General features: G+C 45.5%; 1 protein-coding gene across 1 annotated transcript; it reads left to right on the forward strand.

The window, feature by feature from the left end:
* The first annotated feature begins 13,534 nt into the window (after positions 1–13,534).
* PRSS16 (serine protease 16) lies at positions 13,535–51,756 on the forward strand. The gene is made up of 12 exons (XM_077481018.1): positions 13,535–13,691; positions 19,911–20,089; positions 22,337–22,436; positions 24,110–24,239; positions 26,194–26,317; positions 30,589–30,666; positions 32,336–32,383; positions 35,478–35,741; positions 38,543–38,684; positions 38,781–38,960; positions 46,829–46,974; positions 50,825–51,756. Exons 1-12 carry the CDS (start codon positions 13,631–13,633, stop codon positions 50,876–50,878), a joined length of 1,506 nt encoding a protein of 501 aa, XP_077337144.1. The 5' UTR covers positions 13,535–13,630; the 3' UTR covers positions 50,879–51,756.
* The last annotated feature ends 6,323 nt before the right edge of the window (positions 51,757–58,079 follow it).

Genomic DNA, 58,079 nt, shown 5'->3' on the forward strand with positions numbered 1-58,079 from the left:
TCGGATTGTCTGACGGACTAAGTTGGCCATACAGTCCGCCCGTGTGTACGCGGCTTTAGGCTCCTAGTGTGAAGACACATAGAACACAAATAAATCTTAATATATCAGAGTAGCAAAAATAAATAATATCAAGTGTCCATAGATAAGACGTGCAAAGTGTAGCGATTTTATCGAAAAAACAAAGTGCCGGTGCTTGTAAACAAGATTCAGTGTAAGGTGCTGATGGTGGTGGGTATCCCGTGTAGTCCTGTGTGGTATTTTTATGGGTGTCCCCTTGCCTTATTGCTGTAAGGTAACAGCATAAAAGTAGTGTATCTTTGGGGTCCTTGGTGACCTTTCCCTTTAAGGCTCTTGCTGTGGTATCCTAGGTCCTGGCTGGCATTCCTATCCTGCCTATTCACAGCGATGTGTGGCCCCTTTAAGGGTGGCTTTAGGGTATTCAGCAAGAGGGTCTCACCAAGTCTTATGTATAAGGGTTCAAAGCATAGAGGAAGGATGTCCCACAGTGTAGTAATTTTTACAGCATTTATTTAGATTCAGGATTAAAATAAAACAGGTACTCACAAACATATAGTTTACAAAGCATTGTATAAACCAGCAGCGAGCTTGATGTGTGCCACTTCCGGTAGCAGCAGTCCCGATGCGTATTCGTCACGAGTCACGTGACTTCATCAGGGGATAACTGATGCTCAAGGAAGTGTCCTTATATAGGCAGTAATAATGAATGGTACGGCGGCCATCTTCATGAAGACCCGATCACCGGAAGTGTTATGACGGCCATTTTACTGTAGGTCTAGTCGCTGGAAGCAGGGTGGCGGCCAATTGACTGGTTGGTAACATGTAAACATCCGGACACCTGATCGGCGGAAATGTCACACACGTGCAAAATATATTAAAGGGCTTTGATAAACCCTGGCAGACAGACAATACCAGAAGCCTCAAAAAACGTAGCCGCGCTCTTGAGCGTTTGTGGCGTAAAACTAAGTCACAGCAAGATTTCAGCCAATATAAATCTGCCCTCCAAAAATACCATTCCTGCCTGCACGCTGCCAAACAGACCTACTTTATCACTCTCATTAACACCCTCTCACGCAGTCCCCGTCAACTCTTTTCTACCTTTACCACTCTACTTCGTCCTCCATTACCCCCACCCACTAACTTACTCACTGCCCAGGAGATTGCTTATCACTTCAAAAATAAGATTGAGACAATTCGTCTCGAGATCTCCGCTCTACAGACATCTCCCTCACCTTACACTCCCTGTCCTCCTGCACAATCAATACTTTCCTCTTTTGACCCAGCTACTATAGAGGAAGTCACTAAACTTTTTTCTAATGCCCGCCTAACCTCCTGCCCCCTGGACCCTGTTCCTTCTCAAATACTACGGTCACCATCTGACTCAATCCTACACTCCTTAACTCATATCTTCAACCTCTCACTCTCTACTGGCATCTTCCCCAACCCTCTAAAACATGCACTAGTCACTCCCATACCAAAAAAGGCCTCAGACCCCACTAATCTTAACAACTTAAGACCCATCTCTTTACTCCCTTTTGCCTCCAAACTCCTCGAACGTTTAGTCTATAACCGACTGAGCAACCACCTCACTGAAAATAACCTTCTCGATCCTTTTCAGTCTGGATTTCGCCCACAGCACTCCACAGAAACTGCCCTTCTAAAACTCACCAACGACTTACTAACAGCCAAAACCAACGGTCATTATTCCATACTCTTACTCTTGGACCTTTCTGCTGCCTTTGATACAGTTGACCACCCCCTCCTCCTCAAAAAACTCAATTTGCTTGGTCTCCATGACTGCACTCTCCGTTGGTTTGAATCTTACCTATCTCATCGCACCTTCAGTGTCACTTACAACTCCACTTCCTCTTCTCCAACTCCTCTTACCGTTGGGGTCCCCCAAGGTTCTGTCCTTGGACCTCTACTATTCTCGATCTACACATCCTCCTTGGGTCAGCTGATAGCCTCCCATGGCTTTCGCTACCATTTATATGCTGATGACACCCAAATCTATCTCTCTACCCCTCAGCTCACCCCATCAGTCTCCTCACGCATTGCTGATCTACTAACAGACATATCAGCCTGGATGTCACACCACTTCCTCAAACTTAATCTATCTAAAACCGAGCTCTTAATATTTCCTCCCCCACGTACCCCTTCACCTGACTTCTCTGTCAAGATCAATGGCACATCTATCAGTCCATCCCCACATGCCAAGGTGCTAGGGGTAACCTTAGACTCCGAACTGTCTTTTCAGGCCCACATACAAGCCCTGTCCAAATCATGCCGCCTTAGCCTCCGCAACATTTCCAGAATACGCCCCTTTTTAACTAATGACACCACCAAGCTTCTAATTCACTCCCTGGTCATCTCTCGCCTCGACTACTGCAACTCCCTCCTCGTTGGATTACCTTTACATAGGCTATCCCCCCTCCAGTCCATAATGAATGCCGCTGCCAGACTCATCCACCTTACCAGCCATTCAGTGTCCTCCACCCCTCTCTGCCAATCCCTGCACTGGCTTCCACTCACCCAACGAATAAAATTCAAAGTACTAACAATAATTTACAAAGCCATCCATAACTCTGCCCCCAGCTACATCACTGACCTGGTCCCAAAATACCAACCAAACCGCCCTCTTCGGTCATCTCAAGACCTCCTGCTCTCTAGCTCCCTTGTCCCCTCCTCCCATGCTCGCCTCCAGGATTTCTCCAGAGCTTCTCCCATCCTCTGGAACTCCCTACCCCAATCTGTCCGACTGTCCCCTAATCTATCCATCTTTAGACGATCCCTGAAAACCCTTCTCTTCAAAGAAGCCTATCCTGCTTCTAACTAACACTGTTTTACTTCCCCCATCAGCTCATCCCCCACAGCAATTACCTCCTGTATCAATTGCCCCTTCCTTTTTAGATTGTAAGCTCTAACGAGCAGGGCCCTCTTATTCCTCTTGTGCCAAATTGTAATGTAAATGTAATGTCTGCCCTTATGTTGTAAAGCGCTGAGCAAACTGTTGGCGCTATATAAAACCTGTATAATAATAATAATAATAATAATAATAAACATAACGTATCGAGACATTTCGCCACCCACCATAATAAAGATCCATCCCAATTGAAATTTTGGGGGATAGAGCCTTATGTGAAACATTGGCGAGGAGTAGACAAAGTAAGGACCTTGAGCCAACTTGAGTCAAAGTGGATTTTTCACCTTAGACACTCTTACGCCAAGAGGGTGGACTGATAATCACCCGTCGCTGGATCAGATCAGCCATCGCTGGACCCTGGAGAGATGATCATCCATCGCTGGATAGCAAGAGTGGATTAGCACCGCTGGAATCTTTTTTTTTTTTTTTTTAATAAAGGAATTTTTCAAAAGTGTGTTTGTCTTATTTAACCATTTTTTACACTTTCTTTGTGAAATGGTAGGCCCTTACCATTTCAAACAGGTGGGGTGGGACCTTGTTAAAGGGGGCTTCCAAGTTCTGATAAGCCCCCTGCCCGCAGACCCCCACAACCACCGGACAGGGTTATGGGGATGAGGCCCTTGTCCCCATCAACATGGGGACATGGTGCTTTGAGGGGTCACAGACCCCCAAAGCATCCTCCCAATGTTGAGGGCATGTGGCCTGGTACGGTTCAGGAGGGGGGGCGCTCTCTCGTCCCCCCTTTTCCTGCTGTCTGCCAGGTTGCGTGCTCGGATAAAGGGTCTGGTATGGATCTTTAGGGGACCCCCCACGTCAATTTTTTTAAAATTTTGATGCAGGGTTCCCCTTAATATCCATACCAGACCTGAAGGGCCTGGTAATTGAATTTAGGGGAACCCCACGCTTTTGAATGAATTGTCGGCTCTGTAATACAGAGAGCACTCATTGAGTGTTCTCTGTATTACGGGAGCCGACAATTCAAAATAATTTTAAAAGACTTTTTTTTCCTTTGCGAAATGACACTTTGTGCAGGGACAGTTCTAAGCACGGGAAACATGCACCCTTTCACAGGCATACTATAGACACCCCCCAGGTACAAAATTTAAAGGAATATTACACTTTTATTGTTTCACTTTAATCATTATTAAAATCACTGCTCCTGAAAAACCGGCCATTTTTTAAAACTTTTTTTGCATTGATCCAGGTCCCCAAACACTTTTTAGGACAGTAACTTGCATATTAGCCTTTAAAATTAGCACTTTAGATTTTGAATGTTCGAGTCCTATAGACTTTAATAGGGTTCTAAAGTTCACACGAAGTTTAGGTCTGTTCGTAGGTTCTGGTGCGAACCAGGGGCGGATCCAGGGGGGGGGCAACGGGTCAATTGCCCCCTCCGAGAATACCGCCAGCTAATGACAGCACGGCCGGTTCCGCGGGTCCAATCGCGGCCGGTTCCGCGGGTACCCGCGGCCGGTTCCGCGGGTCCAATCGCGGCCGGTTCCGCGGGTACCCGCGGGCCGGTTCCGCGGGTCCAATCGCGGCAGGTTCCGCGGGCCGGTTCCGCGGGTCCAATCGCGGCCGGTTCCGAGGGTACCCGCGGCCGGTTCCGCGGGTCCAATCGCAGTCGGTTCCGCGGGTACCCGCGCTGAGTGGACGGGTGAGGGGGGGGGGACAGCTGGGCGGCTTAGGAGGGCTGCTGGCCAATCAGGAAGCCAGCAGGCAGGGGAGCAGGGAGATGACATCATCTCTCACTGCCCTGCATCCCTCCAGTTCCACTCTCACTGTGTAGGAAGCTGTGTGCAGCAGAGAGATTGCATCATCTCTCTGCTGCCTATCTTCACTCTGGGACCCAACAAAAGACCACCAGTAGGTGACAATCCGCAGTGTGTGGCAGGCTACGTGGCAAGTGGCAATCCGCAATGTGTGGCAGACTACGTGGCAAGGGGCAATCCGCAATGTGTGGCAGACTACGTGGCAAGTGGCAATCCGCAATGTGTGGCAGACTACGTGGCAAGTGGCAATCCACAATGTGTGGCAGGTGACGTGGCAAGTGACAATCCGCAATGTGTGGCAGGTGACGTGGCAAGTGACAATCCGCAATGTGTGGCAGACTACGTGGCAAGTGGCAATCCGCAATGTGTGGCAGGTGACGTGGCAAGTGACAATCCGCAATGTGTGGCAGGCTACGTGGCAAGTGGCAATCCGCAATGTGTTGCAGGCAACGTGGCAAGTGACAATCCGCAATGTGTGGCAGGTGACGTGGCAAGTGACAATCCGCAATGTGTGGCAGACTACGTGGCAAGTGGCAATCCGCAATGTGTGGCAGGTGACGTGGCAAGTGACAATCCGCAATGTGTGGCAGGCAACGTGGCAAGTGACAATCCGCAATGTGTGGCAGGTGACGTGGCAAGTGGCAATCCACAATGTGTGGCAGGCAACGTGGCAAGTGACAATCCGCAATGTGTGGCAGGTGACGTGGCAAGTGACAATCCCCAATGTGTGGCAGGTGACGTGGCAATCCGCAATGTGGGTCAGGCAACGTGGCAAGTGACAATCCGCAATGTGTGGCAGGTGACGTGGCAAGTGGCAATCCGCAATGTGTGGCAGGCTACGTGGCAATCCACATCTGGTGGCAGGCGACGTGGCAAGTGACAATCCGCAATGTGTGGCAGGTGACGTGGCAAGTCACAATCCGCAATGTGTGGCAGGTGACGTGGCAAGTGGCAATCTGCAATGTGTGGCAGGCTACGTGGCAAGTGACAATCCGCAATGTGTGGCAGGTGACGTGGCAAGTAACAATCCGCATTTGGTGACAAGTGACGTGGCAAGTGACAATCCACATTTGGTGGCAGGCGACATGGCAAGTGACATCCTCAGGGCTCCCACTGATTCTGCAATATGGTGAGTTGAACCATTTAATTTTATATTACAATGTATTAATAGAAATAATGCGCTTCAATCATCCTGACACCATAACAACCATGGTGCCGTAATGATTGAAGCGCCAATACCAGCCATTTCCCATATAAATTGCCCCCCAAAAAACATATTTTATAGCAGTGCCCCTCCCGAGATTAGACTCTGGATCCGCCCCTGGTGCGAACCGAACAGGGGGGTGTTCGGCTCATCCTTAGTGGTGGTGGTAGTGGTGCTGGTGCCACAACACTGTAAGTCCTCACAGTTACTCTCGGTGGGCGCAGATACGGGCCCTGCTGTGAAATGTTATATCAAGAATTGTAATTACATGCAAAAATTGGGCCTTAGGCACTGCTTGCTGGTGCCACAACACTGCAACCTCTCCCAGATACTCTAGCTGGAGTGCAGGAATGAGACCTGCTGCAAAGCATTGCATCAAAAATTGTATTACATGCCCTGTTAAACAGGGGCTGAAAAATTGGGCCTATACACTGCAACCTCTCCCATATACTCTAGTTGGAGTGCAGGAATGAGCCCTGCTGCAAAGCATTGCATCAAAAATTGTAATTACATGCCCCTGTTAAACAGGGGCTGAAAAATTGGGCTGGTGGCATTACCCAGAACCAAAAATGTTCTTCCAAGATATCAGCGGAGGAGGAAGAGGATAGACAGTCAACATAACAGGACAGTCACTCAGCATAGGCAGTCTTGAAGGGATGTGATATTTGAAAAAAAATGATTTGGTTACATCAGCTTCAGGTGCTTGGTAGCTGGTGGTGATCTATGACTGATTCATCTTTATGAAGGTCAGTCGATCAACCGAGTGGGTGGACAGGCGCACCCTGTGATCGGTTACAAGCCACCAGCAGCACTGAAGGTGCGTTCCGAAAGAACGCTGGATGCAGGACAGGCCAGTAGCTCAGTTGCATACTGTGTAAGCTCTGGCCGGTGATCCATCCTCAAGACCCAGTAAGCCAGAGGATTTTCGGTGGGAAAGGTGTCCAAGTCTGACCTTGCCCCTAGGTATTCCTGCACCATGTAAATCAGATGCTGGCGATGGTTGCTGTAACCGATCATACCTTGGGGCTGCGGAATAAAAAATTATCTGAACGCAGTGGTCAGGTGGCCACCTTCTCCACCACTCCTTCTGACCGATGCCTCAGCAACACGTTGTCCAGGACCAGGAGTTTGTAACCTCTCAGTCTCTGGGAACGCATTGCACAGACCTTTCTGCAAGGCCTCCCGGAGATGTCTCATCCTTTGCTCCCTCTGCAATGGCAAGATAAGGTCCGCAACCTTACCCTTGTACCGTGGATCAAGGAGAGTGGCCAGCCAGTAATGGTCCCTCTCCTTGATCCGAAGAATACGAGGGTCCTTCCGCAGGATTTGTAGGATCAGGGAGGCCATGCACCATAGGTTAGCTGAGGCATTCGGTCCGGAGTCCTCTGGGTCACTAAGGACAACATGATCCGCAGCTACCTCCTCCCAGCCACGTACAAGTCCACAGGTTTCTTGGGTCTGTAAATCATCCCTACAAGACTGCTACTGCTGAGTGCCAGGCTCCACCTCCATGCTGACACAATCATCCTCCTCCTCCTCCTTGTCCTCTTCTTGTGTGATGGGTGGGACAGCAGGAACACTGTCTGGATAAAGGGGGCCTTGAGAGGCAAGGAAGTCCCCCTCTTCCTTCCTCTGTTCTGCCTCAAGTGCCCTGTCCATTATTCCATGCAGCGTATGCTCCAACAGGTGGACAAGAGGTACAGTGTCACTGATGCATGCACTGTCACTGCTCACCATCCTTGTGGCCTCCTCAAACGGTGACAGGACAGTGCATGCATCCCTGATCATGCCCCACTGGCGTGGTGAGAAAAAACCGAGCTCCCCTGACCCTGTCCTGGTGCCGTAGTCGCACAGGTACTCATTGATGGGCCCACTGCTGCGTGTGCAGCTGCTGCAGCATGGCCAACGTTGAGTTCCACCTGGTGGGCATGTCACATATAAGGCGGTTCTTGGGCAGATTCAATTCCTTTTGGAGCTCAGCCAGCCGAGCACAGCCATTAAATGATCAGCGGAAATGCACACAGACTTTCCTGGGCTGCTTCAGGACATCCTGTAAGCCCGGGTACCTGCCCAAGAACCGCTGCACCACCAGATTAAGGACGTGAGCCACACAGGGCACATGGGTCAGTTGTCCCTGTCGGAGGGCGGAGAGGAGGTTGGTGCCATTGTTGCAAACCACCAATCCTGGCTTAAGCTGGCGTGGCGTCAACCACCTCTCGGCCTGCCCCTGCAGAGCTGACAAAATATGTGCCCCAGTGTGGCTCCTGTCCCCCAAACAAACCAGCGCAAGCACAGCATGGCATTGTTTTGCCTGCGTACTTGCATAGCCCCTTGAACGCCTACTGAGCACCGCTGGTTCCGAGGACAGAGCACTGGAAGAGGCCATGGAGGAAGAAGAAGAGGAGGGGGTGGAGGAGAGAGGTCTACCAACTGAAAAGGTAGCAGTTGAAGTGCTAGCAATTTAGCCAAGCTAGCATTCAACCGCTGGGCATGTGGATGGCTGGGAGTGAACTTCTTTCTACGGTCCAGCAGCTGGGGCAGGCAAATTTGCCTGCTACAATCGGACGTGGGTGTACTGCTAGCAGAGTGCCCGCAAGTACTTTGCTGTGACACACCTAATTCTGCACCTTCATTCCTCTGGGGGGGGGGGGGAGTAAAAGGAGTTGTATAGGAGGATCAGCAGGGGGCTGCATATAGAGGAAATAAGCTTTCTATATTCCTCCTTACAGCCACTGAATGCTTGATTCTCCTCCTCTCCCTAGAAAGCTCATTTACTCTATATGCAGCCCCCTGCTGATCCTCCTATCCAGGCACACAGGGCAGGCTTTATGGGCTGCATGTCATCCTCTTGATCGCAGCGCTGGCTGGCTCTCTGTTTGGCGGCCGCTCTGCAACACGGCCCCCCCCCCAGACCGGATCATGTGATAAGCAGAGCGTTGATTCTCTCTACTATCACACGAGCAGGTCTGGGGGGGGGCGGGGCCGTGTTACAGAGCAGCTGCCGAACACAGAGCCAGCCAGCGCTGTGTGATCCATAGGAGAGAGCACAAATGCAGCCGCAACTAAAAGCGGCCCCAGGGCAGGCGGCCTACCAGGAAATCTCCCGGTATCCCAGTAGGCCTGTCTGGCCAATCACGAGCCAGCAATGCACTGCGAGGGCGCAGTGCATTGTGGGCTGTGAGCACCACACGAATTTGGCGCGAACGGCCCACAGAGTTCTGGCTTTGCCGAACGGGCGAACAGCCTGTGTACACCCAGCTCATCCCTAACTGCGTGTTTTGTGGCTTTTGTCAAACTGGATGCATGGAACACATTTTAGGCACGGGATTATGAGAGAAATAAGAATGTTAAGGCACAATTTGGGAGCACCTTCAAACTTTGGGTTTTATATTCTTCAAAACACTGAAAATTACAATTCACATTAGTTAGAGCAGTGTTTCCGGACTCTCCTCCCCAAGATGCAAACCCCAGGTCAAAACCGGACTGTCCGGGAGAAAACTGGACAGGTGGCAACTGTATATTTTTTTGATGCTAATAAATATCATTTTGTTTTTATGTGTGTGTGTAGATTAAGGCCTCATGTACACTGCTGCTAAATGGACGTTTAGGAGAAGTTGGAAATTCTTTTCAGCTGCCCCTGAACTCTCCTTTATGTTATCTTATCTGTACATGTACACAGTGTCCAGTGGCATTGGGAGGGGGCTGGAGCCCTGAATGGGTCCCCGAAAAGCCCCAGGTCTCAGGCATGCACAATTGTATTAGTAGCCCCGGGTGCCGCCGCCGAGCGGGGACAGATCTAATCCCGAGTGCCGCCAAGTCACATAGCAGGTCTCGCCTTCTGGAGCCTGCAGTGCCTATGATGGACATCCCATTGGGCCAATGGCAGGATCGCTGGACATTCATTTTAGGCGCTGCAGGCTCCAGAAGGCGGGAATTACAATGCAGCCGCTTCACCACATCACTGTGAGATCCCCACTTGGCGCTTGGGTGGGTGGCTCTCCTCTCCTCCTCTAGCTGTGATGATGGGCTGATGGGCACACTGCACACCACGGCTGAGCTGAGCTGCTGCTGCAGGACTAATGAAGTCTGTCTCCTGGTCAGGTAGCTCAGTGTATGTATGTCAGGAAGGTCAGTGCGTGTCAGGTAGGTCAGTGTATGTATGTCAGGTAGGTAGGTCAGTGTGTGTCAGATAAGTAAGTCAGTGTATGTATGTCAGGTAGGTAGGTCAGTGTATGTCAGGTAGGTAGGTCAGTGTCTGCACGTCAGGTAGGTACGTCAGTGTATGTCAGGTACATAGGTCAGTGTATGTATGTCAGGTAGGTCAGCGCGTGTCAGGTAGGTACGTCAGTGTATGCACGTCAGGTAGGTTCGTCAGTGTATGCATGTCAGGTAGATAGGTTAGTGTATGTCAGGTAAGTAGGTCAGTGTATGTTAAGTAGGTAGGTCAGTGTGTGTATATCAGATAGGTCAGTGTTGATGGTGTGTGTTAGGTAGGTAGGTCAGTGTATGTATGTCAGGTAGGTCAGTGTATGTCAGGTAGGTCAGTGCGTGTCAAGCTAGTGTATGCATGTCAGGTAGGTAGGTCAATGTAGGTAGGTCAGTGTATGCATGTCAGGTAGGTAGGTAAGTGTGTGTCAGGTAGGTCAGTGTATGTCAGGTAGGTAGGTCAGTGTATGCATGTCAGGTAGGTCAGTACATGTAAGGTAGGTAGGTCAGTGTATGCATGTCAGGTAAGTAGGTCAGTGTATGTATGTCAGGTAGGTAGGTCAGTGTGTGTATATCAGATAGGTCAGTGTGTGTCAGACTGTCAGGTAGGTAGGTCAGTGTATGTATGTCAGATAGGTCAGTGTGTGTCGGGTAGGTAGGTGAGTTTAGTGGCCAGCATTGATGGGCAACCAGAAAGTGAGCTTACCCTCCCGCCACAGAACCCCACCGCCCAGCCAAAAAACCCAGCGCCACTAACTCCCCCTAACCCCCCCGCCCCTGATCTTTTTGCCACCTAGCAAGGCCCCTGACAGGGTTGTTTATAATCATTTCTAGGCAGTTGAGTTTGGAGGCCTTTTTTGGAAAGCAAAAAACAGGAGTTCAGACGCTGAGTTTAGAGGCATTTCAAGCGCCAAACACTTTTAAATGGTTCATTTACAGGCGTTTTTAATTTTTGGCTATTTTGAAAAAAATGTATATATATATTTTTCGACTGCTTCTAAACGTAAACGTGGTAAAAACGCAGCTAAACGCAGCACGTAAACATAGCAAAACGAACATTTTAAACGTCGGTTACTATCTGTCAACTTAAATCGTTCAGGAGAGGTTGTAAAAACGTCCCGTATACATGAAGCCTCAGAGCCGGTTCACACAGGGGCAACACGACTTCCAACGCGATTTTTGTAGGCAACTTGGACACGACTTGTCAACACGACTTGGGGCCACTTACAACACGACTTTAAGACTTTAAGTCGCCCCAGGCCAGACGACTTTGGCCGTGGCCAATCAGAGAATGAGCTGTCAAGGGGGAACTCCACGCCAAATAAAAAAAAACAAAAAAACGGCATGGGTGTGACATCACCCGGTGACCACACCCTATACCTATATACGTCAACGAGCACGTCGCACAAGCCAGTACATCGGAAGACAGTGCCGTGTCAACATTGGAAGAAGAGAGAAGAGGGAAGAAGGACTGAGGAGACCGGGCTCCTCCGCCAGTAAAAGAGCACCAAGAAGACGCTGGAGAGTGGGAGAAGAGGCCGGACACCGGGAGAAGAGGCTGAACAGAGCGGAGAAGTCATCAGAAGACCCCCCGACGTCGGAAGAAGACCCCGGAGCTGATTAATAAATTAGTTTTAACCAACCCCCCCTTGTTTAGGACATGCGGCCTGGTATGGTCCAGGAGGGTGGGGGCGCTCGCTCGTCCCCACCCCCTCCCTGACCGGCCAGGCTTCGTGCTCGGATAAGGGTCTGGTATGGACCTTGGGGGGGACCCCACGCCGTTTTTTCGGCGTAGGAAGGTTCCCCTTAAAATCCATACCAGACCTAAGGGCCTGGTATGCTCCCGGAGGGGGAACCCACGCCTGATTTTTTTATAAATTTGGCGTGGAGTTGAGAGTTGCCTCAATATAGACAGAGATCCGACTTGGAGGCGACTTCCATTGAAATCAATGGGTACAAGTCGCCTATAAGTCGGATAGAAGTAGTACAGGAACCTTTTCTGAAGTCGGAGCGACTTCCGTAGTGTGCATTAAGACGGCTCTCATTCACTTACATTGATTTTTACATGTAGCGCGACTTGAGGCGACCTGAAGTCGGATCCAGAGTTGCCCCTGTGTGAACGGGCTCTTATGCACACTGGTTTAAAGTGGTTGTAAACCCTTACAACCAACTTTGACCTACAGGTAAGCCTAGATTATTTCCCCGTACACACGTTCCGATTATCAGACCACAAAAGTCGCTTTCAGACAGATCGTTCGATAATCTGATCGTTAGTATGCAGCTTTCGACAGCCGATCACGACAGTCCATCCAACCAAATCCGAAGGGACAAACAGGAAAACTTTGGTCGTATGACAGCCCATCGTACGACAATTGTCTAGTCAGTACAGTATGCGTCCGATAAAAGTCGTTCGACAAACACCACGCATGATCAGAAACACGAAAATAAACCATTCATTTAAAATACGTAGCTACGCACAACGGAAGATTTTTCCAGAATCGTACGACAAAAATCTTACACACATTTTGCACTGTTGTAATCGATCTTAGTTGTATGCAACAAAATGTGAACGATCTGTCTTACGATAATCGGAACGTGTGTACGGGGCATAAGGCTTACCTGTAGGTCCAAGAAATATCTCCTAAACCTACACAGTTTAGGAGATATTTGTAGAAAGACAGGCGCTGTCTACGGCGCATTCGCCATAGACAGCGGCGCACAGGCGAACTGAGCGTGCCGCAGTCAGCGGCGATATGCCGCGAGTGGTGGCTCCCGTGCGCATGCGCGGGAGTGACGTCATCGCGGCTTCGACGAATGACAGCGGAGGAGCAGCGAGACCCACCGAGAAGATGGATGCGCCGGACTACAGGGGACAGCGGTGACTTCGCTGGCTCCTGTGTCAGGTAAGTGACACATAACCTTTGCAGGGAATGAAAGAGGAAGTAAACTCATAAGGGTTTACTTCCTCTTTAAAACCGTTACTTGTAAGGGAGTTTTGTGTTCTGCCTGTAGAAGCAGATCAGTGTTATCCTATGTGTCCATACACATTAGGACGTCTCCATACACATTGGGACCTGTCCATACACATTAGGACGTCTCCATACACATTAGGATCTGTCCATACACATTGGGACCTGTCCATACACATTAGGATCTGTCCATATACATTAGGACCTGTCATATACATTAGGAGTATTTTGAGTTTAACGTTTAGAAGCAGAAAAAAACTTTCTGGTTTGTGTTTCTGATTGGAACTTTGAGGGAGAAAAAATGTAAAGGTAAAAGTTTTTTTTACTCCTGAGAGAAAAGACGTGTGCCATTGGAGCCTTTGGATCAGATTACTCAGAGCTGCAGTCACATGCCTTCTGCTTCCCCTGCAAAAACACAAAGCTGAGTCTGCAGGCTGTGCAGCCAATTAGAAGTCTGGGGATCATGTGACTTCCCTTTAATCATGTGATCCACAGACAATGCTGGCGTGGGTAGGAAGTTTTTACTTTCTTTTGTGAAATGGCCAGGCTGGTGCTGTGTGTGTTGCTGGTGGTGCCCCTCCTGGGGGGCTGTGACGGGGGTGAGTACAATAAGATACGGAAAGTTACTTATTACTGTTTTTTAGGTTTATTGTTTTGCTTTCTGGAATGATTTTAGGTGTTTTTTTTTATATGTATCCTGAACACATACACAGCATTTTTTAGTGCACGGAACTTTTGATCATGAGTTATTGATCGCATCTCTGTTCCCACCATGTATTCTCATAATCAGATTGATCGAAATATAGGCTGATTGTATTCATAAACAAAGTATCTCAACGCTGCTAATGCAGCATGATCGATAAATTTTCCACCCTGGCTGATTTTTATTTTTATCTTTTTATTTCTATTTTTTTTTTTTTTTAATGCCCATTGCAATGGACTGGAATGTTAAAAGATGTCATACTACATATCAACATGTGTTAACTTTTCTGTGTTTTGATGGCTTTTGATTAATTGCAATAGAAAACGCATCAAGCAAGAATGCAAAGGTGTGTGAGGGAGAGTCTAGCAGAGAGGGAGGATTTCTGTAGTGCACAGAAGCTGTAGCGGCCCGTCCCATAAGGGGCGCATGGGTGCTGGATGCATGGATTACAATGGTGTGTGTGTATTGTAACACTGATTCTGCCTCCCAGCCAATCAGGAAGTGGGTACTGAGTCCCGTTTCCCTATTGGCCGAGGGAGGAGACGGACGGCGGGGACACCACCGTGATGCAGAGAAGGAAACATGGGAATCCGGCCGCCCGGAGGGAACGGCTGCCTGGGGTAAGTGCTGTAGGTGATCGACTGTCACGAGGGAGGGGCGTCTGCTGCACCCCCCCCCCCCCCCCCCCAAGAAAATGTACCACCAGCTGCCACTGTACAGAAGAGAACTGGCCAGACAAGGGAGGCTTTCTGTAGTGCATAGAAGGTAACAGAATGGAGAGGAGAGGCTTTGTATAGTTCACAGAATAGAACTGGACAGAGAGGGAGGTGTTCTGTAGCTCATTTTAGGACAAGTGGACTGGGAGGGAGGCTTTTTGTAGTTCACTGAAGAGATCTGGATAGAGAATGAGGTTTTGTGTAGTTCACAGGGAAGATCTAGACAGAGTTGAAAACTGTGCTTGAGAGTTCATTGCAGCACAGGCAAAGTTATTAGGAGCTCTCTAGATTTTTAGCAGATCAATAGGTATTATTTATTTTAGTTTGTTTTCACTTCTCTAACACGTATCACAAAACACTTTTTCAGTGGAATAATTAACAGAACAAAAGGGAAGAAATAGTTCATTGTTGGGGTGTACATGCCCTTTAAGCACAGGATTTGAAAGCTGTAATAAAATTAAAACATAGGTCAATGGAAAGTCACATGTGGAAGTGGACTCTCTAGATCTCTCTGGTCAGCACTTGTTACACATTTATAGAATTTCTTGCTTAAGTTCCTCCTTTTGGCTTTTGTTTGAGATGAGATTGTATCAGTTACAAGAAGCTCCACAGACGCGTGACTCAGTTTGTTGTCAGACTGTGGGTTCCAAGTATAAAATCTATATTACATGTCTCTGCTCCCCATGAGAAATACACTATGTTGTCAAAGGTTTAGGGACACCTGCCTTTACACGCACATGAATTTTAATGGCATCCCAGTCTTAGTCCGTAGGGTTCAATATTAGGTTGCTCCCCCCTCTTTGCAGCTATAACGGCTACAACTCATCTGGGAAGGCTGTCCACAAGGTTTAGGAGTGTCTATGGGAATGTTTGACCATTCTTCCAGAAGCGCATTTTTGAGGTCAGGCATTGATGTTGGACGAGAAGACATTGTTCAGTCTCCACTCGACTTCATCCCAAAAGGCGTTCTATCGGGTTGAGGTCAGGCCAGTTAAGTTCCTCCACCCCAAACTTGCTCATCCATGTCTTTATGGACCTTTCTTTGTGCACTGGTATAAATCATTTGGTGGAGGGGGTATTATGTTGGGTTGTTTTTCAAGGGTTGGGCTTGGCCCCTTAGTTCCAGTTAAGGGAACACTTAAGGCGTCGGCATACCAAGATGTTTTGGACAATTTCATGATCCCAACTTTGTGGGAAATGTTTGGGGCTGGCCCCTTCCTGTTTCAACATAACTGCACACCAGTGCACAAAGCAAGGTCCATAAAGACCATGGATGAGCCAGTTGGGGATTTTGAGTCCTGACCTCAGGAGAGCGGAGACTGCGAGCCAAGCCTATATAACAAGAATACCTAACTGAACAAGCTGTTTCTGCCACGGAGTCCCACCCGCTTGAGCTGCATGGCACCGATGATCACAGATATATGTATGATTGCCAGCTCAGAGGTGAGACTGTTATTGCAAGTTCTAGCTGTGTTATATAAGACTTGTGTATAAGGAATAGCCAACCCCCACTGCAAGAAACAATATGACCTTTTAAAGAGGAAGTAAACCCTGATGGGTTTACTTCCTTTGTTTCCCTGCAAAGGCAAAGCATAATGACCTACTACGTATCGCATAGTAGCCCATTATGTGTCACTTAACTGACACAAGAGCCAGGGATGTCCCTGATTTCCTCGCCGGCTGGAAGCGTCCATCTTCCTTCCGGGGTCACGGACTCCGGCTCTCTGACTGGCCGGAGTCGCGTGACATCACTCCCGCGTGTGCGCGCAGGAGCAGCCAGTCACGGCATGTAGTTTTATTAAAACGGCACACTGTGATCCTTCTAAAGTGCGCATGCGCTGAGTACATTGGCGCATGCACAGAAGGAATCCTTGTACGAGGAATTGTAAATCTCTCCTAAACCATGTAGGTTTAGGAGATATTTGCAGCACCTACATGTAAGCCATAATTTAGGCTTACCTGTAGGTTAAAGTATGTTGTAAGGGTTTACAACCACTTTAACCAGTTGCCGACCGCCGCACGCCGATGTACGTCGGTACAATGGCACGGGCAGGCATAAGGACATACATGTACGTCCCTTGCCTCCCGCGGGTCGGGGGCCCGATCGGGCCCCCGCCCGGTGCCTGCGGCGGTCGGTATTCGTTCGGGAGCGATCCCGGACGAGGGGACGGCCATTCATTCATGGCCACCCCCTCGCGATCGCTCCCGACGAATAGAAATCCCCGGTGACATCACTTCCTCTCCTGTAATGTAAACACAGGAGAGGAAGTGATGTATTCTCTCCTCCGTGTCGGTATTTTTCGTTCCGACACGGAGGAGAGCGGATCAGTAAGTTGCACCAACACTCTACACACACAGTAGAACATGCCAGGCACACTCACACCCCCCCTTTACCCCCCGATCACCCCCCCAATTACCCCTGCCCCCCAGTCACAGTGACACCAATGTCATTTTTTTTTTTTTTTTGCATTGGTGTCATTTGTGACTGTAATAACTGTTAGGGCAGTTAGAGTTAGCCCCCTTTAGTTCTAATGTACCCCCCTAACCCCCCCAATAAAGGTTTAACCCCGTGATCACCCCCCGTCGCCAGTGTCACTAAGGCTGGGTTCACATTGCAGCGGTTTATGAGAACGAATGTGATTCGCACCGCACTGCAGTGCAAATCACATCCGATCTCTGTGCGATTCGAGTTCAGCCATTCGCCACACCCGCCGCAAATTCGCACGGGACCCTTTTTTTGGCCCGCAGCAGAATCGGATCGCATGGGTGTTCACACCATGCGATCCGAGTTTGCAGATCGCACTGCGATATGCGAACTGATCTGGGGGTGTCAGTAACATTTCACTGACACTCCCAGCAGTTCGCATAGGGCAGTGTGAACTGCCGCCGGGAGGCATGCGATGAGGGAACCCGCCGCGGATTCGCGGCGTTTCCGCATCGCTCCAGTGTGAACCCAGCCTAATAAGCGATCATTTTTCTGATCGCCGTATTAGTGTCACAGGTGACGCTAGTTAGGCAGGTAGGTATTTAGGTTCGCCGCAGCTTTTTATAGCGCCAGGGACCCCCATATACTACCGCATAAAGCCCCCTGATTGCCCCCTAGTTAACCCTTTCACCAGTGATCACCATATAACTGTTACAGGTGACGCTGGATGGTTAGTTATTTTTTTATAGTTTCAGGGCACCCGCCATTTATTACATAATAAAGGTTTAACCCCCTGATCACCCGGCGGGTGTCATTTGTGACTAATAACTGTTAGGGCAGTTAGGGTTAGCCCCCTTTAGTTCTAAGGTACCCCCCTAACCCCCCCAATAAAGGTTTAACCCCGTGATCACCCCCCGTCGCCAGTGTCACTAAGGCTGGGTTCACATTGCAGCGGTTTATGAGAACGGATGTGATTCGCACCGCACTGCAGTGCAAATCACATCCGATCTCTGTGCGATTCGAGTTCAGCCATTCACCGCACCCGCCGCAAATTCGCACGGGACCCTTTTTTTGGCCCGCAGCAGAATCGGATCGCATGGGTGTTCACACCATGCGATCCGAGTTTGCAGATCGCACTGCGATATGCGAACTGATCTGGGGGTGTCAGTAACATTTCACTGACACTCCCAGCAGTTCGCATAGGGCAGTGTGAACTGCCGCCGGGAGGCATGCGATGCGGGAACCCGCCGCGCATTCGTGGCGTTCCTGCATCACTCCAGTGTGAACCCAGCCTAATAAGCGATCGTTTTTCTGATCGCTGTATTAGTGTCACAGGTGACGCTAGTTAGGCAGGTAGGTATTTAGGTTCGCTGCAGCTTTTTATAGCGCCAGGGACCCCCATATACTACCGCATAAAGCCCCCTAATTGCCCCCTAGTTAACCCTTTCACCAGTGATCACCATATAACTGTTACAGGTGACGCTGGTTGGTTAGTTATTTTTTTATAGTTTCAGGGCACCCGCCATTTATTACCTAGTCTCACTAGTGTACCCCTAAATTTAGGGGTGTCTACTTTCCAAAATGGGGTCATTTGGGGGGGGTTTGTGCCATCTTGGCATTTTATGGCCTTCAAAACTGTAACGCCCTTAGAAAGCCTGAAGGCGGTGCTTGGTTTTCGGGGCCCCGTACGCGGCTAGGCTCCCAAAAAGTCCCACATATGTGGTATCCCCGTACTCAGGAGAAGCAGCAGAATTTATTTTGGGGTGTCATTTCACATATGCCCATGGCATGCATGAGCAATATATCATTTAGTGACAACTTTGTTAAAAAAAAAAAAAGTTTGTAATTTTCCCGCAACTTGTGGCAAAATATAAAATATTCCATGAACTCAACATGCCTCTCAGCAAATAGCTTGGGGTGTCTACTTTCTAAAATGGGGTCATTTGTGGGGGTTTTGTGCCATCTTGGCATTTTATGGCCTTCAAAACTGTAATAGGTAGTGAGAAGTGAACTCAAAAATTTACGCCCTTAGAAAGCCTGAAGGCGGTGCTTGGTTTTCGGGGCCCCGTACGCGGCTAGGCTCCCAAAAAGTCCCACATATGTGGTATCCCCATACTCAGGAGAAGCAGCAGAATTTATTTTGGGGTGTCATTTCACATACGCCCATAGCATGTGTGAGCAATATATCATTTAGTGACAACTTTGTGTAAAAAAAAAAAAAAAAAAATTTTTTTTTTGTCATTATTCAATCGCTTGAGGCAAAAAAATAAAATATTCAATGGGCTCAACATGCCTCTTATCAATTTCCTTAGGGGGTCTACTTTCCAAAATGGGGTCATTTGGGGGGGTTTTGTACTGCCCTGCCATTTTAGCACCTCAAGAAATGAGATAGGCAGTCGTAAACTAAAAGCTGCGTAAATTCCAGAAAACGTACCTTAGTTTGTAGATGTGACAACTTTTGCGCAAACCAATAAATATACAATTATTGACTTTTTTTTTACCAAAGACATGTGGCTGAATACATTTTGGCCTAAATGTATGACTAAAATTGAGTTTATTGGATTTTTCTAATAACAAAAAGTAGAAAATATCATTTTTTTTCAAAATTTGCGGTCTTTTTACGTTTATATCGCAAAAAATAAAAATCGCAGAGGCAATCAAATACCATCAAAAGAAAGCTCTATTTGTGGGAAGAAAAGGACGCAAATTTTGTTTGGGTACAACATTGCATGACCGCGCAATTACCAGTTAAAGCAGCGCAGTGCCAAAGTGTAAAAAGACCTCTGGTCATTTACCAGCAAAATGGTCCGGTCTGAAAGTGGTTAAGGAAAATGGCACATTCCTGAAAGGAGATTAGAGGGCTAGCTAATTTAAGGTTACCAGGATATTAGAGGCTTTCTTAGATATTTGTGAGGCCAACATAAATTATGAAATGTGCAATTTCCCCATCACCCTATCTTCCCTTCTTCTCCAGCCTGGAACCAGAGACAGCTTCGGAAGAGGATTCACCAGCTACGTGAGATTCAGTACTTCAAATCTTTCTACAGTCGTCTAGGTGTGCCCAAAGGCGCACCTTATCTGCCTTCAGTTGAAGGCTACATCACACAACCTTTGGACCACTTCAACCGAAGAAACAATGCAACCTACAAGCAGGTCAGTAAATAGGACTATTGATTATATGATGAGTATTTGAGTTGAGGACTTGACGTGGCACGTGCATTGGTTTAGTTCTTCAGCTCTCCTAGATAAAAGGGACCTATCAAAGGAGCAAAGCCAATAAACATGAAGTGTGCTGCACCCAGGTCTGGTTTGTATTTAGGAAATGATGGCATTTCCACAAGGTATGATAGGCCGCAGTAGGCTGGTGGGAGCACCTGAGGCCTGCTCACCCTCGCGTAAAGTTGAACTTCAGGCACAAAATACTTTCATTTTAGATATAGACGTTGCATTTAATGAGAAATATAAATCCTATTTAGTAAGCACCAAATGCCTCTTTTGAAACCCAGATAGTACCTTGTAAAAATGGCAGTGACCTCATCACTGTGCTGTATGTGGTCTGTGCAATGTGTAGTTGTGTATGGATTCCTGCAGGTCCATTCATTACAGCAGGAGAGAAGACCAGTCATCCCGCACAAGAGCGAGAGAGCAGCAGTGCCCGGTCTCTATTACAGGAGACTGGCACAGAGGCAAAGTAAAAAATAGCCTTTTCATTATGAATAAACAAATTAAAAAAAAAAACACATGGTTTAACCTTAAAGCTGTAGTAAAGTCTTTAAAAAAAAAAAAAAAAAATCAGGTCCCTGCAAGGTAATAATGTTAGTATGCATCACATACTAGCACATTATGAAAGACGTCCCTTAAAACAAAGCCCTTCAATTGTGCGCGGTTACCACTGACTGGGAATCCATCTTCACCTGGTCTTCCTTCGGGATGGCCATTTGAATGGCCGAGTTACAATGACATCACAATGAAGATAAAAATGGTGATGGGGAGGACACAGCTTGTGATTGACAACCTCAGCTGTGTTCTTATGTGCTATGTAAAGGGGGCGGGGGGTTGTGTCCAGTGTTGCCCTACCAGATTGAAATTTACTGACACAGCCAAGTTTTTACTGACATTTCCAAAAGTTACAAAATTTAGATTAAGGCTTACCTGTAGGTGCAAGAAATATCTAACGGTTAAGGAGATAGTTTACAAAAACCGGGCACCAATGTCTATGACGCAGGCTCACTGAGCATGCTGTTAGTGAAGGCTAGCATGCCGTCACTGATGGGTCCCGCGTGCATGCGCCGGAGTGACGTCATCACTGGAAGGAAGATGGACGCATTGTGGGAGAGGGGACAGCGGTGACATCGCTGGCTCCTGTGTCAGGTAAGTGACACATAATGGGCTACTATGCGATGTGTAGTAGCCCATTATGCTTTATCTTTGCAGGGAAACAAAGGAAGTAAACCCACCAGCAATGTGCAGCAGCACAGATGATGACCCCTCACTGACACGTCCCCCTCCTGAGTGAGTCTCTCCACATCAGGTGGCCCCTTCAGTCCAGTCCAAAGAGCACTGGCAGTCCTGCTCCCGGCTTGCCTTACTTCCGTCCTGCAGACCTGCACACGAGGCTCAGGCCACTCCGCTCAGCTCCCTTGCACTGTTACATCACTCACCACGTTCAGGCACTGCCTTCGCCAGACCCGCCCCCCTGGCGGTGCCACCCAAACACACTGTAGCAGGCACTCAGATGGTCTTGGCCAGCTCTGCACTGAAACTGCACATGCGCAGTTCCGCGCTGAGCATCACAGCCATATATTTTACTGCCTTTTCCTGTCACTGCCATTTACTGGCAGGAGAAAAGTGCCCATTTTATTTTTTACTGGCTGCCAGTAAAAATACTGACGGCTGGCAACATTGGGTGTGTCCCTTCCCACCAATCAGCTTTCCTTACTGATGTAACTTAAGCTCCCTGCCCCCTGCTTTTCAGAGCTGAGAGATCCTGTGTAAATTATGCACTTTGAATGGGTGTAGGGAAAATACAGCTGTAGATAAACAGATAAAACTTATATGAGGTGACTTGTTTAATCTCTGTGCATCACCTGAGGCCAATCACCTCACTGGGTATATGTAAGGGTTTACAACCACTTATAGGACAGGTTCACTTTGACAAACTTTGGGCACTGTGGATGTGGGCATGTCTCTGTTCCATTAAACAGTGCTTACAGAGGCTGTGTGTAGTGAATCTTATAACGTTTAGGTGTATTGCATCACCTGGCCCAATACAATTTAATTGTTGTGGGCATGGCTGCCATGTTCCTCCTTTTGATGTCTGTATATGAATCCTTGGAGCCAGTTGCTGATTGTTCTGACATGTTTCTTCATCTTGCTCTTCCTCCATCTCTCCCCATTTAGCGGTACTGGATCAACGAAGAGTTCTGGCAGCGTCCAGGTGGACCCGTTTTCCTGTTCATAGGTGGAGAAGCTGCCGAATCTGAATTTTCTGTCTTGTCAGGTTGGTAGAACAGAACACAACATTCCTCCTAATCCTCTGACAGACACCTACTTAATCCTACAGTACATAGCTGAGAAAAATGTGCAAGTCTATCCAGCTAGTAATACTGCTAATGTAGTAAGAGTGAGAATTGTTTATTATGTATGACTGTCTGTCGTCTAAAGGGGTTGTAAAGGCAGAAGGTTTTTGATCTGTGTAGCAGACCCACTTACATTTACCTGAGGTCATCCTATGTGAATGTGTATGGGGTACATTTATTAATGCAGCTCTGGCGTCTCTTCCAATTTCTTGTCTCTCCTCTGCCGCTGTCTTCTTCCTCTGATATTGTCTCAACGCTCTCTCCTCCACTCTAATGCTGGATCTGCCATTTGCCATTACTTATATAGGCATGGTTCGGGGACACCATGGGGAAGGCAATGGAATAAGTAGCTGAAGGCCTCTTGCACATGTGGTCATCTAAATTGAATCCCTCTTCTGTGCTCCTGAGCATTAAAGTAACACAAAGGGCCCTAAATGCAGGTACCACATTGTCTAGCTTCAGTCTGCATCGATTTGACAGACTGCAGGTAGTGGGGCTGGATATTGCAGTTCTCCTTCCTGGGCACGCTAAAATGCTGGGAGAGACACATGGCACCTAGATGGCTCCATGTGCGCGGGGCCTAAAAAGTAAGCACTGCAAAAAGTAGGCAAGTATATTAATGCGGAGGAGATGAAGTGTCCTGGCCACTGCCCACCTCACCCGACCGTATGGTTAGGAGATAAAAGTAGCCTCAGCTCACTCTTATCAAGGCCACATTCTAACGTGTTTCGTCCCATCCCTGGGGCTTAATCATGGGGTGTGGCCTTGGCGTGAGCTAAGACTGCTTTTATCTGCTAAAAAGCATACGGCAGGGTGAGGTTTGCAGCACCCGGGACGCTTCTTTTTGTCTCCTCCTGCATGCTTTGAGTCAGGACCGACTCGCACTCTCAAACAGCAGCATCCACCTCATAGGACTTTGGCAGCCTGAGTGAGGCTCCCACGCAAAACCCAGGGTCACTGCATATTGTACGGGAGATGCTGTAGCATAGGAATGCTAAAGGCAAAAGTCATTTAAAGGTGAACTAACCCTTTTATTTATCAAATTCTATGTGAAAGGAATAGCGTTGATCACATTAACGTTGTTCTATAACATTCAACATGCTGTTCCATATTTTTGTTACAATTTAATGTAGAGATTTTGTAGCTTGCCCATCGGAGGCAAAGCTGATTAGCCACAACCGGCACCCTACTTCCCATTATAGCTGCTATGGTCATTCCCTGATCACTCAAAGCAGTGCTGCTCCTCTTCCGGGTTGAATGGCATCCAGTGCCTTTTATCCTACTCACTGTGAGCCCTGCGTGTCAAGGCTGTGCCCTTCACCCCAGACACATAGGAGAATGCTGCAGAGTGGCCCATCATAATTTCGGTGTGCTTCCCTCTGCAGCATTTGGGATCTGCCAACTTCAGAGAAGGGGGTAAAGAGGACCTGTTGTGTTACCGATCCGAAGACAACTTTATTTATTTGGTTTGTGTTGGGGAGCACCAGGGTCAGTTTGGGGCTAGCAGAGGGAAGACCTGAGCTTGGAATTGGGCTTGCATCCTGTCCACTTGGAGGTATAGAATATGCTGACAAGGACATTGTGTTTCATCTAGGAGAGCATGTTGAGCTGGCACAGAAGCATCACGCACTCCTGGTGTCCCTTGAACATCGGTATTATGGAGCCAGTATTAACGAAGATGGCCTCACCCTGGAAGGGATCCGATTTCTGTCTAGTCAGCAAGCGTGAGTATTGCACTGACACATCACACACTGATAAGAGGAGAATCTTTGCTCATTATGATGCTCTAATGGAGATTTATAATAGAAAGCTACTGTTAAGAATTTGTCTGCCTACTATACCATAAAAAATATTAAAATATAAGTCCAAAAAGCTGTGTACAAGGGGAAAGAAAATACGCACACAGAATGGCTGTGAAAATGTACTCTTGTCTATTCAATAACTTGCAATAGGTTTGGTACAGCTAAGAGAGAAAGTTAGATCATGTGTCGGCTAGTTAAGACAATGCATCTACGTGCCTAGCACCAAGGTCATAGTTGGCTATATGCCTAGAAATAAAAACATTTTACTTGTCACTTCTGGGTTTGATCGGCTTCACCGGAGGCCAGAGGAGGGGTCTAATAGACCTAAAATCTCTACATAAAGAGGACCTGTCATGGCCCATGCTTTTACAAGGGATGTTGTTCACCCCTTGTGAAAGCGATAAAGTTAATAATAATTAAAAAGTTTCAAATAAAATGTGAAAAAATTATAAGTGCCCCCCCCCCCCCCCGCACGCTTAAACACAAACGCATACGTAAGTCTCGCACGCGTATGTAAACAGTGATTGCACCACACATGTGAGGTATCGTCATGAACGTTTGAGCGAGAGCAATCATTTTAGCTCCAGACCACCTCCTGTGTAATTCTAAACAGGCAACCTGTAAAGGCTTTTAAAGTGCCGCTAATGGAGATTCTTAAGTACCTTAGTTTGGCACTCTTTCATGAGCATATGCAGTTTTAAAGTGTTGCATGTTGGGTATCTATTTACTCTGCATTTTTTTTTTTTATATTTTAACAAAAGTGTGTGTGTGTGTGTGTGTGTGTGTGTGTGTGTGTGTGTGTGTTTGTGTGTGTGTGTGTGTGTGACCGCTGCTCAAATACCATGTGACCATATAATAAATTGCAACACCCATCATTTTATTCTCTAGGGTCTCTGCTAAAAAAAAAAAAAAATCAGTGTCTGGGGGTTCTAAGTAATTCTGTAGAAAAAAAAAAAATTACAGCTTTAGAGAGAAATGTCAGAATTGGCCTGGGTGGGAACTGTTTAATAGCATTCTGCAGAGTCCCAAACATCCCTGTACCTTTTATAAATGTGCAGACTTTCTTTTTTTTTTTTTCTTTTTTTTTTTATCAATATTAAGGCCATCTCATGAATGTCCCATTATGCCTGGTAAACTTGATGAGATTATTGGACGAATGATTGTCCGTTTTATTTAAGGTTTGTTTGTTTGTTTTTTTTGCATGCTAACCTCCATATCGAAAATGAAAAGGTTACTAAATTTACAAGATTCTCATATGACAGAATAGACATTTGGAAGTTATTTATTTTATTTTTGAATGAATACCGTACTGATTAAACAAAAATCGTATGATCTGGTATTATATGAGAAATATTTTCACGCTCATCCCGTCCGATGATTTCACATAAATTGTTGTGATTTGGCTCTGGAAAGTTGTGTACTAACGATCAGATTATTGGTATCGTATGATTGCTTTTGAAAGCAGTATTTTTCGCACAATTTTGAGTCTTCTCAAGTATGCAAAATTAGGACTTGATCTAAATATGGCCATTTCAGTGGGGACAAGTCGAATTTCAATCCATGTATGGCTGTCCCTCTTTCATAGGAATCGATTGCTAGATTGACTTCTTTTGAGCGGAAATGTTGGAAAATGTTTCCCAATCAGCGGCTCCAACCGATGGTCAGTATCTTCTGACAGCAGAGTCCCGTTGTCAGAATACAATGTTCCAGCAGGGTGGATTCCTCCATCGACCTCAATTGTGTGGCTAGAAGAAACAATTGGGGGGCGGGGGGGTGTTTTTTTTTTTTTTTCGCTCAGCTCCTTGGCTGATTAAAATAAGGGTCATCTATACTCAGCTTAACTTTTTTATTTATTTATTTATTTTTTCTCTTTCAGACTTGCAGACTTGGCTTCCTTTCACATGTTCATCTCCCAGAAGTACAATCTGACTCAGAAGAACACCTGGATCTGTTTCGGAGGCTCTTATCCCGGATCTCTGTCTGCTTGGTTTAGACTGAAGGTGAACCTCTAGTTCTGCATATAATGGCAGTGTGGGCAGTACAGTGGCTTGGTGGCTGGCACTTATGCCTTTACAACAATGGGGTCCTTTGTGTAAATTATGGCCAGGACACTTTTTTTGCATGTAGTGAATGTGTTCCCACTGTGCTTGTGTGGATATCCTCCTGGTACTACAGCTTCCTCCCGCACTCCAGAGACCAGCTGGTAGGTTAGTTGATTAGAATGATGTGTGCACAAGTCTATTAATCCTTATTGCAGCCAATTATGGCAGACCCTGGTAACTAGGGATGCACTGATATCGAGTGTTTTGACGAGTACTCGCATTCATGAAAATATCCCCCATACTCAAAACCGAAAATGTTGCTGTGCGAATTGTGTCAATACAAAATGAATGGGTGTTAATCGCACTGCAAAGAATTGCATGCAATTTGAAAAGGAATGCGATTCCTGTCCAAATTGCATGCAGTTCTCCCACTGCTCCTGGGTGAGCCCAGGCTTGTCATAGTGATTTTGAGTCTAAGTTCACACAGGAGCGGTGAGGGAAACCTCCCTGCATGACAGGTTCCACCAGCTACAGCTTCTGATACAACTGTTGACATCTGCAGCTGGGTCTTTTCCTGCCTCTCACATGGCTTTGTTCTCCCCACATCTCCAGCAGTGCCCTCTCCCCCTAGCCTTCAATGGTTCGAGCCATCCAATAGACCATCTCGCTCGGTCCCGCTGTACCAGATTGCTAGACTAGACAGCTTCTGATTGTTCAGTGCCGTCCATGTAAAAGCTTTGATCAATTAGAATCCCTGTAGTCCGTACTGCCAGCACTGCAAGGAGAGGAGAGAAAGCCGCAGGGATTTCCGTTTTCCCGGACCAGAGGCTTTTCAGCGTCTGATAATGGTGGAACCCGGGGGGATGAGGAAGGGGGTCCAATGGAAGGATCGAGTCCCTGGAGGTCATGTAGGGAGGTCTCCCGCACCACTCCTGTGTGAACTTATCACTATGACAAGTGTAAAAGGGGAACCTTGCGCCAAACAGTAGTTAATAAACCTAATATACAGATGTACCTGCTCCCCAAAACAATGAAAGAATACTTTGCAATTGGAAGATGGGTGATAGGGGGCGCTGTGAAACGAATAATATGTGCCTTATCTTAAAACTGTGTTCCGCCCAAAAAAAAATAATTAAAAGCCAGCAGGTACACAGGCTGCAGCTACAGGCTTTTAACGATAGGACACTTACCTGTCCTGGAGTCCAGTGATGTCAGCACTGCAGCTGATGTTTCCATCAGCTGTCGGGTGCTCCCGCCGCCATTGCGGGTAAGGGTACCCGGCAGTGTAGCCTTACGACTTCACGCCGGGAACCCTACTGAGCATGCGCAAGGCCCCGCTCCTCTCTCCTACTGGCCCAGTGACGGGCAGAGGTGGAGGGAGGAGGAGGGAGCCCCGCGGTGATGTCACGGGCCGCAGCCCGGACTCCCAAAGTGGGAACAGGATACCTTCAAAGACGGATATCCTGTCCCCCCCCTCCACCTGAAAGGTGCCAATTTTGGCACCGGCTGGATAGAGGAGTTTTTTGGGTGGAATTCTGCTTTAAAGACCATATAACATGGCATAAAGTGACGTGCAAATGAGGTAACTACTACCTGCCTAAAAGTGCTATAGGACATAGATACTGTAAATCAATTCCAATATAAAGAGCAACAATCAATATACCAATGTGAGCTAATTTAATAATAAAAACATAAAAAAAGTGAGTCCATAATACAAGTTGATAGTGGCTTCTTGATGGCAGAGAAGAATTCCTTCACCGTTTTAACATAAAAACGACACCAAAAGTGCTCAGATATGAAAACTGCTCACCAGATGGATATGACCTCTTTAGTTAAAAAGATGGTCTGATGCACTGTAGGGAAATCCTATTGGGTACCCTTAGTTAAAGCGGAGGTCCACTCTAAAGTGGACCTTCCGCTCATCGGAACCCTGACAGTACAGGTATTCTGCACCCACTTCCGGGATAGCTCTCTGCGGAAAGGGGCGTAGATTACGCCCCTTTCCGCAAGTGCCCCGCTGCCTGCTGGGAAACGCACAGATCCCAGAGGCAGTGGGGACCGTCCTTATTGCGCAGCGCGGCTCGCGCATGCGCAGTAGGGAATCGGGAAATTAAGCCGAAAGGCTCCATTTCCTGATTCCCATACCCAAGATGGCGGCGGCAGCACCCGACAGACGATCTAGAGATCGGCTTCGGGTGCCGACATCGCGGGCACGCTGGACAGGTAAGTGTCACTATTTTAAAAGTCAGCAGCTGCAGTATTTGTAGCTGCTGGCTTTTAAAAAAAAAAAAAAACGCGGACTCCCGCTTTAATGGATGAAACCTCTGTGCTGTGTCCTCCTCTACTCCAAGAATGAAACTCAGTGGTTCTACCAACTGGGCACTATGCAGCCAGCCGTTATGAACATAGATTTAGACTTTTCTATGTTCATACCGGCTAGCTGCATAGTGCCCAGTTGGTAAAACCATTTCATTCTTGGAGGAGAGGAGGACACAGCACAGAGGTTTCATCCATTAAGGGTACCTAATGGGATCTCCCTACAGTGCATTAGACCGTCTGTAAAGAGGTCATATCCATCTGGTGAGCAGTTTTCATATCTGAGCGCTTTTGGTGTCCTTTTTTATGTTAACTGAAGGAATTCTTCTCTGCCATCAAAAAGCCACTATCAACTTGCTTTACTCACTTTTTTATGTTTTTATTATTATATCGCATTGGTATATTGATTGTACTTTATAATGGAATTGATTTATCTATGTCCTATAGCACTTTTTAGGCAGGTAGTAGTTACCTCATTTGCACTTTATTCCATGTTTTATGGTCTTTAAGATAGGGGGTGCTGTGCAACTATATGCTTTTATCACCCATCTTCCTATCACTATGACAAGCCTGGGTTCACACAGGAGTGGTGGGGAAAACCGCATGCGTTTCGGAGAGGAATCTCATTGCATTCCTGTTCAAATCACATGCAATTCTTTGCAGTGGGATTTGTGCCCATTCATTTTTTTTATGGGCGCAAATCCCACTACAAAGTATAGGTACTCTGTATCAGCAAGTACTTGCCAATTTAAAAGAAATAAATAAAAAAGGAATCAGTGAATACCCATTGGTAACACTTAGGTTGAGTGCCTCTGGTACACATTTCAGGTATGGAGCCACCAAAAGTAAGGTTAGAATTTCACCAGTGATCACAACACGGTAGTAGGGGTGGGATAGGGGTAAAAGGTCAGTATGTGATCAGAGCTGTAAATCGTCATATTTGTTCTAGCTCAGTAATGCAGAATGTTTAGAAGGATTAGCATGACAGACAGAAAACTAGTATGTTCAGAAACGGAGGTCACTGATGTCAGTTTGAGGTAGACTTGCTGGTTCAGTCTATTGTGAGCTAGTTTCACTTTTATTTCTTTTATAAATTGTTTGTTTTAGAGCAATGATTCTCAACCAGGATTCCGTGAAACCCTAAGGTTCCTCCAGAGGTTGCTAGGGGTTCCTTCAGCATTGGGCAATTTGTGCCTCTCAGACAAGTTCCCACTCACACCATTGATCTTTTTAGCTATCTGTAAGGAGGTAATTCTTCCCACTGACCATCACACTAATGTATCATGAGTTGTAGATTTCTAATTTTTAGCAGGGGTTCCCAGAGACTGGAGAACTATTTGAAAGGTTCCTCTATGCTGAAAAGGCTGAGAGGCTGGTTTAGAGGGTCAACCCATCCAAAAGTGTAAATTTTAAGATTAGTATCAGTGGATTAATTCTTTTGGAATCTTTTATGGATGTGTGCAGTGAGATTCTTGTGTGTTGATGTGCCTTTTGTAAGGGGAGCTATTGAAATTTTACCAATCCAATATTTTTGTAATTTTTTTTTTCCTGTACAATTCTGCCACATAATATAGCCAGGAGGTAGCCCCACCATTCAGAACCCACAGCTCTGCAATTTTCAATGTCAGCGCTTCCCTTTCAGCATGATCTGTGAAGGAGACTTATCCCATTGGTGAGGTCTTTCCTTTGCTCCCTTTAGGAAGACCACATTGGGCAGCGCAGGAGAAATTGATTTTGGCTTATCTTGGCACTTTTTTTTTTTTTTGCATGTTTTGGTTTGAATAAAGACAGATTTCTAGTAGTTATGTGAGCAGCATTTTAAAACATCTCAACGTTTTTTTAATAACTATATGTAAAGCCCAAGCTAGTCTTTTATATATTACTTGTGCAATGTTTTTGTTTTTTTGTTGCAGTTCCCGCACTTGGTTTATGCAGCTGTGGCCTCTTCTGCCCCCGTCAGAGCAGAGCTCAACTTCGTAGATTATAACAAGGTACTGAAACATCTTGGCAATGATTTAGTACAGGCTGATTCCATCCAAAACGATGCAAGTTGTTAGATAAATTGACTCAAGAATTGCCTAGGCTTGTGATTTTGCACTTGAACGTCATCTCTGTTAGCGAGATTATCTCTTGTGTTTATATGCTGCCTCTTTGCCTGTAAACACTCCCTATGGCCATCTACAAATGACCTTCAGCATGTGCAAGAGCAGTGTGTACCACAATTTTTTTCAATGTATTTGCAAAGCTTTCACCCAGCGCTGAGCAACTTTCCTAAAACCTTTTTAAGTGGCACTAAATCCTAAGGCTTCAAGCACACTGGATGTTTACAGCTGCTCCTAGGGGCATCTGGCGGTTCTTACTTCTGCCTCTAAACTCCCCTGCATGTTATCCTATGTGTCCATGCACACACAGGTTTATAGCAGAGTTTAGTGGCAGGAAAAAGAACACTGCCAGTGCATCTAGAGCAGCAGAGTTTTGGCAGAAAAAATGCTTGATGCTGCTAAATACGTCTAACGCAAGGTGCGTTTAGCACTTTACCATTTATTCATTTCAGTAGCCTGAATACATTTAAAATTCTGGCCAATTAAAAAAAAAAAAAACGTTCAAACGCCAAAGCTGCTAAACTCAAACTGGTTTGAAAAAACGCAGCTTAGGTGAATTTTTATTGCAGATTTTCTACTGTCAGGGGAAAACACATTTTACAATAAACAAGTGTGCATGAGACCTAATGTTAAAAAAAAAAATACAGACATTTAAGACCTGCAGTGTCTCTTCTAAAAAGATAAACCTACCTGCATACGTGGTCTTCTGTGGAATGCAGACTGAGCTGTGCCGTTACCATGTTCCGAGATAACTGCACTCTTACGCATGCATAGAAATTACATTATCCTGCACTGGCCCATCAAGATGCCGAAGACTGGCATGCAGAAGAAGCCAAAGAGACGATTTCGGTGCCAAGGAGGGACCTCATGGTGTCGGAAAGTTGAAGCAAAGGTGAGTATCGCTGAGTTGACTTCCACTTTAAGATAATTCAAATTGTAAAACAGCGAGTAAACCCTAAATGTTAAGGCTTCACAATGATAACAGTTTAAAGCTGAGTTGTTTTAAAAGTCAGCAGCTACAAGTACTGTGGCTGCTGATTTTTTTTTTTTTTTTATAACAAGGACACTTACCTGTCCAGGGAGCCCATGACATCGGCCCCCTGAGGCCAATTCGTCCGGTGGCTCGGGTGCAGGTGACACCATTAGAACTAAGGGAATCTGGCAGTGGAGCCTATGGTCTTCACAGCCGGTTTCCTACTGCGCATGTACGAGTCGCGCTGCACTTTTGTAAATGGCTAGCTTGTCTTGGTCACACGGGGGTCCCAAAATGCAGTGGGGGTGAAGGAGGAGGGCTCGCTGCAGAAGAGGACATGATGTCCTGCGCTGCGGCCGAGCTAGGATGGAAGTACACTTAGAATTTCAAAAAAGGTATGAAAGAATAAATAACATATCCAAAAACGAGGAGTGGTCTTTAGTTTAAGACCACCTTGTAAAAGTGGGTGGAACTCCTGCTTTAAGACTGAAGACCCAGATGATCACAGCTGCCCATTGTTTTGTTTTTTTTTGTTTTTTAAAGGAAATGGGTTCCATGGTATAAATCTTGTTTGTCTATTCACAGGTGGTGGCAGACAGCTTGGCAGACCCAGTCATTGGAGGATCTGAAAAGGTACAGTGAATGTGTAATCCTTCTATATTGTAACTCTGGACAGGGCTGCTAAAGGGGTAACACATACCCTCCTTTACAGGGCCCAGGCCCCCTTAGCAAAAGGAATGGGCACAGTTGCTGTAACCAATTCCCCTGTGGCCCTTCCTGCATTTAAAATGCTTTAGTTTGTGAATGACCAGGGAACTTGTACAGAGCACTTCCTATTCATTCACTTTGCAGCCGAGACTGCAGAGAAAGGATTGATAACTCTGGGTCCTCAATCTCTTTTGCTGTCCCAAAAGTGAGCTGTTAGGTGTCTGTTTAGATACCTGATTTTTACCAACCCCTATAGAGCTGATTAAAAAAAAAAGTAAAGAAAAAAAAAATTGAATTATAAATAAAATAAAACATAAAGGATAACTCCACCCTAGCAATAAAATCGCTACATCTACAGCCATCCATGATATAAGCCTAACATATCTAGCCCTATAAAGAAGAAATCAGTATACGCACCTTTTTTGAAGCCTGCGTGGTCTCCAGTGGTGGAAGCTCTGCAGAGGACACAACCGACCAAAGGCTGTGAAATGAATGAGGAGTGACTTCATCCATAGACTTGCTATAGGGTTTCCGTTGTCGGCTGTGTCCTCTGAACCCACCTCCACAGCAAAGCTGCTGCTGACAGCTCAGCGTGGGATTGAGTCCGATCTGCTTCTTAAAAGGTATGTATACTAATTTCTTCTTTTACAGGGTTGGATGTTAGTGTTAGATTGGGGATGTAGAGATTTTGGTGTTAGGGTGCACTTATCCTTTAAGGGCTCCTTCTCAAAGGTATTTGGGTTGCATGAATGAGTGGTATGTTTATGCTGCTGGAGATCCTGCTCCTTTTAAAGCATGTTATACAGCATAGTGCTTGTGCTCTGTCATTTGGCCCCCTGTAACACCTAAAAAATCTGGCTGATCCTGCCAGTTTCTACTCTTCCCTATGTAAACTGGCCACGATGTATCATGGTTGCTGAGCCCTGACACCGTGGTCAGTTTACATGCCTCCGCCATCCACGGCTGGTTAAAGCTTTTTTTTTTTTTTTTTTCTGCGTGCACCTGCTGTGTACACAAATGGAAATGCCATACAACGGTTAAAAAAAAAAAAAAATTGTAAATACTTTTCATATTTTTGTCTATTTTATAGCCTAAAAAAAAAACTGTTTATTAAAGCTGTATATGTTCTTACAGGAAAAAAAAAAAAGTAACGTGATTAGCTAGGTATATAATCCTAGCACTCTTGTCAATTTAACCCATTCACATTTCCATTGCTAAATTTGATCTGGGCTTCAAGCCATCGATGACTTGATACAAAAGCAGTCATTATGGAAGGGAATGCTTTTAAATATGTAAATTTAATATCAGAAAATGATTTTAAACAATGATATATAATATATCAAAATATGTACTCCCTAAAAATACACTTTACTGTTACTTTAAATGGTTTTACAGGAAAGGGGTGCCACCTAGTGGAGCAGTGGAACTGATCAAGGACTGCAGTGCAGTGTTAGCACAGCCTGACATAATTATTGGCATTCGTTTTAGCAGTATGCAGCAGAAAGTAAATTATCTGCTGAACTGTCTATGTTGCACCAAACGCTTGCCAGGGAGCACTTGGCAGCAACCTGTACCCAGCACTTCCTTTGGACAGTCCTATGTAATGATGGTAAAGGAAATACTACTGTAAAGTTTACTCCTTTAATTCATTAGCCCTTAAATGATCAAAGCAAGGTCCATAAAGACATGGATGAGTTACTTTTGGGTGGAGAAACTTGACTGGCTTGCACAGAGTCCTGACCTCAACCCAATAGAACACCTTTTGGGATGAATTAGAGGGGGGACTGCGAGCCAGGCCTTCTCGTCCAACATCAATGCCTGACCTCACAAATGGGCTTCTGGAAGAATGGTCAAACATTCCCATAGACCCACTCCTAAACCTTGTGGACAGCCTTCCCAGAAGAGTTGAAGCTGTTATAGCTGCAAAGGGTGGGCCAACTCAATATTGTACCCTACAGACTAAGACTGGAATGCCATTAAAATTCATGAGTGTTAAGGTGTCCTAATACTTTTGAAAATATAGTGTATGTGTGGATATATACAACACTGTGTAAATAATCAGTGGGTGTTAAAGTATCTAAACATTACTACTTACTAAAGCATTGTGTATAAAAACAGTGGCCTTTTTGCCATGAAATACGGTTTATCCTATTATTATTATAATTAATAATAATAATAATAATAATATTATTATAATTAATAATAATATTATTATTATAATAATATTATTATTATTATTTATTTTTCACTTTTTCGCATCTCGTGCTGCTGATCTTCTCCAGCCTTTCAGTCACTCCCTGTCTACATGCACATGCTTATTGCTCTGGACTGCCTTACTGGTGGACCATGCCTACGCATTGTGTGCTGGTCAGACCACTTGTGGTTTCCATCAGTGGTACATATTGCTATACATCGATCTTGGTGACAAGACAGGAGCAAATGTCACCCCATAGCAGCAAGTGTCTGAACAAGGATATTTATTGCAGGATGATTGGATTTTCTTTTAATGAAAACTGCATGTTTGTATCATTTTAAATGCTCTGTAACTAGTTGCACATAGTGGCAGTCATACTGGCACACTGTTTATAGGCTCTGCTTCCTGTTTAGTAATACCACAAGGTGAATTTGCTTAATTTGTGTTGTTTTTTTTGTTTTTAACCCAGCTATGCACGGTGCAAATTTCTTTCCTGCAACCACGCTCCTCCGGGAGAAGACAGTGATTGTCGCTAGCAGCTGCTATAGCCGCTAGCAATAATCGCATGTAAATCCACCAGGCTGGTTGTACCCAAGTTGATTGATCAGCTTAGTAAATGTAGCCTGCCCATACACTGTTCGAATCTTGGCCTTTTCCTGGTGAATTGGCCAAGATTTGAACTGTGTATGGCCTGCCTTAGTGAAAGTCAGTGGGGTCAGTTTTATATAGATGGTTAGTTTTTAATCAGATTACGAGGCTATGATTGTAGGATTTCATTGCATCGTGTGTGGCCATCCTGAAAGCAATGCCTTGCTCTCTCTGCAGTGTCTGGACAAAGTGAAGGACAGTTTCCGAGTAGTGGAGTCTCTTCTCAAAGCAGGAAATATTACTCAGCTAGAGAAAGATTTCTTCTCCTGTGCTCCTCTCCAGCCACCTGATGACTACACCGAGTTTGTCAGTAATCTGGCTGACATCTTTATGGGCGCTGTGCAGTACAATAATGAAGTGCCAAGTAGTGATGTCAGGAAAATCTGCGAGCAAATGATCTCAGCAGGCTCTACCTATGAAGGACTGAAAGCTGTAAACTCGGTGAGTACTGCTTTAATTGCTTTGACAATGGCAGGTAGTGACCACCAGGCACAAGAATTTCCATATATCTGTACAGACCCAATGCCATTTCGGTAGGATTTACAGAGCTTTTGTATGGTTCTAAATAACCTGAAACATAAACTGATTGTTGATGTAACTGCAAAGACAACTTTGTCCCGGACAGTTTTGGCATTCCTTTCCTACATGTAAAAATCTCTAAATTCATTTTTTTTTTTTTTCGCTAGGAAACTACTTGGAGCCTTCAAACTTTATATACACTGAGCAAAATTATAAATGCAACACTTTTGTGCTTGCCCCTATTTATCATGAGCTGTTCTCAACCTTTCTAGTTCCGTGACCCCTTGATAAAATTTCCCAAGTTGTGGGGACCCCTAGCAGTAAAATTTATTTTTGTAGCGTGGGTTGCCAGCACTCAAGGCAAGGCAAGACAAGTCATTTATGCCCCTAACCCACGGACATTTAGTGCCCCCTGAGTCCCTTCCACTCCTACAGTATTAAAACCCCTTATGGTACATTTTAGGATGCACCACACTTATTTTTTTTTTTTTCTCTTTCTTTCTCTTTCATCTCTCTCTATGCTAATTTCTTTTTTAATTAATTAACTTAATTTTTTTCCCTATCCCTCTGTAGCTGTTTTCTTGTGTATTATTGTTTTATTTTTTTTTTGTTTCCTTTTCTCTTATTTTTTTTTCTCCACTTTTTTTTTTTTTTGTCCCCCCCCCCTCTTTTCCTCTCCCTTCCATGTATTCTCTATTTTTATTCCTTCTCTTGCTCCTTGGTGGGGGGAGTTGGGATCAGTGGCAGTGCTGGGGGGAGTTCTGATCAGCCAACTTAGGTGCACTTGATCAAGGTCATCTACTGATCTGAGAACTGCAGTGGAGACTTTTAATGGTAACTATAATTAGAGGTAGTGTTACTCGCTGTGGCTCTGGCTTCACTGTGTCTCTGACCTTGGTGGTGCCTCCTAGCGGTGACACCTAAGCCGAAATCAGGAGATGGGGTCTCCTCCAGCCCCTCTCACTTCACATTCTTCGCCAGTCAGCTGACCTATAGTCTCTGCCCCTCGGCCATGTCCTGAACTGAATGGGCAGCTGCGAAGAGGCTGAGTGGGTGGTCGCAGGCTCCAGGGACAGCCCTGCTGGGCGGCCGCAAAAAGGCTGGGAGAGCGGTGCGGGCTTCAGGAACATCCCAGAATTTGGTGACCCATGGCAAACCATCATTCGACCCCCCCCCCAGGTTGAGAACCACGGATCTACAATTTTTTTATTTTTTTTTTCTACACAAAAGGCCTATTTCTCTCAAATGTTGTTCACAAATCTGTATTAGTGAGCACTTCTCCTTTGCCGAAATAATCCATCCATCTCACAGGTGTGATATATCAAGATGTGCCTTAGGTATGCCTTGGGCTCAAAAGGCCACTCCTAAAATGTGCAGTTTTATCACACAGCACAATGCTACAGATGTTGCAAGTTTTGAGGGAGCGTATAATTGCGTTTTATAATTTTGCTCAGTGTTTATTCTTTAGCAGAGTCGCTAGAGAATAAAATGGTGAGTGTTGCATATTTTTATGTCACATATTTGAACAGGGGCTTTTCAAATGCAATTTTTAACAAAACAATACACTTTTTAATAAATTTTATTGAACAAAAGGACAATATAATACCCAGTTGTTTGGCAAAATATAAAATATGATGTTATGCTCAGTGAATAGATCATGCTTTAAAATTGCGTACGCTTGTGGAACAGAGCTAAACGAGGGTACCTAAAAATCTCCATAGTCAACGTTTTAAAAGCCTTTACAGGTTACCAGTTTAGAGTTATAGAAGAGGTCTGGCACTAGAATTATTGCTCTTGCTCTGACGCTTGCGGTGATATCTCACATGTGTGGTGCAATCACCACGTGCACATGGAGATTGGGATGGGGGCAACCTGGATATATTATTACATGCAGAACCAATGTTTGAACACTCCATCAGTCATATAGAATTGTGTGGTGGAGAAAGATCAGGCCTAGCAACCTCCATCAACACCTTAGCTCATTTGATTTACAACTATTTTTATGGTTGTACTGTAGGTCTGTAATGTGCAACAAATCTACTCTTCTACACCATCCAACAACCCTATTACTACCAACATCACCATTTCCAGATCTTGCATGGCAATGGCCAGAACTGGTAGCCACAGCACTAATGTGGTGCCATCATCTTCAATCCATTTAGGACATGTTTCTGAACAAATAAAAATGTGAACAAACGCTGTCCCCACCTCCCTGGTCCCTACTGCACTTACCTCTGGGGATGTTAAGCTGTCAGTGCTCATGCAGTCGGTGCAGCGATCCAGGGATTTGAAATCCCAGCTCTTCCATCTTGGAGATGTTGCAGGGAGCCCAGATGGATCAGAGCAATTCCAACCAGAATTGCTTTGATCTGTCTGGGAAGCTCTGCAGAGAAAAGAAGAGCAGGGATTTCAAATCCTTACCACTGCATTGGCTGCATGAGCATGGACAGCTAAGCAGCCACAGAGGTAAGTGCATCATGGATTTGGGGGGGGGATGGGTTAAAGTGTGTTCACCTTTTATTTATTTTTTTTTATTTTTATTTATTTTTTCATTGGGTGAATTTACACTTTAATTATGAGAGATGGGTAAACGCCTATCCCATGCTACCCCTTTAAGGGAATGGAAGAAATTGCCCTGGGCTATTTTATAAAAACAGAGAAAAACTGTTCAGGTGGTCTATTTGATACTTGAAGGATAACTGTAGGGATCTTAACTTTTCCAGATCTACATGGAATCCATGGGGCTGAAGTGTGTGGAAAACTCCCATGAGAAAACATTATCAGACTTGAGAAAGACGGAGCTGGATCCAGTGGGGGTTGGGGAGCGCCAATGGTATTACCAAACATGCACAGAATTTGGATACTGTAAGTGCTGAGCTCTAATGTACACAAAACGTAATTGATTGTATCTTTCTGTAGTCAATGTATGTGTTTCATTGTATCTCTCCTTATCTCACACAGATCAGACCTGTGAACGTGCTTCTTGTCCTTTCTCTCCTCGAATAACTCTTCAGTCCCAGCTGGAGCTCTGCACAAAGGTCTTCCAGATAACGACAGAGTCCGTCTTCCAAGCTGTCCAGTTCACCAATGAATTTTATGGAGCCGATCACCCAAAATCCAGCCGGATAATCTTTGTTAACGGTATTTAAATTTTAAGATTAAGCATGATCTAACTTAAATCCAAAATTTTCACCTTTTTTTGATGGGAAGAAAAGCAGACCTCTCTAGGTTAAAAAATCCCCCATTAGTACACCCCTCCCCACAAAATATTAACCTCTAGAGATCCGCGCTATAGCCGAATGACGGCTACAGCGCGGACCTGCTTTGCTGGGACTACGTCTATTGACGTCGTCCTGTGCCCGAGCGGCCTGCGCGCCCCCTGAGGGGCGCGAGCTCTGTGATCGGCGATTCTATGAGACTCGCCTGATCACGGATCTGAGCAAGGGGTCGATCCTGACCCCTTACCACGTGATCAGCTGTCAGCCAATGACAGCTGATCATATGACAAAACAGAGCCGGTAATCGGCTATTTTTCCTCGCGAGGAAAAAAAAAAAAGCCGATCACCAGCGGCCGTGATCGGGACATCAGTCCCGATCACCGGCGGCCGGATCAGTGCCCACCTGCCCCCTGACAGTGCCCACAATCTGCCTCAACAACAGTGCTGCATCCCAGTGCCCATCGGTGCCACCTTAACTGTGCCACCTCTTAGTGCCCAAACATGATTTATTTTTTTTATTTTGCATCTTTTTTTGTTTGTTTAGCAAAAAATAAAACTCCCAGCTGTAATTAAATACCACCAAAAGAAAGCTCTATTTGTGGGGAAAAAAATTATAAAAATGTAATTTGGGTACAGTGTTGTATGACCGCGCAATTGTCATTCAAAGTGCATCAGCGCTGAAAGCTAAAAATTGGTCTGGGCAGGAGGGGGGTTTAAAGTGGAGGGCCACCCTGAAAAAAAAAAAAAATATTAAAAATGACAAAAAAATCAAAAAAAAAAAATTAATTTATTTTTTATTTTTTTTACTTACCAGAAGTGCCTGTTGCTAGGCGGAGATCTTCTTTCTTCTCTCCTCCGTGCGGCGTCTTCTGGGAACTGTGTGTTCCAGAACACAGCGCGTCCCATTCACAAAGCGCTGCGTGACTCGCGCATGCGCAGTAGGAAACGGGCAGTGAAGCCGTAAGGCTCCACTGCCTGTTTCCCTTACAAGGAATGGCGGCACCGAGAGCCGAGGGACGGGTCGGCCTCGGGCAGCCGACATCGTGGGCGCCCTGGACAGGTAAGTGGGCTGATTAAGTCAGCAGCTGAAGTGTTTGCAGCTGCTGACTTTTTTTTTTTAAACGGCCCTCCTCTTTAAGTGCCCAGTAAGCAAGTGGTTAAACAGTTATTACATTTGTGAAATTCTTTATTAAAGAGAAAAGTCCAATTGAATTTTTCAGGAAGTTGGCTCTTGTATTCAAAAAATGGATCATGTATTCTGCCAAGGAGGATCTGTGATTGCATCATATCCTCTCCTCTGTCTCTACAGTCTACTACACCATAATTAAACTACATTTCCCATGAATCCTTGGAATTAGACTGAATGTGGGTGGGTACATTAGGCCTGTACATGTTAATGTGAACCAAGCCCACTTCAGAATAAATCGCACCCCTCATTCTGCAGCCAGCCACGCTACTCAGTAACACACAGCATGTCCCCCTCCAGCCAAGGAGATAAACATATATTTCCCTTACTTGCTTTATGTAATATTACTGAACTGTAGACACCTGCCCATAATGATATTATACATACTGTACTCTGCTATAATTCAGTATAAATATTCCTCCTCATGCAGCTTTGAGATCTTTCTAAATCAGTGCTTGTATGGTGCATGTGAGGACATCTTTAGCCACACCACAGAAAGAAAGAGCCGGGCTATGATGCTTTACATTAGCATGTGGCACAAGTGTAGCAAAGTCCCGGGCCTCTTCAGGCCTAATGGTGACCTCCAGAGTTAGGGACAGCTGACATCCCTCTGTGTAGAGTGGGTTATGAGGCATGGTGGGTGTAATGTAGGGTGGGTTTATGGGCGCCAGATACTTGAATGCAAAGATTTCTTGTCTCTTAAACAGAACTGTGGGTGAGAGGGTTAGGGCCAGGACACCCTTTAGTAGATGCAATGTTAATTGGCAGACTCTGAGACTTCTATAAGTAGACGGCCATGCACGGAAAGGTATCCAGCCAGACACCACATCTGCATCAGTAGGAACGCTGTCTCCTATGGCAAAAGTCTTGTAACAGTTTCTAACAAAGGTTGCAATGAACTCTTTCACTTCTTATACAATCTTCTATTGTAGAACTTCACTCCGCAGAGCTCTGTCTTTCAGTAGACTTACTGATCCACTGTCACTGGATCCCCTGAGCTCTGCTAATCTAGCACTAAGTATCTTCCTTAAGCGTCACCTCCGCTTCACCGCTTGGTCCCTGGTTGGTACTCGGATACTCCTCAAGCTTCACCCTTGCTGGCATATTAGGTCCCTGGCTTGGCACACCACAAGTGTCACCTCTGCTGTCCCGCTGGGTCCCTGACTTGGCACTTGCTGATGCTTTATCACATATTCACCGTCCCCGGTTGGCGGGAAGTCTGCTCTGGTACTGGCCTTGGCTTACTCGCTCACAGTGGTCTCTGGTAACAAGGTGGATGGCCCTTTAGTGGCAACGACTTCCCCTCTACCTCCGACCACGACAGGTTCCCTGGCCTGGCGGAACCGTTACTTCTGGTTGGACTACAAGCCCGCAGTCCATACCCAGCACTACTTCTGGATAGGCTCTCTGATAGCCTAGCAGCCAGATGTCCCTGGGATAGGCCTTAGGTTTCTGGCCTAGCCGCCCGGGGTAATACGACACATGTCCACCCAGACACCCATCCAGGTGGCACAGAACCCCAATCACCTGACTCCACCCAAATAAATAGACTCTCCCAGCAGTCCAAAGGACCCAAGAAAATCTCTGCCCATTGGCTGAGACACCCCATTCATTCCTAATCTGTCTTTTATCTAATGTCACCAGATACCCAGCCATCTAGTGACAGAAGAGAGAAGTGCAGCAAATCCAGAATTGGGGTGAAATCAACCGACCTCCTATAAATTGGCCAAGGCCAGTATCACTTGGCAAATACATTTATTACTAACCCTGCCTAAACATCAGGGTGCTACACAAGTAAATGTTGGCATGAGAAAAAAAAAACATAAAAGTGCAGTGCTGCCTTACTAATCAGTAACACAATAATGGTGGAACCCTCTAATGTATGGCAATTTCAGTAAACTTCAATGCTACCACATTACCGGCCCCTGTGATATGTAACATCACACTGATATAAGACGTTAAAAATGAATGCAAACTTTGCAGGGATGGTGGAAACCCCTCCTACAGTGGACAGTGTCAGTAAAGCAGTGGATGGTGTCCACTGCTTATCAGTGCCCCTATGTGTAGCCTTATCAGTGCCCAGCAGTGCTGCCTTATCAGTTCAGCTTTCCAGTGCCCATAAGTGCAGCTTTATCAGTGACCATCAGTGCAGAGTAGGGTTCAATGACAGAAATCATTTGCATGACAGAGCGGAGACCTTGGGCTGTGACAGGTGTTGTATGTGAAAACACAGATCGCTGTAACTTCCTGCCTCGCATACCGGCATTATGAAAGGCAGCGCAGCACACACTGTTCCAATGCTGGTACGGGAGGCGGGAAGTTGCATCGATTTTTCGCATGCATATTACACCTATATTCAGACATTCACAAATGCACCGGCCTCCACTCTCCTCTGAATCCCCTCTGATCACCCATTTTGACAGCTAGTAGGACATCTGTCCACCCGACCACATCAATTATTTACAGCGTGAATGGGAAAACTACAAGTACCAACAGCCTTTCTGGCTGTCAGCTTGTAGTTCTCAAAGAACTGCCAGGGCACTGTTTAGCGTTCTGGTAGTTCATTGATTGTTCCTGTCAGTGTGAAACTGCCTGCCTATAAAATGTACGGGCAGACAGCTAACACCGAAAGTCTACAGGAGCCCTGCATGGCACCAGCGATATGCTGATTGCTGGTGCAATGCTTTCTAGGCTCCTAAAACACAAAAATAATAAATGCAAATTTTTTTTTTTACCTGCAAAAAATGGTACATTTATTATTTTTGCTTTAACTCTGTATACTGCAAGGATTTTACCAGATGCTCATCTGTTTTTTTTTTTTTTTTTTTTTTTTTTTTTTGTGGATATTTAGGCAGGCCATGCCTAAAATGCATGCTCAGTGGTAGTTTCTGCCTTTATTATAATCGGTAATAATATATAATACAATAAGGGCATTGCTGGGAAATGCCTGCGCCTGTTATTTGGCGTTCAGTTTCTGGGAGAAGCAGCAAGCGGGGATGAGCATTTTGCCAAATCTTGCTGTACTGGTATCAGTTTATAGAACATGATTAAGCGTATTCAAAGAAAATTACATTTTTGGTAACAGAAATTTGCTAAATAGTTTTATGTTGTACACTGCCTATCTTGTGTTTATAGTAACAAATACCAACTTTTAGTCCTGGTTCACATTGATGCTTTTTGACATGCGATTTGACATGTCAAATCGGCGGCAATTTCTGGCCGTAATCGGTGCGATGCTGCATTTGCGGAGCTGCACCTATTTCACAAAAGTAGTTTCTGTATTACGTTTTGCATTTTTCGGGACTGACATGCGGGAGTGAAATCGCACAGCTTCATTCCTGCAGCTCAGTGTGAATCGTGGCTTAAGCAGGATCAGGCTCCTTCTGTTTACTTTTGCTTCCTGATTTCAATTACTGTGTGGCAAAGGACCTGTGAGATAGTTTCTGACTGGCTGCTCAGACAGATCCCACCTGGATATATTCATAACACCAGCAAGCTGAGCAATGTGTTCAGACACAAAAATCAGCACTATAGCGATATACACTCACCGTCCCCTTTTATTAGATACACCTTGCTAGTACCGGGTTGGACCCCCTTTTTCCTTCAGAACTGCCTTAGCAATTTGTGTTACCAAGCAATTGAACAATTGTACCTAATAATGTGGCCGGTGAGTTTACTACAGAAAGAGCTTGTTGAAATAGCATTACATGCTATACATTAAATGATTTTTACATTTAGTTATGAGCAGTCTTTTAAACTCGCTCTCTTGCTGCCCAGACCCTGCATTGACAGCCTGCCCCTCCTCCCCCCACGGACCAGAGAGGAAAGAGAGATGGAGAGAGAGAGCAGGATCTTCTCCTCCCGCCCGTGACAATATTCCAATCCCCGGCAGCTCCGTGCCTTGCAAAGGGAAAGTCCAACAGCCAGGGGATAGATAGTGGAGGAAAGGCCAGCATGTACCATGGATGCTGCACCCTCCATAGGGGATTCACAGCTCTTCACGACTTGCTTCATAATCAAACATCTCAGTAATTGAAAAGAAAGCACCACACAGGTGGGTCAGTGACTGCGGGCACTGAATATAGTGTGTTGTCTCCTCCAGAGCCCCTCTACCAACACAGCAGCCCCCTGGGGGTTTCCCTGGTATGGTGCACTAAAAGCCCCAGCATGCTTTGCCAGCCTATGTGTATGTATAGCACAGGCTAGTAGGCCTTGCTGCTGACCACAGTGACGGAACTCCAGGGCCCAAGCCTCCATCTATGGTGAATGAAGTGTCCCTCCCTTCCTCTCCTTATCTTGCTAGCCTTTGAGCTCACTAATGTAAGGGAGAGCTCTGTGGACTGTAATGTAAAGTGGGACTCTGATGTACAGTGCCTTGCGAAAGTATTCGGCCCCCTTGAACTTATCAACCTTTTGCCACATTTCAGGCTTCAAACATAAAGATATAAAAATTGTATTTTTTGTGAAGAATCACCAACAAGTGGGACACAATTCTATTGATTTTTTTTTTAAAACTTTTTTAACTAATAGAAAAATGAAAAGTGGGGCGTGCAAAATTATTCGGCCCCCTTGCATTAATACTTTGTAGAGCCACCTTTTGCTGCGATTACAGCTGCAAGTGGCTTGGGGTATGTCTCTATCAGTTTTGCACATCGAGAGACTGAAATTCTTGCCCATTCTTCCTTGCAAAACAGCTCGAGCTCAGTGAGGTTGGATGGAGAGCGTTTGTGAACAGCAGTTTTCAGCTCTTTCCACGGATTTTCGATTGGATTCAGGTCTGGACTTTGACTTGGCCATTCTAACACCTGGATACGTTTATTTGTGAACCATTCCTTTGTAGATTTTGCTGTATGTTTGGGATCATTGTCTTGTTGGAAGATAAATCTCCGTCCCAGTTTCAGGTCTTTTGCAGACTCCAACAGGTTTTCATCCAGAATGGTCCTGTATTTGGCTGCATCCATCTTCCCTGTCCCTGCTGAAGAAAAGCAGGCCCAAACCATGATGCTGCCACCACCATGTTTGACAGTGGGGATGGTGTGTTGAGGGTGAAGAGCTGTGTTGCTTTTACGCCAAACATATCGTTTTGCATTGTGGGCAAAAAGTTAGATTTTGGTTTCATGTGACCAGAGCACCTTCTTCCACATGTTTGGTGTATCTCCCAGGTGGCTTGTGGCAAACTTTAGACGAGACTTTTTATGGATATCTTTGAGAAATGGCTTTCTTCTTGCCACTCTTCCATAAAGGCCAGATTTGTGCAGTGTACGACTAATTGTTGTCCTATGGACAGACTCTCCCACCTCAGCTGTAGTTCTCTGCAGTTCATCCAGAGTGATCATGGGCCTCTTGGTTGCATCTCTGATCAGTCTTCTCCTTGTCTGAGCTGAAAGTTTAGAGGGACGGCCAGGTCTTGGTAGATTTGCAGTGGTCTGATACTCCTTCCATTTCAAAATGATCGCTTGCACACTGCTCCTTGGGATGTTTAAAGCTTGGGAAATCTTTTTGTATCCAAATCCGGCTTTAAACTTCTCCAACAGTATTGCGGACCTGCCTGGTGTGTTCCTTGGTCTTCATGATGCTCTCTGCGCTTTCAACAGAACCCTGAGACTATCACAGAGCAGGTGCATTTATACAGAGACTTGATTACACACAGGTGGATTCTATTTATCACCATCAGTCATTTAGGACAACATTGGATCATTCAGAGATCCTCGCTGAACTTCTGGAGTGAGTTTGCTGCACTGAAAGTAAAGGGGCCGCATCATTTTGCACGCACCACTTTTCAATTTTTTTTTTATTTGCTAAAAAAGTTTAAATTATCCAATAGATTTCGTTCCACTTCACAATTGTGTCCCACTTGTTGGTGATTCTTCACAAAAAATTTTAATTTTATATCTTTGTTTGAAGCCTGAAATGTGGCAAAAGGTTGAAAAGTTCAAGGGGGCCGAATACTTTCGCAAGGCACTGTAAGTGGGGCTTTGGTGAGCAGAGCCCCCCTTACATCAGGATTTCCAGAGCACCCTTTACATTACAATCCACAGAGCTCCCCCTTAGGGCCCTTTCACATGGGCAGACTCTGCCAAGCAGATTTGCCCGCTCAGCGGGAACAATGATGTAAGTGGGGGGGATCCAGTTACTAGAGAACCCCTTATATCAGAGTCTGCAGTGTTCCCCCTTACATCAGAGTTCATTGTTATTCCTTAAATCAAAGTCCCCTGAGTTTTCCCGTATATCAGTCTGCACAGTCCCCCCTTACATCTGAACTTGTAGAGTTCCCTTGCACTGTAAGTGGGACTGTGATGGAAGGAGGGACTTTTGTGATATATACAATTAGAATTGTTATTTTAATCACAAAAAAATATATGCATAGTGTATACTACAAAAAACAATTTTCTGTGTGCTGCTAAAGTCTCCAGGTTTGGCTTAAAGAAACCCTACCCAAGACGACATTTTTCTTGGAGTCAGTTGATGGAATAGGTCCCACCCCTCTGTGTTCATGATCATGAGTACAAAAATCCAACTTCTCTTTATTGCTGTACTGATGCAGATCTTTGTATTTTACCTATATTTTGCATTTTCATTTAATGTCCTGTATACCTTATTACTAGGTGATGTAGACCCCTGGCATGCACTCAGTGTATTGAAGAATCAATCTCACTCAGAAATCGCCATCTTCATCAATGGAACAGCCCACTGTGCAAATATGTCTCCATCCCATGCGACAGATCCTCCATCTTTACAGAAGGCTAGAGAGGTGAGCATTGTTTTAGGACCAAGACATCAATTTTGTACATATTTTAAAAAAAGAACCCTGTATTAGTGCTTCTAAACTGGTTGCATAGAATATCAATGGTGAGGGCACCCTTGAAGTATTCCCCTAGGTGAATATGGCTGCACTCCAACCCCCCTGCAACTGTGCGCATTGCATGCAGTTGCAGCATAGTGATGATGCATTTAAGGGGTTAAAACAGGTGGTCGGTAGGCAACATATTGTCTCTCTACTGGCTGTCAAATGCCTCTGAAAAGCGATCTGATCGTGGATTGCTTTTCAGAGGAACAGCATTTTACATAAAATGTGCATACATGTAAACACACATTATTTATTTTTTTATGTGTGTGTGTGTGTATGTATGTATGTATGTATGTATGTATGTATGTATATTATATATATTATATGTGTGTGTGTGTTAAATTTTAGTTTTTTTGCCTAAAACTGAAATGAGTTTTGGGGCAAATTGTGCTTTGGCATCAGTTTGGCTGGGCTGTATAGAAGTTCTGCCTGGTCATAGGTGGGGTTGTACACCTATAGGAGGCTGGAGAACAGAGTCTGGTTGGACGCATTGGGTACCAATCTCTATCTCGAAACCAATCAGTTGGAGTTTGTCTCACTGCGTAATCCGGGAAGGGGTACTTAAGGTTCCGAAATCACGTGGTTCGGGGGTTCCGGTCCAGAAGTTGTTGCTGACTCTGTGGTCCTGGTCCTCCTGACCAGCCCCCAGAGGCCCTCATGGCCTGGGGTGCGGATCCATCCGATTCCGAGCCTCAGAACTGGCTAGTTCGAGGCGCAGTAACTGGAAGGAGGATTCTAAGGTGTTCCGGTACGGTCTCGGGTTTTGGAGAGGACCAGCATGCGACCGGGGGAGGACTCCTTTGGTAAGAGAGCCACGCACAAGGCTGGCTGCTCGGTAAGAGCCTGGAAGCAGAGCTGCCATGGACATTGATTAAATCCACAGTTCTTACGGTATCACCGGACCTCAAGGGCCCCCTGCAGCATTTACACCATGCCGATCTTGGCGACCCATATAATTCCGCCACTGATGCCACCTATAGGTGAATGGACACCGGTAGATCAAACAGAACAATCCAACAGGAAGTCCTCCCCTATATAACTCCTCCTTTACAGGAAGAGGTAGATTTCGGGGTCCATAATTGTCTGTAAATGCACGTCTTCAAAGACTTTTGTAATTGCAGTGGAAAGTCTGTTGTGGGTTTTTTTTTTTTTTTTTTTTTTTTTTTTTTTTTTTGTGAATCTTCCCTTTTGGGTTGGCCACAGCTCTGGAAAGTTCACAAAGCATCTAGCCCAAGTGATGGGCTTGCTGGAGACGCCTCATTATTCATTGCCTCAATAATCTTTGCTCAAGAAGCAGTAGATTTTAGAGGTTCCTTCAATATATTTCTACAGAAGGAAGCTGTGTTTAGGTCGAAGCACGTTCCCTACAAACGGTCCAATTATATATTCCCGGGATAGAATAGAATAGTTGGCCGAATTAGCCCATGAGGGCTTGGTACACTGACATAGCGAGTCTTGCGGGGGTTGCACCTTGGACACTCCCAGTCCAGTGGGACCTAATGGTCTTGAGTCCTGTATCTCAGCACTGTTGAGCCCCTGGAAGCAAGATTCGGGGAATTTCAATTACAGGACTTGAAAATATATTTTTTGCCTGGGGTGAAGCCAGGAAGTGGTACCCGCAGAAATATGTGAGTGGGAGATTTTCTTTTCCTTTCTCCAATCGTACCGTTAAGGGTCAGAGTTTGTCCCTATCCATTTTTTTTCCAGAGGCCGTTCCTCACTCCTTGATTCTTACTTCATAAAGGGTGTTACTTGGACAGTCCCGTCTGTCAGGCCAATCTTGTGTCCTTGGGACTTAAATTTGATCTCAACTGTCCTTGCAGAGGCCACTTTTTGAACCAATCGGGGGATTCTGTTGGTCCTTTGATCTCGGAAGGTAGCTTCTTTGGTTGCTATCACTTCATTAAGTGGAGTGCCAGAGTTGGCGGCTTTCATGCAAGGAGCTGTTTTTGGTTTTGCATCATAAGGTGATGTTGCGTTCTTATCCATGTTTATTGCCTAATGTGGTTTCTAGTTTCTACTTGAATTAGGACAGTGTCTTGCCTTTTATTTTTCTCCGGTGGGCAGGAGAAAGATTGCTACATACTGTAGAGGTAGTTCAGTTGCTCAGGATCTACTTGAGTTTTTGGCACAGGTCAGGAATCCTGGTTTGTGCTGCCAGAAGAGCCCAGGAAGGGCAGGTGGAATCCAGGTCAAACATGTAGCAGTGGATCTGCTAGTTTATCAATGATGCCTATGGTTTAAAGGGCAAAATCCCATTTTTTTTTTTTTTTTTCTGGGCAGAGATTCTCTACCAGGTGTGGGGGAGTATCTTGGGTCATACATCATTAGTTGTCAGTGGCCCAGGTGTGCAAGACCACTATTTATTTGGTCTTTGGTTTATACATCTACAGGATTTTTACCAGGTGGATGTTAATAACGTGGAGGGTACAGCATATTACAAATAGCAGAGTAGGTCCTTCTCAGGTGCTATGTTCTATGATGGTGTCTCCCTCCCCTCAAGGATATTGCTTTGGGACTGCCCAAGTAGTTATTACTAGAATAACCAGCTCTGTGTCCTGTGATGTACGATAAGGGAACTATCTTTTTTTTTTTTTTTCCACCATACCTGTAAAATTATTTTCTTTGAGTACATCACAGGACACAAAGGTCCAACCCCTCTCTTTTTTTGGGGGAATTTTATTGCTTGCTGCAAAACTGAAGTGCTTCCTGTGTAGGAGGGGTTATATAGGGGAGGACTTCCTGTTTGATCGATTTTAAACACAGTGCAAATTGTATTTTCCTGTAACAGAGCGGATTACAGGATTTCTATGCTGACTTTACAACCACTTTAAGAAAATACATGGCCCCTCAATGGAATTGAAGGAGAAGGGGTTCAACCTTAAACTGCATAGGGGGTTTCTTTACTATTAGTGGTAAGGATGTGGAACTCCCTACCACAACCAGTGGTGTCAGCGGGAATTGTTGATAATTAAAAAAAAATCTTGGATGGGCATTTTAGCAAACTAAATATACAGGCATATGGGAAATTGTATTGGCATAAACACATTTTCACACACCTACACAGCCCGAACAACCATACCAACTATGAAGGCTTATATTGTGTCAGTAGAAAGCACCAAAATTGTATATAAATAGGTTTATGGGTTATGACAGACAAGTCAAATTATTTTTTTTTTTTTGAGTTGTGGGAGTACTTTATTTCTTACCAGCTTGTAAGCAGGGTAACAATTGTAAAATCAGTGGGGTCCCTGGCTGTTTTTGTAACTCAAAGTTTATGATCCCTTACATAATTTTTCTAAACACGTCAGATTTTTTTTTTTTCACTATACAGCAAATATATTCTACTTGAATCTTTTATTTATTTTTAATTGCCCCTTCACATCGCCTCCCAGCAGTCATTTATGGGAGCTTTAAAGTTGGGAGATGGTGGGGCTTATCTATCACATGACTGCTGTGAGAGCCAATTACACTGGCTCCTATTTAGAAACTATGACCAAGAGCTGTCAGTGACAGCTCGTTCAGCATGCTGTGTGGATGCAGAGAACATCAGGCCACTGTAGACCAATACAGTACTGGGTACTGAACCCCACCTTTTCTGCTGCTGCATATAAGCATTACTAAGTTTGTTCCCTTCAGTATAGCTAATGTATCTTCTTGCAGACCTAGGGCCATGGCACACTGAAGATTATGGTGTCCATTTAATGAATAAATAAACAAATTATTTCTTTCTCTCGTTCTCTCTCCTGTGCAGGAAATCGCAATGAAAATTGGAGAGTGGCTGAAATCTGCTCGTGAGGAGTCTTAGCCTTTTTTAAGATCTGCACTAAGCCAACAAGACCAAAGAACACAATTTTGTATACACTGGAAATCTTTCAAAACAAGCATTGGCTATTCTGTTTTCCAAACATTTTTTTTTTTTTTTTTTTTTTTTTTTTTACATTTGTTTTTTATAAAGGATATTTCCATCCAGAAGCAATCATTTTATATGGGTAGGATTTCAATTGACAGGACTGTAGGCAAAAAAAACAAAAAAACCTGAAAAAGAGCCATGAAGTTCTTCTGGATAAATTAGGGGTCAATTCCACTGAGAAATGGGGGATCCTCTGATGCCCAGACAGGTGGAAGCAGGGAGGGGTAGAGTTTGATGGAGGTATTCTCAGAGGTTAATCACCATACGGCTATGTGCCTCCATTAATGGATGGAGATTGTGCAATAATGCTAGATTTTATCATGGCGTATTATTTTTTTTGTCATTTCAGCTTTTCTGACAACCAAAGGAAATTTTAGTTTTGAATGTGTACTTTTTCAACTGGCATTTCTGAGTTATTAGTTACTCAAAACATTAACTTATCTGATGTCTGGGTGTGGAAGGAAATTGATAATTTTTTTAGCAGAAGACTTCAATAAGACCCACTCATTTGGCTATAATAAATGACATACTATAAAAAATAGTGATGTTTGAAACCCATAGCAACCAATTAAGGTGTTAACGGCAATGGAAGTATCTTGTTAGATAATTTTACACTTTTACGCAACAATTATCCCAAAATTTCATAAATGGTTTTACACTTTAAATGTGACTTGTGCTTGCACTGTTTTTCTTATCTTCTTGACTCAGGTTTTATGATAAAAATTAAACATTTATAAAAAAAACAAAGCTTGTCATTAAACATTTCTAACTAAGTGTGTTGTCTGACCATGTTTAATAAATCAGTGGTTAAACAGGTGCTGGATTGGGCACAGTTAAGATGAGTCGGGGCTTAATTTTACACAATTTTACTGGCCATTAGACTTCTATTTTTTCATATGCAAGTCTATGGGAATAAATTAATAGAAACACAACATTTCACCATACATAGAATATATTTTTCCTGGTCCCTATAGCCTACTACTGATCTTTTGGTGTCATGACTAGGCACCAGGAATGGAGAATTTTGGTAGGAATTGTTAGTTTTGCAGTATTTACTTTTTTTTTTTTTTTAACGTGTACGGAACTGTGCACACATATTGGGGGAGATTTACTAAAACTGAAGCACACAGAATTTGGTACAGCCCTGCATAGTTACTAATCGGCTTCAACATTCAGCTTGTTCAGTTAAGCAGTAAAACATAGAAGCTGATTCAGTTTGACATTTTGGATCAAATGTCAGAAGCATTGTAAATACATTTTTTGGTTCAGGACAATAAGGTTCTGAGGGTTAATTGTGTAGGTTAGGCCTTAACACCAGTCTGGCCAGGCTGTGTTTTGAAAGTTCTGCCTGGTCATGTGAACAGTGAGGTGCACATGACAGGCTAGATCCAAGTCTGGTTGGATGTTTGGGTATGGCCCTCTCTGAGCCAATCAGCGGGAGTGTTGGGGCCCGCTGAGGAGTCTGGGAGGGGGTACTTAAACAGGTGTGGGTCACGTGTTCGGGGTTCCGGAGTTGTTCGAGAGAGCCCTGTGGTCTGTTCTGGTTCCAGGACCGGGGTAGCCCTGTGAGGGGTCTCGGTCACGGGTTGTTCGACCTCCCGCAGCATGTTCCTGTCAGTGGCCCCTGGTAGACCAGTCTGGTCTGGGGGTAGGGATCCGTTTGTTCCAGAGTCTCAGAGCCGGCTGTTCCAAGGCGCAGTGACTGAGGGAGGATTCAAAGTGTCCGGGTGTGCTCTTGGCTTGGAGGGACACCGCAGCTCGTGGAAGTGACCGGGGGAGGACTCTTCGGAGGAGGGCCGGCAAGTGGCATCCTGAGAAATGCCTGGTTACTGAGTTGAGAAGGACATTGATGAATTCACACTTTTCCAGTACCATTGAGGAAACGGGAAACGTTCCAGGTACTGTGGAAAAAGGTTCCTGTTCACCTTCAGTTGATTGTTCCAGTTGGAGTCAAGTGCTGACTGCCATGATCTCTGGCTAGAGATCTGTTCAGCCTTGAAATACCCAGCTGGCTACTCTCTGGGTGGATATAGAGCAGTGATGGCGAACCTTGGCACCCCAGATGTTTTGGAACTACATTTTCCATGATGCTCAGCTACACTGCAGAGTGCATGAGCATCATGGGAAATGTAGTTCCAAAACATCTGGGGTGCCAAGGTTCGCTATCACTGATATAGAGACTTTGTTAAACCTGCAGTTCAAGGTGCCTGAGTTCTTACAAATTGTCACTAGCGCTGCACCATCACTTTCTCCCTTTAACTTTTTGCAATTGCGGTGCTGGCAGCTTCCCCCCTTCTTTGGACAGCGCAGTATTTAACAAATTTTTTTTCACAGGTCAGGGAGACCTGTCTCCCGATTGGCCAAAGCATTAGGCATCCAATAGGATCATCTAACGCTTTGGCCTAAGAGCAGACACAGCGGAGGAAGCCTGAAGCGGAGCCCACACAGGAGTCATAGCCGCCGCTTCCCGCTGAGGAGAGCCCCGCCACACTAGCGGTAAGTGCCACCAGACCGGCTGCGCGCGCAGGGTGGGTTAATGAAGTGCCTGGCTGCATATACTGGGCACAAGTGGCTGTGTATGATGGGCACAGTGGCTGCATTTGATGGGGGGGGTTGTTTGTTTGCACCCCCCCCCCCCCCCAAAAAAAAATTGAGCACTGGCCTACTGCTTTATACTGCATCTCATAAAGAAGAGAGAGCAGTGAGGGTGTGTGGGATCACATAATTAACACCACCCCCCGCTGGGGTTAAATCTCACTGCCACTGACCACCAATGCTGGGGTGGGGGGGGGAAATTAGTGCAGCCATTGACTACCAACTGGGGGGGGGGGGGGGGGGGAAGCATTAATACTACTGCAACTGAGTACCAGTGCAGGATGTGGTGGAGGGGGTAACAGCACTGCCACTAACCACCAATGCTGGGGGGGGGGGGGTTTAATAACTGCACTGACAACAACGTGGGGGGGGGTGGTTACTATTAATGTCACTGAAACCAATGCTGAAGGGTTATCTGCCAGTGACCACCAATAGTGGTGAGTTAGTGTTATTGAACCCACAACCGTAAAATCAGTTTGTATATGCAGTAAAGCATGCTTGTTATACTCACTGTGGAACCTAAGGGGTTAATCCTCCACATTGTGTATAATGACTGTGTTATCCTGTCTTCTCTGATCCTCCCATCCTTTAACTCCAACCCATCTCTCAATGGAACAGAACATTAGGAGTCAGGCTGCACATGCTCGGTTTGGTGTGTAATGCTAGAGCTGTTTTTTTTTTTTGGGTAGAGTGCATGTGATCAGCACAGAGCTAATCGGCACTGTACAGACAGAGGGTCAGGAGAGAATGAAAACTCCTCCTACAAGCTTTATCCAGACACAGATAGAAGTCACAAGACTGCTATATACTGCTGATGAGAAAAAGGTATTTAGCAGTGTGTACACCAATGCTGGGCAGTATTTTTGAATGCAGTCTCTGACACTGGTGACGGTAGGAGGGGGGGTGGGGGTAGTATTGTGATCACTGACACCAGTGATGTAGGTTATTATTACATTCACTGACACCAATGCCAGTGTTATTATTGCAGTCCGTGACACCAATGCACCAATGTTAGGGGTCATTATTTTGATCACTGACACCGATTTTTTTTTTTTTTTTAAATTATCACTGACATCAATACTGAGGGTTATTATTGTAGTCCTTGAAACCAATGTTGGGAGTTATTACTGCGGTCACTGACACCGACGTTGCGGGTCATTATTGTGATCACTGACACTGATGCTGGGGGTTATTATTGCGGTCACTGATAACGAGGGTGGGGGGGGGGGTTTATAGTAAAGAGAAATATTCCTGCGCCAGATCAGAGATTCCTAGCTAACGTACTGCTGCACGCACTGAGGGAAATATCTGAACCCACAGAGAAACAAACATCTCCTTGTACAGCGCACCACTACTCTTCTATCTTTAAGCTACCAGACGGGAAGCAAATGGTAATCCATAGCAGTAGTTACACTGGTATCAAAACAAGAATATCAAGAGCCGTAGCCCAATAAATATATTAATAAGACTTCCAAAACCATAACATAACATGGCATAAGGTGCTTAGTTGAAAAGGAGCCAAATTGGCTGAAAAATAAATATATATTCCTAAAAATCAAAGTAGCAGAAGTGGTGACACACCTACGTGCTAAAAGGAAAATCTATATACTGTGATATTTGGCTCCTAGTGTAAAGACACATAGAACACAAATAAATAAACCTTAATATATCAGAGTAGCAAAAATAAATAAGAATATCAAGTGTCCATAGATAAGATGTGCAAAGTGTAGCGATTTTATCCAAAAAACATAAAGTGCCGGTGCTTGTAAACAAGATTCGGTGTAAGGTGCTGATGGTGGTGGGTATCCCATGTAGTCCTGTGTGGTATTTTTATGGGTGTCCCCTTACCTTACTTCTGTAAGATAACTGCATAAAAGTAGTGTATCTTTGGCGTCCTTGATGACCTTTCCCTTTAAGGATCTTGCTGTGGTATCCTAGGTCCTGGCTGGCGTTCCTATCCTGCCTATTCACAGCGATGTGTGGCCCCTTTAAGGGCGGCTTTAGGGTATTCAGCAAGGAGGGTCTCGCCAAGTGTTATGTATAAGGGATCAAAGCATAGAGGAAGGATGCTCCATAGTGTAGTAATTTTTACAGCATTTATTTCGATTCAGGATTAAAATAAAGCAGGTACTCCCAAACAAGAGTTTCCAAAGCGTTGTATAAACAAGCAGCGAGCTCGATGTGCGTCACATCCGGTAGCAGCAGTCCCGGCGCGTGTTCGTCACGAATCGCGTGACTTCATCAGGGGTTGACTGATGCTCAAGGAAGTGTCCTTATATAGGCAGTAATAATGAATGGTACGGCGGCCATTTTCATGAAGACCCGATTGCCGGAAGTGTTACGACAGCCATTTTATTGTAGGTCTGGTCGCTGGAAGCAGGGCGGCGGCCATTTTACTGGTTGAAAACATGTAAACATCCGGACACCTGATCGGCGGAAACTGTCACGACGGCCATTTCATTGGGAGTCTGGTTGCTGGAAGTATGGCGATGCCCATTTTAATGGTTAGTAAACATCCGGATACGTTTACTCGGTCAGTTGTACTGATGGCGAAAGAAACGCCAACCGACAGGAAAACCGTTGAGGTGTATCTGAAGATACCTAATGCCTTCTAAATATGAATAAAAAAGGAGGAGGGGGGCAAATGCAAACACCAAAAAACACCAGAATAGTCTCCTTTGCTGTCCCTGCTTCAATGTGTGCCTTAATCTGGGTAAGCCAATACTCCATATTGCGAGCCACCACTGTGGCTGCCATGGCAGGCTTAATATGTCCCTGTGATGAATCCCAGGCTTTCTTCAGAAGTGAATCCATCCTTCGATCCATAGGGACTGAAAGTACCCCCATGTCCTCAAAGGCCAGATTGGTATGTCTGGACACCTGAGAAAAGACAGCATCTAACCTGGGATATTTATTCCAGACAAGAGCCTCCTCTTCCGCAAAAGGAAACCTTTGTTTCAACGCACCAGAAAAGAAAGGTTTTCTTTCGGGATCCTGCCATTCCTTGTTGATGGCATCAATCAAGACGTCATGAACCGGGAACACACGCTTTTTCTGTTCCCCCCAGGCCCTTGTACATCTGATCGTGGAGTGACAATGCCTTCCTTTCCTCTTGTATACCTAAAGTGGTATGAATAGCTCCTAAGAGCTCCTCCACTTCTTCCAGAGAATGTTTATACCATTTTGGATTCTCCATCAGATTCCCCTTGGGAGTCTGAGGCGGCACTGTCAACTTCCTCTCTGGAACCCCCTGGATTCTCGCCACTCGCGGGAGGAACATCCCCTGGGCTAGGTGGTACACTCCACTGAGCCTTTTGAAGGACTGGAAAGTACTAGAGAGTTCCTTCACAAAAGCCGCCAGGCCTGCTCCCTAACCAACTCCTCAATACACTCCTTACAAAGTGCCTTGGTCCAGGAATCCCCCATACAGGCTCTACACGAAGGACACTTCTTCCTAGAACCATGGGGGGACTTGCTCGTGGCTTTCTGAAATACAGAAATAAAAGAGAGGGCAGCATAAAGTTTAAAAAAAACAAACACCAGCGCTACTTAGAGGACCACCGGGAGTGCCCCCCCCCCCAGGACCAACCACCACCAGGATCCCAGACACTCCCCTTCCCCCCCGACCACCAAGGGGGAATAACACCAGTGGGGCTACTGGTTACAGAGTAAGGGAACACCTCCCCAGAGTTCCCCTTACCTTTGAGTGGCTGGTGCTGTTGTCCCCAGGAGCTCTTGAAGCCTCTGCTTCGGACATTCTCCTGTTGAGGAAGAGTGGTACGAACGTGCCTCCGACAGCTGCCTGTACAGCTTAGAAAGAGAGGCTGCACCAGCCGAACGCTTGGTCCCCTTTCACAAACCGCATCCGGAGAACGCGGATCCAACGAAGATGTCCACCCCACCGGAACTGACGTCGCCCGTCATCCAGCTCCAAGCCGACTGCAAACACAGAGGGACCTAAGACATCCTGCTGCAGCGCCCCACTGGGCGAACTAACGGCTGGACCTCCCCGAACTTCTTGCTTTCCCCAAGCGAAGTTTGAAGTGCGTGGAAGACGGTCAGTACGAAAGTCCAGCTCCCCAGCCGACCGGACTGCCGAATGTAGTCCGATAGACGATCGGACTGCCGAGCGGAGCCAGAGAGACCACTGTCTCCTCCACTCTAGATAACATAGCCTCAGTCTCGCCGACTGTTTAGCTAAGGTTCCTTAGCGGTGTCTCTCCACCGGAGGAAACACCATAACTGAGGGGACAGAGGGAGGATGAGACTTAAATTGTGAAATTGAAGGCGGTGTTTCCTAAGAGGGGAGGGGCCAGGGTCTCTCTACAGTGGCTGTCATGAAAGACAGACTTGGGAAAAATCCTATTTTCTCTTATATTCACCGACCGACACAACTCCTCTCTGTAACTAAATGGGACGTCCCCAAGCAGTGCCAAACGAGGGGTGGGAAAAACAGCATAAAAACTTCATCCACCAAGGCAAGTGGGAACTAGAGAAACTA

Source organism: Lithobates pipiens, unplaced genomic scaffold (genome assembly GCF_037356315.1).
Source record: "Lithobates pipiens isolate NorthernLeopardFrog02 unplaced genomic scaffold, aLitPip1_a1.2 Scaffold_1, whole genome shotgun sequence".
Taxonomy (NCBI): Eukaryota; Metazoa; Chordata; class Amphibia; order Anura; family Ranidae; genus Lithobates; species Lithobates pipiens.

Bases quoted from the DNA above. Each gene is read 5' to 3' on its own strand.
- PRSS16 (XM_077481018.1), top strand. From the start codon at position 13,631: ATGGCCAGGCTGGTGCTGTGTGTGTTGCTGGTGGTGCCCCTCCTGGGG. The intron at 30,667-32,335 runs GTACTGAAACAT...GTCTATTCACAG, and splicing joins ACTTCGTAGATTATAACAAG to GTGGTGGCAGACAGCTTGGC. The intron at 46,975-50,824 runs GTGAGCATTGTT...TCTCCTGTGCAG, and splicing joins CTTTACAGAAGGCTAGAGAG to GAAATCGCAATGAAAATTGG.